The sequence below is a fragment of the Lytechinus pictus genome, chromosome 11, assembly GCF_037042905.1.
Source record: "Lytechinus pictus isolate F3 Inbred chromosome 11, Lp3.0, whole genome shotgun sequence".
Classification (NCBI taxonomy): Eukaryota; Metazoa; Echinodermata; class Echinoidea; order Temnopleuroida; family Toxopneustidae; genus Lytechinus; species Lytechinus pictus.
Genome location: NC_087255.1, coordinates 21,991,184 through 22,060,236, shown reverse-complemented (window position 1 = coordinate 22,060,236; position 69,053 = coordinate 21,991,184). Strand labels below are relative to the sequence as shown.

Here is a 69,053-nt window from a genome sequence, read left to right as displayed (position 1 = left end):
CGATAGAATATGAGTTGTAGATTTGATTTCATGTCACCATTGTCTCTCAATTTGATCATGACGTCATCAAAACTGCGTTGGAAATCAAAATATCCATTTTGCTTGTTATGACGTCATAACAATTATGCAAATTAGGCTCTAACTCCGTGAATATTAGTCAATTTTCGCCCAATTTTCGATATGTTGTAGCTTAGGTCTTACTCTTTCTGAGTTATTGCCTTTATTTTTCATTTTAATGAACAGATCATCTTGAAATATTGCAAATAATAAAGGCATGTCATTTTTACTCATTTTGCGTGTAATCTCTATGGGACATGACTTTTTCTCAAAACTAGATTCTACATTCCTCTATTTCGTGAGCTATATCTCCATTTTCTTTTGTCAGTTGTCTCTGAGCTTTGAATATGTTGTAGCTAAGATTCTCAGCTTTCGGAAGTGTGCCCTCCATTTTTTGATCAGATACCGGGATCATGCCCGTTTTTCGCTTGCAAAGTTGGATTTGCAATTCTCAAATTTGCTTACGTGTAATCTCTATGGGAACGTGTAATCTCTATGGGGAATATCGTGGTTCAATGGATATCGCACTTGACTTGCGTTCTCGGGGGCGCAGGTTCGAGTCCTGGGGTGAACCAGATGATTTTTTTTTTCATTTTTTTTTCTTTTTACCAGCTCGTACATGATCCTTTATGATAATTAAAAGGTATGAAAGTTAAAATTTAGCAAGATAAACACATTTTAATTATTTTTTTCATATCACATGCATCACCATATACTAAAGCGACTTTATCATCTTCCGTCCTTCACAACATTCCTCTATTTATTTTTTTCTTGTTAGTTATCCTTGAATTTTTAGAATGTTGTAGCTGAGATTCTAAGCTTTCGCTAGTGTTGCCTTTATTTTCCGAACAGATGTCGGGATCATGCCCGTATTTCACTTGCAATATTTCAATTTTGAGATTCTCGTATTTTGCATACGTGTAAAGACTATGGGAAATATTTTAGCTCAATCAGTTAGGCGTCAGACTTGCATCTCATTCAGTCATGCGGGCAGGGATTCTAGTTCGTGGGTGAACATGATTTTTGTTTTCATCTTGCACACGATGATTTATAAGAATTCCAATGAATAATAGTTAAAATATTACAAAATAAAACACTATTTATGTTGTAAATCTATCTATCTTACTATCTATCTGTCTGTCTATTTATGATCCCGGCATCTGATCAAAATATGGAGGGCACACTTCCAAAAGCATTTTGTACAATAAAATAAGGACAGACCACCTAATTCGTCCGCATGACGAATTAAATTCTAGTTCATTTTAATCATCTTAAATGTTGCACTCTTAAAATGTTGGGCAACATACTGTCCACACAACATTATTGGTTAAAAAGATTATCCAACTTTGGGTAGTTTTCAACCAACACTGTGTAGTTTTCACCCAAAGCACACATTATTGGTTGAAAACTACCCAGAATTGATAAGTTTTTAACCAATTATTGTGTGGACAGTATGTTGCCAACATTTTTAAGAGTGTATAAAGGGACGGGTACATTTAGTGACCCTGAAACGGGAGAGGCTTACACTCACAGTATCTTTTAATATCTATTAAAGAAATTTTGCCATCCAATGGAAACTTTTACGAAATCCTTGATTTTGATTGGCTTCAGTGAGCATTGTTACCATGACTTTTACCAATAGAAGGCATAGTTATCCATAACAGTTATAACATAGTTTATGAGTTATTAAAAATGCACAAAGAATAAAGATCATGCTACTTTCGTAGCTCAGCTCCTGCTACTAAATATCGGGCCATCTGTCGTCACATAGCTTCTTATAACGATTTCGTTCAAGAACGATCTTTGTTTCGTAAGCATACATATTATTGGCACTTCTCGTCATATCATCATTTTCTTTTACTTCAAAATATTTATCTCCTTAAATGAATATAATTATCGTCTCGTTTCGATGTTTTGGGTCCTGTTAGAAAAAAAAACCCATAAACATCAGAAAACAAAAACAAAACAAAAGGATTACAAAACTAACCAAATTTGTTTAGCAAATAGGCCACTTTTTTCTGAACGTTGAGTGATTCACATAACCTGCAAAAAGTACATTTAGATTTTCTGATGGGAGGGGGGGGGGAGACTTCTGTATAGACAAAACGTTTATATGTCTACAAATGATCATAATCTTTTCTTTGATGTGCATCATTTCCATTTATTGAAGAGTTCATTATTTCTTGTGTGTCTAGTTCACTTGACATCGCCTAAATATTGTTTCGTAAAAAAAAATCGAAAGATTCAAGTGTGATTATGATTTGTGTAGTTAACACCTCTGATATAAGCCCCCCCCCCCATAGGCCCACGCAAGAAAGGTTGTTATCAGTTCGTGCTTGATTGATAAGTACAACTCGGTTTCTGTTCCTTGTTATCATTAAGTCATGCGATTCCGACTCAATGTTTTGATTGGGCGTTGGCACTGAAAAAATATTGCTACGTCATAATTTAATGCAGATAATTGGTGCCTCCCTTCGTTTAATATGAGAAGCCAAAAACAAAAAAAAAGAAGCGAAACAAGACAACATAACTTGTTGATATTCAGAGAAAGCTATTTGATTTATGTATCGCGGAATCTATGGCTTTACCGTCTTATCCGAGGGAATATGTCGTCTAAAATTCATTTGTGATAAAGGACAAGTCAAAATTAAAGACTGAAGTCCAGAGTATCCAGAATAGCTCAGAAGTAATCTTATCAAGCATCTTTTCCATCGTCTACTTTTTATTTTTATTCGTTCTAATCTAAACAATATGAAGTGTAATAGAATATTTTTTCGCCATCGCGATCGTGATCATCATTATTACATATCAATATCAGCACCGACATCCTAACCTCCATAATCATTACCATCGTCGCCATTGCCAAATTACCACTGTCAAACTCGTCACCGTCATCATTATCATCATCATCATATCATCATCATATCATATCATCATCATCATCATATCATTATCATCATCATCATCATCATCATCATATCATATCATATCATCATCATCATCATCATCATCATATCATTATCATCGTCATCATATCATATCATCATCATCATCATCATCATCATCATCATCATCATATCATATCATCATCATCATCATCATCATCATATCATTATCATCGTCATCATATCATATCATCATCATCATCATCATCATCACCATCATCATCACCATCATCATCATCAACATCATCATTATCATTGTCATTTACATAAAATGAAAGTGGCAGACTTTCAGCTGATGACAATATAAGCAGATGCTTGAGCCGTTGTCACACCTTTGAAAATACAAAATACATATATGTATAAAAGAAAATACTAAGAAGCAGGTAGGTAAAGAAAAAAGGTAATCCAAATCTAGAGGATCATTTTTCATTTTGTGAAATTATTTTGCATGGATATGAAAGAGAAACTCATCAGCTTTCTTTTGCAATAGGATAGTTGTGTTTGTGACACTCCTTGATGTTGCCCAAAGAATATTGCAATATGACACATAAGGTAGAATAAGAGTATTGTACAAAATGTATAGTATTTTACCAGGTACAAGGTAGACTTTATATAGTATACCTATATTTCGAAAAATTGGTTTACTGATGTGTTTCAAGTGATCGTTCCAATTAAGTTGATCACTAATGTAGACCCCAAGGAAACTAGTAGACGTCTTTCTTTCCAACAAAGCATTGTCAAGTTTCAATCTTAAATCATGGTCAGCACCTGAATTCCTAACTTTAAAATGTATATAATTTGTTTTCTTAACATTCAGTGATAACATATTACTTCGAAACCAATTAGATAGTTTCGAAAGTTCGACATTAATGGTGTTTTCTAAGATATCAATATCACGGTGTGATAGAAAAACACTTGTGTCATCTGCAAACAACCTGTTATTTAATGTTTTTGACACCAAAAAAATATCATTGATATAAATCAGAAATAACAAAGGACCCAATATAGAACCTTCCGGTACACCGCACCTTAAAACTGATATACCAGAATAAGAAAAATCTAGCATGTCTATTGTCTTCTATTTGAAAGATAACTAGTAAACCAGTTTAGGGAAATGCCCCTTACTCCATAATGATGAAGCTTATGAAACAGTATTGAATGGTCAAGGGTGTCAAATGCCTTGCTCAGGTCGAAGAATACACCAATAACGTGCTAACGATTTGCCAGAGAACTGGACACATTTTATAGTAACAAAATTTCAACAACGCAAGGTCCGTTGAGTGATACCTGTGAAATCCAACTGGTTGGGATTGAAAGGTGATTTTTGTCGAGAAAGGGGATTAATTTGTTATAAACATTTTTTTTTGGAAAAACTAGACAAAATTGAAATTGGTCTATAGTTACGTATGGTGGTGGTGCTATCCCATTTTATGAACAGGAATAACCTTGGCTAGTTTGAGAAAAGAAGGGAACACACAAGTTGAAATGGACAGATTATTATGTAGTAAAGGAGTTAGGATTGAGCCAATTATTTGCTTTAGCAATGCTGAACTTATTTCATCATGCCCAAATGACCTACTGTTTTTGAGAGACTTAACAATGTTTAATATCTTAAGATGATCAGCTGATTTTAGGAAAATAGATTATTCGAACCTCTCGTGTAAATATTCCTTGTAATTAATTTCTACGGGAATTATTTTCTTTGCAAGACATTTCTTCTTTTGATAGATTGTAGTATACATACCTTTTGTAATCCATGGACGTTTACCTGAACTTATATTATTTATCTTAACAAGTGGAATAATCATGAAAATCGTCACCGCCATCATTTTTATCATAATCACCACCATCATATTCTCCGTCATCAGTCTCATTGAAATCACAAACTTTAAAAACAAATCGATTGACAAAATCATCATGAAATAAATGCCAACACACTTCTGCGTTCACCATCAACAAGATCTTCTTAATCTTCGTCATGCAATACAAAACTACAAAATCATCCTGAATGAATAAACAAAACACACGTCTACCCTCATTACAAGTCGGGAATACAGAAACTCAAAAGTAAAATAGCACAAAATATGATAATTTAGAAACCACATTAAATCATTGACTTCGTTATTCATAATCATTAATGACAGTCCCTATTATTTTCAGTGGTCATTTTCGATTCGTCAGAATTCAGAAAAAAAAATCATGACTTACAAGATAAGATCCATGAAGGCGTAGGCTGTATTAACCTCTTCCTCTTCGCCATCGGGGTCTTTCTCTGCTCCGCCTCGATTACCAGGCTGAATGGAGACCACGAGAACGATTCCGAGGATGACTGCGATGAAGGTAGTCAACATGTAGTAACACACCGCCCTGAGCCCCAGCTTACCCGACATCGCCGAGTCGAGCGACGCCAGACTGTTGATGAGACTGGACACGATGAGGGGAACGATCATCATCTTCAGCATGTTCATGAAGAGTGTTCCAGGAAAGGTTAGGTAGTTGATCTGATCCTGGGTGAAGTCAAAGAAGAGCCCGAGCACGTACCCGAGCACGAAGCCCATGATAACGGAGAAGATCAAGAGGAAGAGGAGGATGTTCTCCGCGTTTAGCCATGACGGACATCGTCGCTTACCGCTATTGCTCTCCTCGTCGCTATCACGAAACTCCGTCATCTCACCGTTCTCCAAGGCGACGGCGTCGTCGGCGTCGTGGATAACATCCCCATTCATCGTCGTTTGGTATATATTTCCGATATCTTGCGCGACCTGTTTCAGAGTGGATGTTACGTTGTCAAAGCCTTTTGATTTTCTGATGCCCACCTCATCCATAGCATCGCTGATAAAATATTGACCCTATAATGGGAGAATTTTACCAAACCAGCAATCTGCTCGCATCTCACGGGTGTTTGCAAATGCTGATACGACAGGCGCAAAGGTTGTGTTTGCTTATCCTAATTGCATCATATAATACTGAACCGTACAATACAGAAAATTTTCCATAGGAGATTGAAGAAAACGATTAGAGAAATCTGAGTGCAACAGTGACACCTCGCTCCACCTTTTTACCCGGGCCGGCCGTCAGGTGTGCAAATCTTGCAACGGTACAAAGTTTGCTGCAAAGTGCGCCAAACATGTATAGATCTTAATAACAAGAGGAAAGGTTTACGGGAAAAGGAAGCCTATATCTCTGGTGTATATCTCTATATGTCTCCATGATATTTGCCTCGATCATAATACTATATACTGTGTTACCTAGGCCTAATACTGGATGTTTTAAGCAATCTTTATTATATGAAGACATCGATCCCCTTTCCAAATGAATTTCAAAATACTACACGACCCAAACCCTTCACGCGGTCTTACAGAAATAGATATTTCATAAGTGGACAGCAGATTGATATTTCATAGCTATTTTAATTTGTAATTGCAGTTTATTTTGTATCATGGTGCAGAGCTCTATTATCTCCCCCCTCTCTCTCTCTTTTACACACACACACTCACACCCCACCCTCGATCACCCACACACTACACTACCTCTACCGCTTCTTTCCTTTCCCCCTCTCTCTTATTATTCTTCTGCCTTTCCTTCTGAATTCCGCATCTTTTCCCCACCCCCTTGCTCTTCTAATTTCCATGCAACTTCTGTCATAGATTGCGTATGTACATTCATTTCATATTATTATAGTATTCATCATTTTTATGTCCCTGAATAGGACCATGATCATGATGACGCAAATTTGCGGCTGCTGCTGATCATGGTTTATCCTGTATAAATGTGTTCAAATAAACATACATATAAATAAATAAGTAAGTAAATAAATAAACAATAAATAAATAAACATAAATAAACTATATAGATTGCATGTGGTTTTTGTAAAGAGTCATGCTTCTAGATTTTCTGGTCAATTCGTTTTCTCCATGATGTTATTCAGAAGGCAGGCTAAGCTAAATAGGAATACGATGCATTCACTAACGATCCCGATTCTACACCGACCCACCCTGAGATCAAGTTCCTTGAATAAATCAAGTGAAATTAAACAAACCAAACAACAACAAATCTATCAATATCACCTGACAAATAAATGCATGGACTTTTCAAATTTTACCATGTTTTTTTTCCTATGAAACAATAATCTGTGCCCTGTTACATATACAATAAACAATTCAATTGCATGAAAAATTATGTTATAACGATATAATCAATTGTAAAAATTAGCATGATTATTAGGGAAGCTCCTTTTGTTAGATTTCACATACCCTAGATATACGATAGCCTTATATGCAAATATGTCGAATGATGATTTCACACAACGATGACTAGCAAAATATTCATTTTAAGGCGACCGCACACCTTACGATTGGTCTGCGACCCGATTTCAGAATAAAATGTAGTAGAATTTGATGCTAACATTGAGACTTGGAATAACTTACTGTGCAATGTTCTAAATCATCGTATGAATACCTACATGTATGTTGAAATATGTGACTATGCTATCATCCTTCTTAGAATAAAAGCGAATTTAATATCTAGTCGTAATGACGTCATATATAGCAGTCGTACGATTGGCTACGATTTGAAACTAATTTGGCCTTTACTCCAAAATAAAGGCTTGCAGTCTTTCAAAATAGTTATATTAGTATTCTTTCAATTAATTTAAACCTCAAATAAAATGATATGTTCCATTCTCATTTTCAGAAAATGAGCAAAATGCGATTTGTTCCAAAATCGGATCGCGAACAGTCGTTAGGTGTGCGGTGGCCTTTTCCCATACATGTGCATTACTCTGACCTGTATCAGTATAAACGTATCGTATTTGTTTGACATATGAAGACAACAACGATATTATAATTATATTCTTATGAGTATTTTTTATTTGTGGTTTTGTTACATCATCATAGCTTTCATCACGTCCCTTGGAACGATTTTTTTTTACTGGGGGTGTTGATGTATATTAAAAATAAAGTCACAATAAAATGGAAGTCAATTTGGTCCCGAGAAATTTGAAGAAAAAAGAAGAAAAAAAAAAGGTTTCACTACAAAATGAAAGTAATTTTAGTTACATTTCTCCATTTATCTTACCTTACAAAATTCCAGGGGTGCTGCCTATGGAGAATAATACACGCAGCACCCCAGCACCCCCGCTTCCAAGGGCCATGGCTTTCAGCCTTGATTACTGTTTTGGGAAACACTGGATCATAGACTGATTTATAACAGCTTTGTAGGTTTTTATCCTATTTCGATGAAACTGTTTATCATTATTACATTAGCTTGTTCAAATCACAATGATCTCAGATTAGAGCAATCTTTAAAAGCAAATACGAACGAGCAGCCTCTAGTACCATCTCTCGTCCTAAACTACTCAAATCTGGCCCGTTTCCTCACCCATAATACATCATTCTGAGCAATGTAGTCTTGTAATATAGACCCATTTGAATGATGAAACACAAATTCACTACCCGAATATATTACATACCACAACAATTATGTTACCAAATAGCAAAAGAAGTCCTTTCCTCTCCAAAATTTTTATTTTGTCTTCACTAATACAATTATAGGCTAGTTTATTTTCAATATTTTATCAAAAAGGGTATATTTTGAGACTAGCTGTTTACAGTTTAAGTTTTGTCCGGTCTTGGCTCGGTTTTCTTGAACTCCGGAATCGTTGAATTAAAATAGGTAATAAGCGTTCCTTTGTGATATCGTAATTTTCTTATATAGGTTTGATGAACACTTACAGTGCGAAAGACCTTTCGCATTTCAGTTTGTAAATGAAAAAAAAATAAATAAACACGCCTATTTAATGCAAATTTAAATAACCTTCCTGCATGAGCGTTTGCATCTATATTCGTGCATAATCTAATAATTTAGGAATATTGTTCATGAGCCATTGTCAACTTAAAGGGGAATCCAGCCTTGGCCATAAAATGTTGTGTTGGGAAGGAAATAAATAAATAAAACAGAATGGTGAAAGTTTGAAAGAAATCGGACAAGCAATAAGAAAGTTATAGCTGCATTAAAATTGAGATCACTAATACTATGTAGATTTCAAATTGGCAACTGGGTCAGTAAATTATGACAAGGGGCAAGGACAACTTTACTTTATTATCAGGGATTTGTGGTTTTCTCCTAAGTACCCATTCCCCTGGGGCAGTAATCTAATTATAACCAAGGTAGTATATTGTTTCATGTCTTCATGAAATAACAATATAATTTGAAATAAAACTTTTTGGGAAAAATAAAATTTTAGCCATAGTATGTATTGGAGTACATGGAAGAGTAGTCCTTGCCATACATCACTATGACATCCCATATGCGGCCAATTTGAAGTCTCCATGGGTATAGTGATTACCAATATTTACAACTTTTAAAAATTCATAACTTTCTTGTCGTTTGTCCAATATTGTTCAAACTTTCACCTATCAACTCGTCTGATTTTTCTTTTCCTTATAAAAACAAATTTTTATTTGGGTTGGATTCCCCTTTAATGCTCTTTCGTCTACTTTTATGTATATCTAGGAGTTATTTTTCGCTAGTCTCAACCATTTTTTGTATTCCCGTAAAGATTGTTGAATGTCAATGAAGAAACTATCTCCAGTTCATGCTGTTTGAATTATGTATATCTATTTGAATTGAGCACAATTTGGAGGGGGAATGAAATATTGGCCATTCGTTTGATTGCATACTAAATTTCGTTTTGCAGGCGGGGGAAAAGACTCCTATTTTTTGTGTGTAAATGCATATATTGACACGATGAAAAGTTTGAAATATCGCTTATTTGTGCAGCATTCGTGATACTGGTGAACTTCGTCCTACATTTAAATGTGTTTAAACTTCAAAGAGAAAAGATGAAATGTCAATTTTGGTCATGCTGAACATCGGTTTGTTTATTCAGTAGTGTTGTGTTATATTTTCCCTTTCAAATTATTGTATTTCGCCGTACTCTTCTTCTTCTTCTTCTGGAAACAGTACAGGCCACCGTCTGGTGTACTGTCGTACTGATGAAGTGCAATGTTGATCTATTTTCCAGTTAAATATTGATTTTATGTAACGATTCGACCAGGATCTTTTCATTTCATAGAGATGTTCTTGTGATGGCAACCAATATTCTGCTGGGAGTCAGCAATTCTACCTCATTAGGAGATTAACAACAACATCAACAACATCACCCAAATTAACAACCACAACCACGCCAATAATAACAAAACAAAAACATTTCTTTTTATACAGACATTTAAAATTATCCATACTTAATAATGAAAATAATCGTTCCATTTATAATAACGCTTAATACTTTCTAAGCTCATTATACAGTAGAGTAATTATAATAACATAATTAATATTCAGTATGAACCCTCTTAAACTTTAAAACATAATCCTGCACAAAGGCTTACAAATCAATAGAGAGGGTAATATCATAGGATAGCAATCATGATAATTAATTACATTAATTGGATAGAAAAAAAACGTATAAACATATTACAAAGGTTTTAATATGTACAAAGCTTACAAGAACTATGATTTTTGACGTCACATTCCCGAGATGACCTTAGTAATTTTTTATTCAATGATCATTCAAAATCTGTTTACAAGTCTTGTGCACAGGAGTATTGCCAAGAGAAGAGAGAACCAGGAAATTACAGATTGAAATGACAAAACCCCCTCCAACCCCCCCCCCCGAAAAAAGGGGCAGTCCCAAGATATTTTGATTAAGGGGCAATACGGTCAATTTTATCATACAAAGTGGTATTGAAATATCTAAACCTATATTTTGCCTTTCCTTTTCAATCTCTATCGCTCCCTTTCCTATGATTTTTAGATCATAGGGGCATTTACCTCTCCCCTTGCGGGTCCGGGTCCGCCCCTGCCAAAAATATACTCCTTTATGTGTTTTAGGTTTTACCAATGAGGAAGTGCACGAATTTTTCAGATGTCTTGGTTGCCAAGCATATAGCAGACTTGTAAATAGTTCGATTACATACGTAACAAAATCTAAATGAAAATGAGGGCGACATTTAGATATTATTTTGACACCTTATTGATCTCGGTGTCAAATTTTTTTGGTAAGAATTCTTAATCTGGTAATAACAGAAATAAGAGTTCACAATATTGCAGCAGCATCATGTTAAAATTGTGGGATATTTCAAAGTGTAAATTAACCTCAGATTACTTTTTTTTTTTTGGGGGGGGGGGATTTTTCACCAGAGTAGCATTTTGAGTTGTGCTATTAAAGGGATGGTCCGGGCTGAAAATATTTATATCTTAATACATAGAGTAGAATTCACTGAGCAAAATGCCAAAAAATTTCATCAAAATCGGATAACAAATAATAAAGTTATTGAAGTTTAAAGTTTAGCAATATATTGTGAAAACAGTCGTCATGAATATTCATTAGGTGGGCTGATGATGTCACATCTCCACTTTCTGTTTTCTTATGTTATTACATAAAATCATATTTTTTCATTAATTCATACTTGTGTGAATAATATATCTCCCTTATAATGAAATAAGTTGCAGCAATAAATATCTAATGCACTAAATCAGTTGTCAATCCAATTTTTCTAGTTCTTGGAGGAAAAAAATTGAATAAACCTAATTTCATATAATAAAATACAAAATAATAAGTGGAGATGTGACATCATCAACCCACGTAATGAATATTCATGACGACTGTTTTCACAAAATATTGCTAAACTTTAAAATTCAATAACTTTGTTATTTGTTATCCGATTTCGATGAAATTTTCAGCATTTTGCTCAGTGAATTCTACTCTATTTATTAAGCTATGAATACTTTCAGCCTGGACCATCCCTTTTAGGCTGAAAAACAACCCTACATAGAGATTTGGAGTAAATTGCGAAATATGTATATAGCAAGCTGCGATAAAACTATACGAAAGTACTAAAATATACAAATATACTCATCGTTATAGTATAATATATATATACAATATGAAACAAAAATGAAAGACATAAACGATAAAAAGGATGTAGGTGACCATGGTTCACAAAAGAAGATTCAATTTTTTTAGTAATTAACCTGTTGAAAAGCATGAAAAGTTAAAGCATTACAGGCGATAAAGTAATTCAGTATTTAAATGAAATAAAGTTCTGGATTTTATCATGTGCGTAATGCTCTCTTTGGAAAAATGCACTCATGTTTGGAAGAGAAAGAGAGAGGGAGAAAGAGAGGGGAGAGAGGGGTGGTCACTGGGTAACAGAAAAATAATGCATAAAATGCTTGATATCAATTTGTAGGTAATATCAAATTACATTATGCGATTATAATAAAACAAAGCACAGCAAAACTTTATACGATTAACCGTGAAAAAATAAAGAAATACAATATGCTTCAAAAAATTATAATACAGGAAAATTCTGAGTAAACATTTTTAGATTCGATATTGCGTAGACTACATTTGCTTCTCGAAGATTTAGACATTACTTTGAAATTTATGTCTAAATTATGAAAACAGTAACATTTTGTGCGGTTCTCGTGTTTTCAAAGGCCTCGTATTCTAATTTCCTATTGAGCAACTGAAAGTGGTCATTACGTAACAACAAAAATTTGAGCTCCATTCGTTACCTGTCGAAAGATGAGAAGTGATATTGCCTTAGAAGTTAAAATCAAATAGTAGAATGCTTTTGCTTTCGTATGAGAGCCAAGGGCGGAAATCTCTCCCCAAAGGTAGAGGGACCAAGGGCTGGAAAAAAAAGGTTAATACCCCAATGTAAGGTCATTTCGACCAAAATAAATTTGACAAGCAAAAAAAATGCATGTTTTATTTCGATTTTGAATGATGTAATTCTTTCCATCATAAAAGACTAAAAATAGTAGGGGGACATTTGATATTGTGTCCCCCTGCTATTTGGGGTAGGGGGGACGCGTCCCCCTGTCCCCCTAGGATTTCCGCCCACTAGAGCATTCTGAAATGCATTGCGTTTTCAAAGAAGGCCTACGAAACTAGAATGTAGAATGTAGAAAGTAGAATGGTTTGCACCAATTGGTCTTTGAACTCGAAATCGATGTCGGCGGGATGTCGGTTTACAAGCGTGTGTCGTCTCCGGAGATGTTACCATCCAGCATATCAATGGGGGTTTTCTTCTCGTTGTGGTAACCGTTCGTCAATGCTTTCTCCATATTCTCTTGGTCGATGCGGTCAAAGTCAGGTTTGGTGTACTTGTAAATTATGCCGCAACCGAACGAGTCGCCCTCTACGTTGACTGTGGTACGGACACGGTCCCTGTGGAAAAGAGGCCGAATAAGGACATGGTAGCTTTAAAGGTTTTCTGACATTGTCACCTCAAAAAAATTTATTATGATGTAGTATATGCAATTTTTCATGCTGAATACGAATCTGGCAATTGTTTCCCGTAATTTTGTCTCAATTCGACACAAATCAGGAAAAAGACCACGGTTAGGGAACGCCCACTAAAATTGTTCAAAAGTCTACCGATTACGTAATCGTTGTGTGACGTCATCAAGGGAATATCAAGCAGTGGGATCGCTCGGCCAAGCGCGCGTATCCATTGAATTTTCACAACAAGTTCTCGCGAAACATTTTAAATTCAAGCACAAATCATGAGTGATCTTTCAGGATCAGAGAGTGAATATGATCCTGCCCACTTGTCATCTGATCAAGATTCTCCATGGTCGAATTCAGAGAGTGAGCAAGAAGAAGAATTTGCCAGAGAAAATCAAGTAGAGGCCGGTCCTGATATTCCTGCTGGCATGCAAGCAGCGGGTATTTTGCCGTACCAATTCGAGCCCGAGTTCCAACCAGGGGAAGAAATTCAGAATGTTGGTGCCATCCAAGAAAATGACATTGAGGGTAGACTTGGAAACAACAATTGGTAAGATTATCTCATACATAATCGTATTATTAATACTCCGTAACTAGTACCCTGAGTGTCTGAAAAAGATGTCTCATCTGAGAAGGTCGGATTGGAAGTGACGGAGCACTAGCGTGCGCTGCAGCCGCTGCTACCCGACGCTTCCGGCTGGAAACACAGCTCAGTTACGTTGCTATTAAAAGCCGAAACGAGGCTGGTGAACGGATCTGAGCTGTGGCTGCTGCCCGATGCTTTGACCTGAGCTGAGGCGCTTCGAATTCGATGGAGTGAACTAGGAATCATTTTACTTGACCTAACACTTGGTATCTTGCAGTCTAATAAATGTTTTCATTTTGTTTTTCAAATTTCTGTTGTTCATGCAGGTGTTCATGCAGCGGAGGATGCCAAGCGATGCCTCGAGTTGTCGAGTCGTACTGCTGCAAAGAAGTGGCTCAGGTAGTGGCGATGATGGACCAGTACACTGCTGCAGAACTGAACTGCATCACAGAGCACCCTGGCTTTGAAGGGGTTTGTTTAAATCCGTGGGTTTTAGACACTGCATACTTAGGGTATCGTCAGCAATATGGTGACAGAGCACGGCATGATGCAACTGAAAATGAGTGAGTGTTTTTTCATGAACAATTGCACTTATTTTCTGCAATCTAATATTGGAATAAGAAAAAAATTATAAAAAAAAACATGATTTTTATCAACTCAAAATACTCAATTGTCCTGAATGGTATCATGTTTTATATCATTTAAAATTATGAAAATATGTATCATAAGACATAAGGTAAGTGTTGTAATGAGCTACGGTGATATATATTTTTGAATGGTTATTTCCATTAGCAGTCTTCAATTTTATTCTTTTTTGACTCAGAGGTGTTAACTACAACCCCCTCCTTACTTATGAATCACCTAAAATATATGCACATGTAGTAGTCAGCATAGGCGGGGGGGGGGGAGGGAACGTGTCCCCACCCCCTAAATTTGAGGTGGGGGGACGATCCCCCCTAAATTTTTATTTGATCACCTTTTTTTTGCTTGTCAAAAGATTTTCTTGTCCCCCCCCCCTAAAATTTTGGTTGATAACTTTTTTTATTGGGGGGGGGGGGGTTGCTTGTCAAAAAATGTTGGTAATCCCCCTAGATTTTTTGACTTCCGCCGCTAATGGTAGTCAGTAGGATTTAGGGGAAATTTTAATGATGTAGATTTAGAAATCATGTGATGTTCTGTATCTGATTTACTTATTTTTAATTTCTATTTATTTTTTGTAGGAAACACAGGCACGTTGGCTATCGGCAGCTCGCAAGATGGTGTTGGGGATTTCTAGGGAGATCTGTGCGCGTCCCCCTACCTTCCTGTGCGGTGACTCACATCCGAGCTACTTATCCATCGGACATTTACAGAGGTTTTGAAGATGCGTAGACCTTTTTTATGTTGATTTCAATGAAGGCGCCTCTGAATCAACAGAGACATACATGATTGATTCCATGACAAGGACTGGATGTACTTAAGTCTTAAACATTTTATCGAGTGCCATTATTTTGTGATCTCTCAACTAGAAGTACATGTAATTTGAAAGAAATTTTTTGCCAAGTATACCTGGTGTGTAGAAGAAAATTTCTTTTTGTCACATTTTTGACTGATAAAAAGTCATAAAGATTCTGATGTTTTTATCACTGTGCTAAAGACAAGCACTCAGAGTTGTTTTATTATTGTATGTTTTGATGAAATAACAGGGAAGTGCTGATTGTATTTATTTCTGTTTTCTTTAAATAAAGGTGTTCAAACCAACTTAATTTTCTTGCGTTCTTTTCCAAAGTCAGTTTAGGCAGTCTTACTACAGTCCACTTCTGTTATAATCTTAATATTTATGGCAGCACTCATGCAGTACATATGAAATTGGTACTGGAAAACTGCCTGTCATTATAAATTACTTTATCTGATTATCATTATAACAAGAGTGAACTAATGAAACCAAACATTTTGGGTATGTTTGGCCTATAATCTAGGCAGCGGCTGGTGCTATTGTCTTTTGCTGCCAACTGTTAATGTAAACAAACAACGATTTGCAGCCCACAGCTTATACTACAGTTAGCGTTGGTCAATTTTTTTAAATTATGGTCAACAAATAGGTGTGGAAGTTTCATACTAAAATTATGTGTTGTCTGTTGTTGATAAACAACGGCAACTATTAATGCAGGACCGGAGTGTATAGGCTGTGCTACTTTGTAGCCCACTGTTAACAGTTGAACGCAAAAGACAATGGCAGTAGCCCCGGGCAAGACTACAGGCTAGGAAATGTTGGATGATAGATGAATGATTGAATGTTGCAAAATTGCTTTGACTTAGATGAATATAAGGTAGACTTAGGCAGAGTTATCTGTATTTAAATTCAGAGGTAAGAGCATTGTACAATGTAGATTTGATGGAAGTGGAGAACATGTGAAAGAGGGACAAAAGAGCGATAGTGGAATCTGGGGCCCGTTTCATAAAGAACTGTGACTGTTGTAACTTTGCCATTATGGAAATTACCATGGTAACATTGCTCAGCAGCCAATCAAAATCAAGGTTACCATGGTAGTTGCCATAATGACAAAACTACCAACTGTTGTTACTCTTTATGAAACAGGCCCAAGGGGCAAGAGTGCATGTAAAGAGGAATCCAACCAAGATAAAAAGTTGTTAAAAGAGGGGAAAGAAAAATAATACAATAGGTGAAAGTGTATTATATCGGAGTAACAAGAAAGTTATGAATTTCTGAAAGTTGTAAAAATTTGTAATTTGTATACCATTAACTATCATGGAGGCTTCACCGTATTGATGCTGTCATCTTGATGGAGGGAATATTTTCCATTTGCCCAATATACACAAATGTGTATTGCATAAAAAGTTATTTTTATTCACATTTTTACTTAAAATTATATATGGTATTTTTGCTCAGGAACATAAAAGATGCTGATATTTCAAGTACTACCGGGAGGGGGCCCTACTTATGGGTAATACACAATTCCCTGAGAACTGAGTATACAGCCCATTGGAAAGTTGTCCCTACCACTTGTTATAATTTACTTTCCAAATTGCCAACTTGCAATGTACAGTCTCGGTGATCTCATTTTTAAAACCTACATATAAAAATCCTTTATGGTTGTCAACAATATTCAGTCTAAAATTACAATAGTCCACTCCCATTATAATAAGACTTTCCAGGCCAAATCAATTACCTCTAAATAAATGCGGCATTGATTTTACACTTTATACTTGCATAAAAAATATGCCAATGCACAGTTTAGACATTTGGAGCATTGCAACAAGAGCGTCCTTCCAGTGCACATATAATGGTAGTGGACTGTATTACCATAAACTATGCAGTAGCTGTAGAAAGACAAGAGACAGAATGCTTTTTTTTTTGTTAAAAAATCCTGCAAACTATTATATTCTCAGAGAAGCATTGATTTGCAAGTAGAAATGAGTGCAAGAGACATAAATATGAATAAATATAAGCTGGTCAATAGACATGTTATGGCTTAACTCGTTCAGGACAATCGACCTTAAGTGGTTAAGGTAAATCATTTTTGTTTCAGAGCTCTAAAAATTACACCAGGTACATTAGTAAAAGAGAGAAAAAAAAACTATGCATACATTGCACTCATTGTTGAGTGACCATACTGCCAGGAATTTTATGAGGATAATCTTTAAACTCCTCAAATTGGCAACACATTGGAAGAATTGAAGACCAGAGTTTTTCATCGAAATTGGCGTTTAAAAAATATTATCCAAGTTCCAAACCATGTATGTTGGTTTCAAAGACATCACATTCAATTGGAAGCATGTAGCATTAAAATAAATATTGCTGTTGCCCATTTGAGGAACGAAATGTGATCACTTTAGTTGTTAATTAATTCCTGTCCTGAATGGGTCAAGATAAGTATAACCATGGAGGTAGTTTACAGAGTTGCTTGTACAAATGCTTGAAAAAATTGGGGGGAAAAAAATGTTTTCCAATTTTAGTAGATGTTACATCAGGGAAGATTTTGGAAGCTACCTGAATCATCAAATTCAGCTGTTTAAAACATGGAACACTTTGAAATGCATTTCAAATGTATTTCTACCACTTCACCTACATTTATAAACACAATAACATTCATACAAAGAAATATCTATGTAATACATGCTATATAACTTCTTACAGAGTTGCTTGTAAAAATGCTTTAAAAAAATGTTTTCTGATTTTAGTAGCCGTTGCTTCAGGTCATGCAAGATTTTTTTTAAGCTACACGACACATATCCGAGTCATCAAATTCAGCTGGCTAAAACGTGAAATACTTTGACATGCATATCAAATGTACTTCAACTACTTCATCTACATTTATAAATACAATCACATTTATGTAAAGAAATATCTACTTATTACATGCAAATAACACAGTAGAGAAAACATTCTGATAATGCTCTTAAATCTTCAAAATTTTATACAATTATTGCAGTTACTAGTATTCCGAAATTGTATAGACCATGAAAGTTTTCTTTTGGAAACCACTGTTGGAGCTACAGTGGTCGTAACCGGCCAGCATGAGAGATTTTGAACCACAACTCATCATGATAATCATTGACCAACGTTTCAAATGAATAGTATTTCTAACAAAACTCCTTGCAAAGAAGAATTGTACATGTGTTACTGTTGAACAAATCTTTCCCAACAATATTTCCTTAAAATTATGTAACTGATCACTCACAAGTATGTGGTCGACTTTACTGTTGAACAAAACTTAAACAAATATAATTCCATAATAGATATGATTCTTTTTGTTTAATAATTTTGAAGCAAAGGTATCAAATTGCTCAGTCATCTGTTTTGCCTTCACAATGTTATTTGTACAACTACATGTACATCAGAGATGTATGTCTTCATATAAAATTCGCTAAAAAATATAGTTCATCAGATGAAAATGGCATGTTTAATCATAAGGAATCTTTTCTTCAATAGAGTAACTAAATTTTCTCTTAAATGAACTTATGTGTTCAATCTTTCATTCGTTCCAATTTATCATGAAGCTGTATACGATATTAGCATGATAGGGTTTACAGTTCGCTTATTTTAATTAAAACGACTTCGGTGATCCTGAACAAGTTCCTCCTTGGGAGGAAAGGTATATTCACTGCATAAAGATGGCGGGGCTTCCTTCCTCTCTGGCAGTTGAGATGATCCTGTGCACAATCGTCTGACCTCATCCATCAGATCATCAACAAATTCTGAGATACAAAAAGGTTAAAAAGTGAGGTTCAACATGTACAGGTCAGCTAGACCAGCTAATGGATATACAAATATGTTGGATGGTATTGATTTACCAGTGTTTTTCTTATGCCATGTTAGTATGCTATAAAATGTACCACCAATGGGCATCAAGGAAAAAAAAAAGCTCTTTAATCTTTATAGATTATATTGTTGAGAACAGTTATAGTGATCAACATAACACATGAGAAAAGTAGGATTTAACTGATGTTACTCTAGTAATGAATCATTGCCATGGAATCATCCTTTTTCATAATATGTTTCTGATATGATGATGAACCTATAGTCGATAACACACAGAACAAAATAAACTCACTGAATGTTTTTGCTTCCTTAACAGCTTTCACTGATGCCTTCCCTGGCTTGTACTTTGGTTTGCTGACCATGTACCGCTTGTCCCCTTTCAACGTTTTTGCCTGCTGTCGGTTGCCATTTTCATTGAAGTCCATAGCAGCAAGTCTGAGCCTGAATGATAACCAGAAAATAAATGCACATAGTAAAAGCATGTCTAATACAGTGCGTAAACACAATGCAACATGCAAATTGCTTTTATTTTTCACCCGGTTTAACTCAGAAGATTTTTCATTCTTGCACAAGAAAAACAGTTCAAAGAAAGGATACCAAAAAGTCACTTATCAGGGCTATCTGAATTTTAAACATAAAACTGTCTGCTCTTTCATTTGATACCCATACCACATGGAATGATCACGAAATACCAAAGTTAAGTTTATTCAAACTAATGCTTGAATTTTAATTTTATAAAATGAATGTGGCCTCTTACCACTAGCGTACCTACGGGGGGGACGAGCAACAACCCATACAAAATACATATCACTGCCCCCCCCCCCTGACGAGCTTGAAAGACCTTTTATGCCCCCCCCCCCCTGACGAACTTGAATACCTTTATTGCCCCCCCTGACGAGCTTGAAGACCTTTTTTTTTTTTTTTTGCTTTTTCAATTTTTTTTCAATAACCTTTATTTTTTATTGAAGACCTTTTTTTTCTTTCTTTTTTTCTGGTACAATAACCTTTTATTTTTCATTGAAGACCTTTTTTTTCTTTTTTTTTTCTGGTACAATAACCTTTTATTTTTTATTGAAGACCTTTTTTTTTTTTTTTTTTTGGCGGCCGATTTTGCCCCCCCCCCCCCCCTGTGGAAAATCCTAGGTACGCCACTGCCTCTTACTATCTGTCAGACTTTTTTTGGGGGGGGGGGTTATAAAACCATTTGCATTATTCCATATGGGTTTTAATCCAAACATTAGATCTACCCTTTTTAATAGAGTCCTATAAATATCCACTTTTGCTTGGAATTACCCACATTATTTTGTGTGTATGCTAAATAAAGAAACATGGTCCAATGTAACTCTTCTCATAGAATATATAGTGCATTTACCTGCTAGTCATTCCTTCATACGAATAGGACTTCAGCTTGGGCGCATACCGGTTCACCAGACTGTGATATGACTCCAGGGAAGATGTCTGTTGGTCTCCAGACAACTTTTTCACATCGTTCAACAACATGGTGCTTTGCACGATACCTGTTAGTTTTTCACAGACTTTTGTGCCTGAAAAATGGATACAAAAGGAGCGGAATCATTAAACAATTGTTGCCTTAGGTAACCAGTGTATCATGCTTAATGAGCAGGTAACGTCATAATTACAGTTTTCAAAATGGAAAAAATGCAATAAAATTGAATCAACATACTTTATGAGAGTAATGGCATAAATTGATAATGAATGGTATTGGTAGGTAAGGAAAATACAATATTCATAAGGTTTGATTTTTCTTGTTTCATATGATACAGATCTAACATTAAACAAATGAATCTTATTCATGAATTTACCTGGTGTGAGCCATTTTTTCTTGCGACCTTGAGCTTGCAAGTCACCATGAAGACACTTGGGAAAGACTTCAGAATGACCTTCATGGATCCCTTGGATGTGGTTCATAAGAGACTTCCACTTGGCCACCCTCAGATCGTCTTCATCCTCTTCACAAGTTGCAGCCACCCAATACATGTGGTTGGTGATGCTTGGTTCCCATTGCACAAGTTCTTCACAATCCTTTTGCTTCGCCAAGGCATGCACCTTCTTTCCAACACCTAATATAGGTAATAAAAAATATACCAAAACTAAAAACAAAAACAACAAAAATGCCTTAATTGATGACATCATGCGAAATGTTTATCATAGATAACTGCCTCACGTATTTATATGAAAAACCAAATGCAAGCATGATGCAAAAGAGAAACAAGGAGATGGAATGTGAAATAGAAGCATTAATTTTTGGACTAAATCACTACTCGCTTCACATGAAATGACATCACAGAATTCAGGCCTTTGACAAGTGAGATACTGCTGTTTTTTGAAGCTCGCTAATTTGAGTGCTTGTAAAGCAAAAAACTCACTTGGTAAGCAATTAAATTAGATAAAACTCACATTGTTTTCTGAGTACTTGCAGCATTCTAGCAGTGTATAGTTGCTTTTGCTTAGGACCAGGAGTTTAAGCACTAAATATTTAATCATAAACAAGTCGAATTAATATTTCATTTTAAATATATTTTGCAAGACACAAATGTATGATAATTACTCACCTTTGGATACATGCCAGACATCATACACATGAATAATGTGTGGAAGTGTGATTCTGATGTATTTGGCAAGTTGTCTATGTCGGTCCGTTACCAACTTCCTGATTACTAGTCCCTTGTCATCAAGAAAGTTGACAACTCTCTTGAAACCTTCCAACTCCATGTGGTACGAACCCTTCACCTCATTACTCTATGAAAAAACAAAATACAAAATATAAATCAACATTGCATAACACACAATAGTGATAACATGAAATAACAGTTTGGGGCTGGAACATCAAAATAGCCTTTAAATTTAATCAATTTAAATTGGCAGACATGAATATAATAAGTAACCAAGACAAGAGGAATTGTGTTTCAACTTAACCCGTCTTGGCAAAAATGCAGATTCTTTATATTTACTTTCTATTTCATGAAATAAAACTAGGCACTTGTGGTCATATGTATCATGGGAACATGAACTAAGGACAGAAAATCAGACCCACCTGAACCAGCTGAAAATCAACAATCTTGTTGACATTCAATTCTAGGGCAGTGTATACCCCAAACTTTGCAGAATGTCCTGGACTGTCCGCTCTCCCATCTCCCCCAATGGTGAGTGGCAGACCCCGTTCACACAGTTCAGTGAGCAGATGGTTCTGTTGCTTCTGCCATTGATTGGTGATAGCTGGATGCAAAACTTTCTGCTGGTGTCGGAAGAAAGTCCTGCGTGTGTGCGTTGCTACGTTAAAATGCTTCAGCACTCGCAGCGACTCACTGGGGCTCCCGCCAGCAAACAGGATTGCCGCTGACAGCTGGAGGTTGCCAGCAGGATAGGGGCCTATCCATGGCTGGCTCTCCCATGTTGTCGACTTCTGGTCACAAGACAGGCACTCCCTTGTCACAGAAAGGAGGCTTCCAACTTCCCTCTTTACAAGGGACACATTTGCAGACTTGCAGGATGGGCAAAACTGCAACAGCTCCAAAAGCTTAGACTCGTATACAATGTATTTTTTTTCCTTGTGTGGAGGAATACCTTGGGCTGGGGCTTCCCATGTGGCCTTTTTGCTTGATCGCCTTTTCCTGTATTTGAAATAAAAGACAAAAAATAAAATTGTTTAGAAATACAAAAAAAATCCTAAAAGACGATGTAAGAATTTCATCAGCCTGCTGTTGCTGTAATATATAAGAAAAATTATCTAAAATGCTTTATTTATTAAATCACTATGATATGTGTCTGAGGTTTTTCTCAAAAGAATTTACAGTACTAGTATTGATTTTGAACAGGATAATGAAAGAACTAACCGTTTTCTCTGTCTTTTTTGTGGCTTGGCAATAACACGCTCATCTGATGATGAAGATGAAGATGATGGTGGTTTGTATCCAGGTGAGGAGGGTTCTGCGGCGTCACTTTCTGGAGATGATAACCTTTCTTCCTCCGCTTCCTTCGCATCAACTTTCTCTTCTGGTATATCCCCTTTGTCAAAAGAGGTCCCTCTTGAAATAAAGGCTGGAATATCGGGTGGTATCTGTGAACCTGTGTTCTGCAGAAGTACAACCCTTTGGGACCCTGAAAATGTCCATGTATATTTTACTTTTACTTTGGTTGTGAAACAAATTTTCAGACATAGGGGAACACAACATATCTGCAATCCAGGGTGTAAGTTATCTGTGGCCCGGACTACTGCGTAGGACTTATTCTTCAAGTGGAATTGCAACATTTACACCTTCAAATTGGTACCCGTAACTTATCTTTCTAGCAACATTGTGAATAATATGTGACATACTGAGCATGACTCCTGTTAATGGTTTTGGTACTGCGCATATGCAAATCAGCAAAATCGCTTGCAAGTATCCAAAAATATACAAGGAACACAGAATGATGCAGTATTCTATTAAATGTAAATGTATAATAGCTATAGATGTTCATGACTATCATAGCCAAGTTAATTAAACTACATGACACTGATTCTGTCAGATTGGGAATGAATATCAGTAATTCAATATTTATAGCCTCAATAAATATATTATCTAGAGCATATGTTTACAAAAACTTTCCACAACTTAGCAGCACCAGCCTCAAAAGGAAAATTGACAATATAGATAAACAGATGAAAAATAAACTTACGTTTAACTCTTGTTGCTACAGAGACCTGTATCCCAACAGAGGTTGTATGGCCATGCTGCTGAAATTCCATAGCTGGATCTTTGAACGGCTGTTAATTGGATATCAATACAGTAGCCAAAATATGCTGAATACATGTACATACCACTACCAGTGACATGCAAAAAAATTATATACATAAATAAAGTATGGTTTCCAGCACAAATACTAATCAAAACTACACCTGAATCAATTTTGGGATAAACTGTAATTTCAGTCACAGCCAGGTATGTTAAGACTTGGAAGACAAGTATTATGAGTTTTTCATGAACCATATGTCTTGTTTGAATCACATGCATAAAGGTTTTGGTTTCTTTGGAAAGAAAAAAATGTCAATATAATTTACATGTATCCTAAATTCTGCTAAATTCATTGTGGTTGATAATTTACTCAATATTATCCCTTATTTGCTGCTAAATTACCTTTTATGTTTGTTTGCTTTCATGTCTTTTCACGGGGAGGGGGTGCACAATTTGAAAACAAATTTATACCTGTTCATCAAAGGATTCTTCAGACTCAGATGAATGTTCATCTGTCCATTGGCTGCATCCTGGCTCATCAGTGTCTGATGGACTTTCCATTGATGCAGGCTCCACTGCTGACCCTTGCTCCTCAGCATCCCTAGCTTCAACAGATGTTGACAGCAATTCATCCAGCATCTGTGAGAATAATTTAAATAAAAAATGAGAGAAAAATATACACAATAGCCATGTGTTCTTATTTCTAAAATAATAAACTTAAGGAATTAATAACATATTAACATGCTAATTTCAGCCTTAAGTTTGGGCTGTGTAACATGTATTTTTTTTAATATGAAATAAACCATGATTGAATTGAATGGAATTAGAAATCATCTTCCTTCAGATCTATTTTTCATTCAGACCTCAGTTAGATTTCACTACCTACTTTATGATGTATGGCAGTGAGTACAAACTGTTGCAAAGTCACCCTACATAATTTCATATATGCATTGTATGGAGTAATCATTGGTGGGATAAGAAAGTCCAAATATTACATTTTAAATTTTCAGTACGAGAAATTAGATGTATGCATATTTATGCAAATTGGAGCACCTAATTTGCTTAATTGGTAAAATGAGCATTAAGTATTTATTACAATTATTAAAAATCATAGAAAATAAAAAAAGTGAGAAATTAAACATTGGTGGGACATGGAACCTCTAACGCTCTAACATTTTATTATTGAGGGCTATCTATATTAATATGCAAATTAAGTAATGTCAAAAGACAAAATGATCTATATGTAATACTTTGGGGACATTTTAAAACTTATTTCCCGGAGTACAATACTTGCATTATTGCATCTTTAGGCAGACTTTCTGACTTATCAAGTATAAAAATGTAATACCACGAAAATAATCAAAAATACAAATTCGTTTTTTTTTCAAATAAAATTGTCAATTCATTCATTCCACTGTATCTTCAACCATGACAATTGAGATGTTTCATTGTATTTATATCTCATTCAACCAAATAACTTAATTTAATTATATTTTGCACATTGTATCTCTACATTAATCCCTGTATTGTAATTATTAAATCAATTCAGTTATGTTGTATTTGCTATCACAAAGATAATTTTCATGCCTTATTGTATATCCAAATCAATTCTTATAGAGCCCAATAGTTCATCCCATTTTCATTATTTCTGTACACTCTTTAAAAAAATTTTATTTCTATCAAAAAAAATTTCTTCTAAAAAATATAGATCTACATGTATAGCTCCATGGTATAAACTATTTCTACAATCATTATTGTGAATCTTTTAACTCTGTATATTATTGCATGAACAATTTTGTCCAAACTTATAATATCATGTTGTTTAGAAGGTTCCTTTCATGCAGATTTGTTTACCCTTCTCATGACTTTGTAAAACAAACACTGAATTGAATTCATTTCTTTTCCATTAAAATATACAAAATCAAGACAAAGAAACATTACAAAACATAAAAATGAGACAATATACAATATGATATTAGGCCTGGAATCTGGATCTGGAATAAAAAAAAAAACTTTTTGGCTTTTTAAAAAAAAGGTAAAAATAATCTAACGTTTTAATTCCCAGGGTAGCCACTTCAGTTAGGAAACTGTTCTACCACCGGGCCCTGCATAACATAATAATTAATACCTGAATGTAATTGTAATTATTATCCTTCTCCAATCTAAATGCTGAGTGCCTAGTATTTTAGTAAGGCAGGAGGTCCCTTTTTTAATGACTCGGTCGGGTATCGAACCCAAGACCTCCCGTTCATGAGGCAGGCGCTTTACCACTAGAGCCACCATACCCCCAAAAGAGTTTGTATATTTCCTTACTTGAGAAATGAACCACAATGGCACAAACAACTGAAACAAGAAAACTTTTAGACCTAACGTTGGGCCTACTGTACCTCTTCACAGCACTAGCCACGTACTACAATGTAGATCCTGTCTTGAAATACAACTCACAATTAATAGGATTTCTAATTCGCAACAGAAATTTAGAATTCGTAGACCTGTTTCCAATGTCATGAATGTGGAGCCTGGACTCTTGAGGAAAGTTTGAGGATCACTTCAATTTCCTTTTTTATTTTCGAGGCGTATCCTATGGCAAGTTCCCCCAAGTCTACGCACACGCGTATCAGCGCAATTCTAGTAAAAGAAGATACGCAACGAGCACGAGCTCTACACATGCAATACCTAGCCATAGCCTAGGTCTACAGGCTGACAGGTATTTAAAAAAAAATCTGACTCAAAATGATGGATTTAGGGCATTTCATGTGACGGCATCAAAATGCAGCCTTTCTCATCAAAATCCCCGAATCGTGTGCAAAGATTGAGTGCGCAGACATGGGCTCGGGGTAGGCCTACCATTTTTTGACAAATCTGAAAATTACAGTAGGCCTACGAGGTTTTTCCAAGAAAATCCTATAGGCCTATTTTCTTTCATTTTTTTAATGAGAAATTTAGTACAATTACTAAAATACTAATAATAATATAAGGAACATTATTAACGGAAAGATTTTGTTAATAAATAATAAGAAGAAATTCATGTTAATCTAAACTCAAATTGTTTGATGCGCAGACTTGGGGCCCACCATCATAAACACCTTCAAAATAAAAAATAAATAAAATAAGGAAATTGACGTGATCCTCACACTTTCCGTCGTTGAACTTGAACTGACTGACCACAACAATTGCAAAGATAAACTTTAAACAAAGTCTATTACTAATAGATAATATGCTCACCCTCATTTTCTTTCGTTTGTCCGCTGCTGTCCGTGACCCACTCCTCTTTACTTGCATTGATGACCCACTCTTTATTTTAGGCACAGCGTCGGGCTTCAGCCGCCGGGTCCTCTTCATGCCAAAAGCAGCATGCAACCCGTCATCAAAATCCGCATCTTCGAAGTGGCTACTGCACACCACGCTCCAGTCACTGGGGCCGCTCCAATTTGCTCGGGTCAACTTCACTTTCGAGACCCATATTCTGCGTAAATTTGCATCTTTGGGAAACAAATGCAAGCTGGCACCATCCTTCGTAGTGTTGCTGCAACCTCCGACGATGCATCTCGCCGGCATCTTGATATTATCGCAAATATCACAAATGTACAAAACTTTTCCAAAAAGAACTCGGTAAACTTTCTCAACAATACAGCGCTACAATACGTAAACATAATAGACGAAAACTTTTTACGTGCGCGATGATCGAGTTTGCAGAGCTGCCAGATTCCCTTGATGACGTATAGTCACGTGACTAGCGAGCTCGAGAGTTTTCGATCTTTTTCTGGAGGCGGGGCTTATGAGCGTGAGAAACTATGAAATTAACTTCTAAAACCAGCAATATCTTATTAATCCTAGATAAATAAATCATATTAATAATGTTAAAATTCTTAGAAAAACAATTGAAAACTAATAAGAGCAAAATATAGTTGCATGACTCAGAACCTTTAATGTGTAACTTAACTTTCCCAATATTTTATTTCAAATCAATTACATTCATACATAAGGAGACAAGGGACTTTAAAACGAACCAAGGGATCGAATAACTGAAGTAGAGGGAGCGGTATCCCAATTAAAGTGGTTATTGGTAAATTGAGCAGGCACATTTTTTTTTATACAGAATCTGTTTGATAATTTGATTTGAACTCATATTTTGGTTGTTAAGGATCCATATCAGCATCACAATAAAAACGAACAAGTGTATAAGTTATTTAAAATGTTTCTGTTAAACAATAATGTAAAATAAAACACTCTTACAAATATCTGATTCATCTGAATTCTGAAAGCAAAAGACACCATCCAAAGTTTAAGATTTTTGTTTTGATTATTTCTACCTAATGCACACAAAGGAGAATATAAATCGAAATGACGTCACTTACAGAAACCAATCAATGACGAGGATAAGAGTGATGTCATCGGCTGGTAGACCCACTGCGTTGAGGACGATTACTAAGGTTACGAGACCGGCTTGTGGCACGCCTGCTGCCCCGACACTAGCAAGGGTAGCTGTGATACTGTGGGAGAAAGAACAAATTATTCCAAGAATATAAACCCTTGTCTGTGACGCAATAATCTCATAGCGCCCTCCCTCAGAGGATATAGGAATACGCGTAAACGGAGTTCGCCAGCTGCAGATCCCAAACGCGTTCAACACTGTAAAAACATATTGGGTAAAATTTTAACCAGAACGAGGGTAATTATGTGTCCAACCAATTTTGGGCAGTATTTCACCCAATGTGGGAAGCATATTGTGCAGTAAGGTTAAAAAATAAGCAGTAATAACGTTAGAATGGGCCGAATCTTCATCACACTTGATATATAAAAATGCCCAAAAGAAATGCGCAATGTTGGTTGGACACATAATTACCCTCACGGAGCATTTTCCCCAAATATTGTTTTAGAGTGAAGACAATTCCAAGATGTGTATGTCGTTGATCTCTTATTGTCCACGTACACTCAATGAGCAGTGATGAGTAAATCGATTCGCGTGCTGATAATATACCCAATACACTTTTTTTCAAATTGAACAAATTGATTGATTGATTGATTCTTTATTTCCATGCAAAAATAAATCGTACAACAGAAAAATATATTGACAATATCTCATGGTAAAATAACAATAAACAATCATTGCATGGGAGGGAACAGTCATAAGCACAAAGGCTTGAAAAGGACGCCCCTCAAATCTATCAATCATTCTTACAACATTGGATTGTCCTTTCTTTTTTTACAGGATCATTTAATTTCAAAGAATATTCAGCACTTTTGATTCATAGATCAGTTGGTAATGCATGCACTTTCACAGCGATCCCTACAAGCTTATAGTTACTCTGTATAATTCATCCATATTCACCAACGATAATCGTTTGCTGATCGGAACAAAAATGCTTAAACCAAATGGATTGTGTTTGATCCCACAATTTTGCATTCAATTCGAAAATACGCTTACAGTAACATTAATACCGTTATATTTTACAAGATACATATCGACTTCAGAGCCCTTCAAACTCTCAAGGAAAATGTATAAAGATTTTGTCAGAAAATCTGAACATTTGTTTGCAGTGAAGTTATTTGTCGTTGTTTCACGCTTTATGTATTTCGGATGTATGTTTTTTTATTTATTGTTTTTGTTTAAATAAAGTTGAAAGAACATGAACGTAAAGCATAAAAAAGCGGAATTAAATGGAGGGTTGATTCAATCGATTTATTGCACAGATCTTTTTTCTGTGATTAATCGTATAAATCTCACGTACGATCGATCATTATGCTTTATGTTACCGAGCTCATCGCACATAGGTTTCAAAATTGACCAATGAGAACATTCCCTTCCGTACCTGATGACGATGACGTCGACGGCGTCGAGGCTGTAGTCGTTGACCTGGGCAATGAAGATGGCTGCCACGGCTTCGTAGAGGGCTGTTCCGTCCATGTTAATGGTTGCACCAATGGGAAGTACGAAACGAGTGACTCTTTTATCAATCTTATTATTGTTCTCAAGACTTGTGATGGTTACGGGTAGAGTGGCCGAGCTATACGGGAGAAAAGAGACAAAGAAATAAAGGGATATATACACATATACATATACTATTTTTATAGTAATCACCCCCTACGATTTTCAATAAGGGAAGCGAGAAAGATGGAAAATTACATTAATTGTTCGGTTTCTGTAACTTATATAGCCTCCTTTGTTATTTGACTGACATTATTACTTAAGTCAATTATTTCCTGATATTTCTTCAGATTTTTTTTTTACATCTGGACTTTAAAAAGCAGTATATCAGTATATTTGCATTCATAACAACATCGGCCATTGTGGTGTTGAGCAAAATGATGACATCTTAAATCTTGCTTTGTAATTCAAAATGGAGGTGTGGTTACCTGTATTCAGGGGCGGATCCAGCTTTTTATAAAGGGGGGGGTTGGGGTGGTATGCGAGGGAGCGTAGCGACCGAGTCCAAGCGAGCAGAGCGAGCGAGGGGGGAGGGTGTGGGAGGGGGGTGTCCCCCCTCCCACAGTAGGGAAAATTTTTGAAAATCTGTGTGTGAAAATGGCGTTTTCTTGCATAAAATAGAATAAAATAAAATTACAAGTTTTAAAAAAAAGATAAGATTAAAAAAAATGGTCCCCGGATTTTTTTTTTGGGGGGGGTTGCAACCCACCAACCCCCCCTCTAGATCCGCTTCTGGTATTTGTATTAATAATTTCACGTTCACTTAACCGAGTAACATAACAAAGTCAAATATATCCCAAAGTAGGTCAATCGTAAATTGATAACAAAGTAGAAGAAAAGAAAAATTCGCACGTAGCTATAATACTTTGTCAAAAGTAAGTAAAAAAAGAAAAGAAAAGCTGTATGCTTGTATGAAAGGCAATCCTTTGAGACTTGTTTCAACTTAGTACATGTTGAAACAAACAGGTGACACGACATTTGCTCCAGCGACAATTGCTCCGGGCTTTATTTCGTCTAAGATATAGAGTTGGGTTTAGTGTTGCAGTAGGGGTTTATGTTAGGTTTAGGGTTAGGTTTAGGATAGGGTATAGTGTTAAATCCAGTGTTGAAGTTGGTCTTTCGATTAGTGTGTGGAGGAGCAAATGTCATGGAACCGTTGAAACAAGCTGGTATGCAAAATGATGAAGAGAACAGAAGACAATAAAAAATGCTACATAAAATATTAAACATTATAACCAATGAAGGACAAAAAGTAAGACAATCATAATACCAAATAGTGAAGAATAGAGGACAAAGAAAGAAGAGAGTGAGAAAGAGATATAGGCGAATTGGTGCAGGTAGAAGTGTAAGTAGCAATTAAGTTTTCGCAATTGCAAGAGGGGCGAATTCTACAACATGTTTAAGTCTATTGAAAATGGCTGTCATATCACAATGGACAGCTGAAAGGTCTTTGTCGAAAATTGGTGGACCGAGACAGCAGATCGTCTTGAGATTCGGAGCTGACGAAAAATTGCAAATGTGTCGTTTGTCAAGAGTCCAGGACGACACTGCTGTTTTGATTCACCAATTTTCGACAAAGGTTATGCCATGAAGGGCTTTGGACAATAGATTCCCAGCGTTCTAGAAAACGTCTGCGTAGTGTTGCGAAATCTCCCTAATAAAGAGAGGGGCAGGGATTTTCCTAAGTGTCACGATCATACAACCAGATAATATTAACCAGCAAACAAAGATTCCATTTTGACAGTAAAATCAAAATTAATACAGCCTTGTAGTACTGTATGTAAATACATTATTGTTTAACCCTTTCCTTGCTTCCCCGTGCTTAGTGAGGTATTTCAGAATCCAGTGGGCTCGGAGATGCTATATAAATAAATAGTTCGTTTATTAGGAATGAACCTTGGATATCGTATAAAAATGTACTGGATCTGTTTTTACTGCAATTGTGTAAATAAAGGAAGGTGAAAAACCGCAATGTATTCCGAGCATTCACGGTTTGTCGACTTTATAAGGTTGCGTTTTGACGGAATAATCATCGTTTGGGACGACAGCTCTCTGACAACAAAAAAAGTTTGTTTTTGATAATTAGATGACCATGATGACACAAAATAGAATATAACCCCAGATATTGCACCTGTCAATCTACTTTGACCTATATATTTGTTACGACTTATTTATGTTCTCTCTTTCAAAGGCGTGGATTTCCAACAAGTAAATATTGACCCTATCAACCAACCAGTTCCTACCGTGATCAGCCACCTAAAAGTCATCACGCCACCATACTTTGAGAATTAATAAAAGCAGCAGGTCAATAGAATAGAATAGAATAGAATAGACTTATATATTTACGCCCAGTTTACCGATTTCATTCACTCATTTTCAAATAGTAAATTTCATATTAATAAACTCCGGTCTTATAAACGTTTTCGACAGACTAAATTTAATTAGCACATTTGAAGAGCCAGCAACGTCAAAACTTCATTAGCAAACTTAAAAAAAAATTTACTGTGTGTTTAACAAAGACATTCTGTTTTGTGAAGTCTTTTGCTTCCAAAATGTGCAGGGACAGACGTCATCACTTGAAATGAATAACCAGCTCCATAACACTCGGAATTACACATTTTATACTATAGATGGCTATTTGGCACAATCTTCTTACTTAGTTTAGCAATGACATGCTTTTTATCAGGGCTCTGAAATCAATTTTAGAGTCTTTCTCAGACCGGATTCGATTTTACTAAATATCGAACCTGAGGACATTCGAAACAAAGTCACACATACACTTCCGAACTCCCCCTCCTCCGTTTATGTCGAAACTGTATATAATGGGCATATTTTCTATTGGTTTGTATAGTTGCGTTTTTCTCACAGAAAAAAAAAACCACCCATGATTTTGTCCGAATAATCTCATGAAAATCATGAATAAGGAATGCGGTAGGGTTCCGGTATGCTCAGAAGAATTATTTGATATGGTTGGTCCATGTTGTTGAATTGTTCACAGACCTACTAACCCTGTTACACATAACACAGTGTCACACAGTGTGTTCACATAGTGGACAATGTGAAAATATTATTCACACAGTTAAATGGTCAAATTTAGCAGTGTAAAAGGAATTTCACACTGCGGCTACCTATATGGTGTGGATGCTCAGTGTGTTGGCATAGTAGAGTATGTGATTCACACAGTTGTTGAAAATTAAACAGTATGAAGATGATCTTACATTGTGTTCTACAATGTGAACACACTGTGGAAAAATGTGTTTCTTTCCATCAGTAGGGGGAAGCTCTGTGATACCTTGGCTTACAATCAATCGTTAAATTGCAATGGCCAATTGAGATCAATGTCACATGCGCATTTTGTTCAAAACATTAAACAGGAACCAATCAGAAGTGTTCTTTCATATCCTTCGCAAACTTTGTGTTAACATGGTTAGGAGCCCCGGTGTCAGAAAGGATCCCGTCGTAATTTTGTAAAGTTCGCATAGCGACGTAAGGAGGATTCGAGAACAGAGAAAATGTATTGCCCGTCACGACAAAGAGCAACAAAGAAGTCTTTGTCGAAAATTGGTGAATCAAAATAGCAGTTCAGGCCTTGATTCTTGGACAAACAATATATTTTTCGTCAGATCTGAAACTTACGACAAAACTACTGTTCAGAATGATCATTTTGGGGGGCAAAGACCCCGAGCTGTTCTATGTCATTTAACGAGTATTATCAATACATTTACTCAGTTCTGGAATCCTCCGTACGTCGTTGAGCGATGACTCGCTTGAGTGAAAACCCTGAGGACGATCTTACCTTGATGCGGTGGCAAAGGCCGTCACCATGGCTGGGGCCACACCCTTGAGGAAGGTGAAGGGGTTGGACCGGGTGAAGATGAGGTAGAGGAGCGGTAGAATAATAAACCCATGGATGAGAAGACCCAGGATGACAGTGGCGGAGTACATCCCGATTTGTTGGAAGACCAAGGCCCAATCATCCATACTGAGGATCTTACCAAGGACCAGGAAGAATACTCCAATGGGGGATAACCTAAAGAAAGAAGTTTAAGAGTAACTGCTATCAACATGATGAATCTTGACACCGACAAAAGAAAAAAAGAAGGATTTTTACAAAGTACTGTATATATTTTGTTACTTAAACCTTGTAGGAGATAATCTACAGAAAAATATATGAAAATACACCCACAGGAGATAACCAAAGAACGAAGTTTGAATGTATGATTATTCAACTATCGACAACTAAGACATTAACGTTTTTTAGCACTCACTTTGCAGACGCTTTCTGCAACGTTGAGAATCTATTGAAAATGCCCGTCAAATCGCAATGGACAGCTGAGAGGTTTTTGTCGAAAGTTGGTGAACCGAGACAGCACCTCTTCTTAAGATTTCGGACTAGACTAAAAAATGCAAAGATGTCGTTTTTTCAGAGTCCAGGACGACACTGATGTTTTGATTCACCGATTTTCGACAAAGGCTGTTTGTCATTGAAGGGCTTTTGACAATAGATTCTCTGCGTTATAGAAAACGTCTGCGAAGTGATTACTAAAATGCCAAGACGGACTTTAAAAAGTGTATATTTTTGCACCTTGAAGGAGATGCCTGTATACGATTAACGAATTAAAATTTTCATCTTTAGACAGTGAAAATAATGATCCTAGATATTGGCAAATGGATTAAAATTGACTTTAAGAAATATACATGTATAATTTCAGTACTATAAACTTAGCTCATTTGTTTTATCCTCTGAAATATCTTGGATCATCTTTTCCCATTAATATGATATGGTGATAACGTAAAGTCCTATGGCATGACGTAAACGAATTGTTGAGATGCCAACTGAATGAAAGAAAACAATGGTACATATAGAAACAAAATAGGTGTCTGCATAATTTTGCTGGATTCTATAGCTGGATCCGCCACTGTACATGACGATAGATCACAACTGTGATCACTTACCAGATGATATAGCCGACGATGACCATGACGCATTCCATGATGGACTCGACCACGGCCTTGAAGGGTACCCCCTTCTCACCAAGACGCCCGAGTACAGCACCAAACACGCAGGAGAACACGACCAGGCCCAGGATATTGGACTTGTACTCATAACCCCCACTCGAATACACGATGGTGATGGGACCCGTCATCGTTGTCGAGTTCATCATCCCCGTGGTATTCATCATGTCCGTGGTCATCGAGTCCGTCATCATGTCTGTGGTCTGTGTCATCATCGGCATCATCGTCGCTTCGACAACCTCTGTAATCTGCCGTGTCTTGTACTAAAAATAAACAAATTGGGGGATATATTGCTCAGGTCAGGAGAATAGGGGTTTCGGAGAGCTGTTACCCCTCCCCCTCAAAACATGAAATAAAATAGAATGAGATTTATAATAAAATTGTGTATTTGCCCTTGAAAAAAACCTCCCACCATCCTACAGCAGCCAATAACGCGCAATTTGGAGACTTAAAAGTTTGATTTGGAATTGAACGTAATTTGAAAAGGAGGTGATTCTGGACAAAACTGCAATTTAGCATATCAACCTGATTCCCTATGGCGTATAACACACGTACTACTACGCCAAGAAAAATCTTGAAAAACCTTCCCAGGGCCATGAGCTAAAAACAGCTAAAAGTAGATTCGGTTTAAAACACACATTTCCTGTCATAATCGTTTCTGAGCAAACCTGTTCGCCAAAATAATTCAATCGCGAGTTTCCCCGATATTTTAATCAGTTTGTCTTTTTCTTGCTAGAAATAATGTGGTAGGTTTTTACCGGGTTAATTAAAGACATGTCCGCTACTAATTAATTACTCATTATTTACTCAAAATTACTCATATTTAATTGTCTTGTAACACACGTTTCCTGTGGAGTATCGATAAAGTCTAACGTCTTTGTACAAATCATTTTGTTCTATTCATTCTTTTACATAGGGACATACTTTAATAGTTGATTCTAAATGTTGATACTTCATCATAATTCGATCGAACATGTCACAATTTCATCATCTCAAAATAGATTCAGGGTATTAAAACATATATATCTAAACTAAAATATAAAGCATTATTAGCGATATTAATCATAATTGTAGTTATTTCAAGAACTGCCAGCTGTTAGATAAGAACTGACAAAGTTAAAATTAGGAGGGAAGCAATACTATCATGAATACATTGTTAATTTTCTTAAAATCGAAGTATTATTTTCTTCCTTTAATGTACCCTTTTCCTATTTTTCTTTTCTCTTTTGTTTCAATTATCATCCAGTATTTTCTTTCGCTTTTATTTGCCCTTCTTATGTAATTTCTTTGTTCTATTTCCCTTTTCTTCTTGTACTTTTCGTTATTTTCATGTTGCATTTTCTTGATATTCTTTTTTTTATTTCCCTCTTCCTTCTTCTTTTTTCTTCCTTTACTTCACCTTTTCACTCTTATAACTTGTTGATTCTTGTTTACGTAGAGCACAAAAATTGGCATTGAGTAAAATGGGAGGAAGTTCTCCATAACTAAATTTTATCGCAAACATTACCCCTCCAAAAATATAAAATACAGGCCTATTGATGAAGGTTTGAGAAAATCCATCAAAGATTTTAAAAGTTAATAGAATTTCAATTTGTTTATCTGTGACGTCATCTGCAAACAGCTTCCAATGTATCGTGAATAAAAAACATCAATGAAATGTAATTTTCTTTTCAAAATTGAAAATAGGTTTTATTGTACCTTCAAGTGTATCAACAGAAACAAAATACCGCTCTTGAAAGTAAAAAAAAATAGTCGTCATGAACTACTAAAAATATGAAATCTATGTATTTTACAATACATAACATATTGGGCATCTGCTCGTATATGACGTCACAAATAAAAAAAACATGATCCTGATAATTTTGTTAATTTTTAATGGATTTTCCTCAAACCTTTTCCGGTATTTTTTTGTAGAAACTTTCGTCAGGATGAACTTCCCAATCAACAACCTAGCAGATAATCAATCAACTTATAATTGGATTAGCAAATACCCAGGACACATGTACTCTTATTTGCCCTTAACTTGCATGGACATAATACTATCTTGCTCCTTTTTGGATTACTATTTTATGGAATATGATCCATGCCATTAACTCGGATCAAATTCATATCCGATGTATTTCTTTGCCATTTATTGATTCAGATATTTTGGATTTACATGTCATATCGTAGTTACATGTATATATTCCAGCCGCTTAGACACGTCAAATTCAAAGTTATATTTGCGCTCATGGGCTTGTTGTGTCATTCATTCAAATAGACGGGTAGATAAAGATATATGAAAATTAATTCAAGCATTATTAATTATATCTATTGCAATATTGTTACGATTTTTTAATGGGTAACCCACTGGCGCACATATGGTGTGGGGGGGGGGGGGGTTGGGGGCCATGGCCCCTAAAAAGTTTCCCCCGTCTAAAAAAAATGAGAATAGATGGAAAGGGAAAAAGTGACATATTATATTGATTTCTGGATATTATGTCGAAATCTATCAAAAAATAATATTTTGGTTAACAAAATATTGCTCCCTCGCACTTTCATCATTCTAGAACTTTTGCTCCATCCACCATATATCCATATCTGCCCCCTCAAAATGTTTGGCTCATTACTGCACTGAGCACCCGCCCCCCCCCGAAATATTTGTTTTAAAAATGATAGGCAAAGTCAAGGGAAATCTGACCTACAAAGAAGAAAGAAAAATGGAAACTGATCAAATGACACTGAGTCAATATTTGCTACCTTGAGTTGACTTGTATCAAATTATTAGCGTTTTTAGTAGTGAGGTCTCGCCATAGACAAATTGATTCATAGAGGTTTATTATATTCATTTCTTTTTTTTATTCATAAAATCTCCACACAAAAAAGTAGTAATCATAAGCAAAGAAGTAAGCAGAAATGCGAGCGACCATTTTAAACAAGACAATTAAGCATACCAATTAATCACACTTTATCGAGAGTACGTGATAATTTTTTCCACTATATTATTGACCTAAAGAAATGTAGGTAAATATAATGCAGTTGAAAATAAAAATAACTGAACGAATAGAGAAATGAAGGGAATAAATTAACAGAATAAACAAAAGATTTAAATAAACAAAATTGCATAAAAACGCAATGAGTGAATGAAGAAATGAATGTGAATCAAACAATCAAACAATCAATTCAATCGATCGGTTGATTGATTGATTATTGACTTACAGTCCTGAATGTTGCCTCGATGATATTTGGCGGGAACATCATTCTGTTAATGGATAAAAAAGGTACAACAAAATCATTAATTTTTTTTCAAATGGAGAAACAGTGTGTAGATATTTTTTTTTCGAATTTTACCTCTTTTCTCTTTGTATTTAAAAGAACTATTCCTGGCCTAAAACTTATCAAAGTTGTTAAATTTGTTGCATATATTTTGGACATGTGACTACAGAGGTGCTCGGGACTGGATCACACTCTAATTTCATTTATTGGTGAAACAATGATCGAGCTACCTCGCCCAACACTGTAAAAACGCTGTTTAATATTTTAAGTACGTTGTTTAAGCCCATCACTGTAACAACTATTGTTTAAACTGTTTAAACAATTAAAGAAAAGTTGTTTAAAAAGTTAAAACTGTGATTTGTCACATCCTACTTAATTCACTAGTCAGTGACATATCGTGGGCGGCAACCTCTCTCTATGGAAGACACCTTTCCAGAAGGGGTATCTATTCTTCCCAACCATGCTCTTTTCATTGATAACATTACTGAAAACATGACAGGTGTTTACTCATGTTGGAGTGAGAATGAATATGGACAAACAAAATTTACAATCAACATGTTTGTATTAGAGGAAATATCAGGAAATAATATATAACCAAGTTTAAACCTTTTCAGCTATGTTAGCAAAAAATTGGAAAGACACACTACCATATTGGAATGACTATCCTGCATGCAGTATTGGCAATACTATCATTAGATCAAACAATGTAATCTTTTCAGTAATGTCAGCAGTTATGTCATTCATTTTTATTTAAAAGAACAATACATTTTGGCATAGTGTGTTTGATATCCAACGGGTTAGTTCTGCATACAGGCGTATATAAAATCCCCTGATAATATCCAGCAATTTCTTTAAGTTTCGGAAAATTTTACGTTAAACTTTTGGCGAGATTGGGTGAAATTCGGGTTGTAGATGGGCGCCATTTCCAGGAGGGGGTGGGGGAGTTGGAGGTCCTGATTACCGAAAGAAATCGGTACCGATTATTTACGTCCGATAACCATGAGTCATGCAAGGTATTAGTGCATGTTCCTCATTCACCTCAGTTATATTTTCTTTCGTCATACCCAGGGGCATGCAGATCCAGTTTTCATGTAGGCGGAACTTTTTTCATTCTGATTTTCCCCCGATAGGCCGCCAAAATCTGATTTTAGTTGTTTGTTTGTTTGTTTTTTAGGGGTTAATCCTGACTAAAAGACTGAAGCCTTAAGTACGCCTTAGCTTCATTCTTACAAACATGATAACGGTTATCCCTTGAAAAATATCATGCTATCACGAAGTGCGAGTTCCAACTTTTGGATATTTCATATATTTAGACCAGAAAATTGGGCAAATTTGGGCAGCTTTTGAAATCATGAACGATTCAACTATCCTTCTGAGCGCGAAGCGCGAGGTGAAATATTTAATATACCGGTCTGCAAACGGACCTGTTAACAAAAGCGGTGGAAGCGGAAGGAGGAGCGGGGGCACATCTCTAAAAATGAAAGAGAGAAAGAAAACATTTTCATAAAAATCGATGATTCTACTCCCACGCTTCCCATGGCTATGTCTTTTTCGGGAATTTTCACCCTTCATAATGCAATGTTGTAAGGAAAATTACGAATATACTTATAGGGGTGAAAAGACTGGAAATACAAAATATTGAAGGAAATAGATTTGAATCTGAAAATACGCGGAAATTTTCAAACTCACTCTAGAAGGGCCGTCTGCACCATCCCGAGTTTTCAAATTAGCGCGCTATTTCTGATCCGGCAAATTATCCCGATCTGAAAAATCTCGAGATAGTTGGCGGTGGAGACGCAATTATCGCGCTAGTTCGTAGGATTAATCTCGAGATTGCAATCCCAAGTCAACTCGGGTTTATTTGCAAAATAGCGCGCTATTTTACGAATTATCCCGCTAATTCGTCGGTGCAGACGCACTCGAGATTGGACTCGGGGTAATTTATTCATGACGTCAGTCCATAATGCAATTCGCGTTCCACTTCCGCCTTGGTCAAAACATAAACACGTGCGAAAGTCAACTTTATACATGCGAATAGCGTTCATCAATTGCCTAATAAGCAACGATGGTGTCCCACCAGTGAATGGATTTTGGGAGAGACCAGACCGAAGGGGGAGGCGCTCATCGACGATGGTCATATTCAATAACAACACTGACAGCAGTGTTGTTTTATTCCTTCGCAAAATGTGAGCAAATAGCATTTCTTTCCTCCTTCTCTCCCTCTCTCTCTCTCTCTGTCGTTGCCTCCTACTCCGCCATCATATTTAACGAAGAATACATCACTTCTTCACTCGCTGAGCTGAGAGGATTGTTGCATAACACCGGTCGAATTCGGCGAAAGTGCTAGTGAAAGGAGTACTCGCGGGAAGTTATTCAAAAGCGCGGGCCGTTGAAACTCCAAGATCCGAAAGTGCGCATGCTCGTAACATCGGGCTTGTTGCCTCGCTCGAGCAGGAATCGCTCTTCTTGCGATGGTGGAGACGTAGACGGGTCAATATATGGTTTGACCCGGAACAAATTGCAACAAATGATTTTTCAACGGTATTTTGTACTATTTGACCTCAGGAATAACATACTAAAAATCTACCAAAATCCGCATCCGGGAAAGTGGTTATTTTTAAGATGTCATCCAAGATGGCCGCCATTCACTAAAAATTGATATAACTCACTCATTATCCACCCTAGAATCATATTTGGGTTCATATTCCATGGTCCAATGGGTAAAATAATTTATTTATACAAGTTAGAGTGAATATTAGCACTCCAGGGTACCAGGAAAATCCAAGATGGCGCCCAAAATGGATGCCGTAGTCTAAAAACTCCACAATTCATCTATTACTTACTTAAGTGGCTTTAATTTGGTTTCCATCCGATTGTTTTAATGATGAAGTAGTACGTCGGGACAAGTTACAAGGACAGCCAGTGGTCTGGTGTGTCCAAAAATTCAAGATGGCTTCCAAAAATTGAGTTTAAAATGGCTGTTAATCCTTAAAATGGACATAGCTCATATCACATCAACCTGAGAGATATGATTTTGGTGTCTAGACCATGGTTTCAATTGTCAAATAATACATTGGGACAAGTTACAAGGACAGTCAGTGGTCCAGTATGTTCAAAAATCCAAGATGGCTTCCAAAAATGGAGTAAAAAATGCTGTTGCTACTTAAAAAAAAACCAACAAAGTTTGTTCAATATTCGGGAATATGATTTTTTGTGCCTATACCATGGTTGAATGGGTCAAATAATAAATTGGGATAAGTTACAAGAACGATTGGTGGTCAAGTATGTCCAAAAGTCCACGGTGGCTTAAAAAATAGTATCAATTAGCCGCGATGGTATTTAAAAATGGACATAGTTCATGTTTTATTCGTCAAGGGCATATGATTTTGTTGCCTATATCATGGTTTCAAAAGGCAGAAAATTAGTTACAAGGACAGTCAGTGGTCCAGTATGTCGAAAATACAAGATGGCTTCCAAAAATCGGAGTCTAAATGACTGCTGTTACTTTTAAAATGGACATAGTTCATTTAAAATCCACCTAGGAGATATGATTTCGGTGTCCACACTATGGTTTCATGGTTAAAATAATACGTTTGGACTGGTTACATTGATATGCAGTTGTCCAGTTCACCTAAAACACAAGAGGGTTTTTAAAGGAATCTAAAACGACTCATATCATTCAATAGTGGTCAGAGTTCTACAATATTCATCTGCAAGAAATAATGTTGGTGTCCAAATTGTGGTATGAAGGGTCAAATGATACATTCAGACAAGTAAACAGGATGGTTAGTACTCCATTTTGTCAAATAATCCATGATGGATTCTAAAATTTCATCAAAATGGGTGCTGTTACCAACTCATTAAACAATATGATAACTTGTCCCCATGCATTTAAGTGTAGGCACCAAGATTATTTCTAACAGGTAGATATTTTATGTAACAGTAGTCACTTTAGAACCCATTTTTTAAGCCAACTTGGATTTTAAGGCAAAATGGATAGCTGCATATCATGGTAACCAGTCCCAAAGTATTGTTTGGCCCTTGAAACCCTAGTGTAGACACCAAAATAATATCCCCATGGTGTATTTATAATGTTCTACATCCACTTTTAAGTAACAGCAGTCATTTAAGACCCCTATTTTTAAATCCATCTTTGATTTTTGGACATACCTGACACCTGACTGTCCTTTCAACTTAACCCAAGGTATTGCTTGACCCTGTAAACTCTAGTATAGACAGCAAAATCATACCTCCAAGGTGTATTTATAATAAACTATGCATACTTTTAAGTAGCAACAGTCAATTTACACCCCATTTTTTGGAAGTAATCTTGGATTTTTTTTTAAACAGACAACTGACTGGTCTTGTAACTTACCCTAGTGTATTACTTGACCCTTCTAAACAATGCTTTTAACACCAAACTCATATTCCCCAGACAGATATTAAACAAACTATGTCCTTTTATAAGTAACATCAGACATATTTTTACTCCATTTTTGGAAGCCATCTTGTAATTTTTGACATACTAGACCACTGACTGCCATTGTATTGTCCATTTATATAATTTGACCCTTGAAACCATAGTTTAGACACCGAAATCATATCTCACAGCGGATTGAAAATGAGCTATGCCACTTTAAAGTATCAACAGCCATTTAAGAATCAAGTTTTGGAAGCCATATTGGATTTTTGGTCATACCAGACCACTGACTGGCCTTAAAACATGTCTTAATGTATTATTTTGGCCCTTAAACCAGTGGTTTAGATACCAAAATTGCATCTCCCATGCCGATATGAAATAAGCTATGTCCGCTTTAAGTAGCAGCAGTCAATTTAGAATCAATTTTTGGAAGCCAACTTAGATTTTTTGACCGACCAGGCCACTGACTTTCCTTGTAACTTGCCCTAACGTATTAATTGATCCTTGAAACTAGTGGTTTAGACACCAAAATCACATTTCCAGGCCGATATGAAAGGAGCTTGATCCGCTTTAAGTATCAGCAGCATATTTCTAATACCATTTTTTGGACGCCATCTTCGATTTTTGGACATACCATAGCATTGACTGTCCTTGTAACTTATCCTAATATATTATTTGACCCTTGAAACCAGTGGTTTATACATCAAAATCACATATCCAGGCCAAAATGAAATGAGCTTTGTCCGCTTTAAGTATTAGCAGCCGTTTCAGAATCAATTTTTAGAATCCATCTAGGATTTTTGCACATACCAGACCACTGACTTTCCTTGTAACTTGCCCCAATGTATTATTTGACCCATTTAACCATGGTATAGACACAAAAATCATATTTCTGGACATTGAGCAAACTATGTCGGGTTTTTTTAAGTAGCAACAGCAATTTTCGACTCCATTTTTGGAAGCCATCTTGGATTTTTGAACATACTACTCCACTGACTGTCCTTGTAACTTATCCCAATGTCTTATTTGACCATTGAAATCATGGTCTAGACACCAAAATCATTATGTCCCAGGCGGATATAAAATGAACTATGTCCATTTTAATTATCAACAGCCATTTTAAACTCATTTTTTGGAAGCCTTCTTGGATTTTTGGACACACTCGACCACTGGCTGTCCTTGTAACTTGTTTCAATGTACTATTTCACCTTTAAAAGCATTAAATAAAAAACTAATTTAGATTAATTGTGGATTTTCAGCCTACGGCAGCCATTTTGGGCGCCATCTTGGATTTGCCTGGTACACTGGAGGGCTCATAATGCATCCTAGCCTAAATCAATGTTTGTACCCCAGACCATGGAATATGAACCGAAATAGTATTCTAGGGTGGATAATGTGTCAGTTGTATCCATTTTCAGTGAATGGCGGCCATTTTGGACGCCATCTTGAAAATAACCACTTTCCCGGATGCGGATTTTGGTAGATTTTTAGTATGTTATTCCTGAGGTCAAATAGTACAAAATACCGTTGAAAAATCATTTGTTGCAATTTGTTCCGGGTAAGGCTATTTTTGGTCGTATATTGACCCGTCTAACGGGGTTTCTTGAATCTCGAGATTAATCGCGAAGTGGGCCGATCGGGCTAAAATCTCGAGATTGAGCAAACTCGGGATGGTGCAGCACAGCTCGGATTTCCTCATTTTTCTCTTCAAACCCCCTCATTTCCCACTTATATATATTGGAGCAAGATAAGAAAAAAAAGAAATGTGAATGAAATAAGGGGAGAGGAATAATTGGAAAATAAAAAAAATAAAAATCATTATATAAATATAGAAGTTTCGCTCGCGCTTCGCGCTCGCATTCCCTTTTCATGGAGATAATCCTTTCAAGAGAACTACATGGAGCTTTAAATATCACATTTTAAAGTAAATATACACAAATAATTTTGCTCGCGATTCGAGTTTTCATTCTTTTGTTTGAGAAAGATTTTCATTATGTTCATGCTTACAAAAAAGTACTGATTATCAAACATTTTCAGCTCGCACTTGTGCGCTCACATTATTTCACAAGGCAAATTAAGTGCTTCGTATTCTCTTCATGAATTACATCATGGTCTAAATTAAACCTGACTTCAGAATACGAGCCATTTGTATGTTTTTTATATTTACTGTGCTCTTTCCTGATTCTTCAATGGTGAAGACAATCATATTATTTATACTTCCTAGACAATTATGAATGATTTGAGAGCCAAATGAGCTGAAATATGATATCTCTACTGTTAGTGATTTATGTAACAATTGGCTATCCATACTTAAACCACAACTTTAAACCTGAGTTTAAGTTAAACCCGACTTCAAAATACGGGCCTTAAACAATTACTGCAAGGTCCATATAATAAACAACGTTGGATAGAATTCTAAACAGCATTGTTACTGTGTAGAGACCGCAAATATTACCGTTTTCCAAACTTTTCGAAACTAAGATGATTTGAACAAGGAGTGAAAGATGTTTATAAAGAGTGGGTGTGGTCCTCTCTTCAAATGTTTGTAAAATTAACTAAATATTTGATTCTCCTACAATCCGGGTTTGAGGTTCCTTTGTGATGTACGAAGGTGTAGGTAGAGAGATCTGCTTAACCAAACATCGTGATAAAAGGGAAGAAATTCATCCTTAATCTTTCAGTATGGATTATACTTTTGATTTTAATGTTTGTTCTTCCGTCATTATAGCAAACACAGCCGCAGTTCTTACTGTATTTGTAATTCAATTTTCTACCTGTTTGCCGCCAACACATTGCAGATGCAGTCAATGGGTGAGACAGGAAAACTCGTGTTTTTTACCATCGGGGAGAGGAGCCGGGTCGAAGTGCGGAGTGAGGAGGTAATATGCAAAATTTAGCCCCCCCCCCCAAAAAAAAAAAAAGAATAAAAAAAAAAGAGTTCAAAGGTTACCACAATAGAAGCAATTGTTTTGTTTTATTTATTTATTATTATCTTTTAAGGGGGAATCGAGACCCCGATGCAAGCCCTTGCATCCACCCCTGGACCCCGTCTTACAACGAGTTACGATTGATCCGTTCAATCGCAACTATGGACGGCCAGCAACGTCAACATCTATTACGCATGTTTGTTCAAAATATTTTCAAGCTGTGATGTATATTCATGCATTCATTGTTTTCTTGAAAATTCACTGTGCTTCTCTTTGCATACAAAGGACATTGTGCAAATTTTTCGTAGAAAAAAATTATGACACTGATGGATTTCCATAGAGTTACGATTGATCGGATCAATCGTAATTCTTTGTAAGACGGGGCCCTGGTCACCATCATCCGATCGTGTTTGAGTTATATTGTAAAAAAAAAGCAAAAAAACCAAACACATTTACATCTCTAGAAATACGGTTTACCTTGGCTGAAACATATTGTGTTAGGCCTATATCTATCTTTTATGCTTGATTTTAATCGTACCATAAAAACATCACCTTCTTCTCATAAACGTATTTGTATAGATCATGAATTATCAGCAACGATCTATAAAGACCCATCATTAAAAGAGCATTGACACAGTGCATAACCAGGGGAACATTTCATGAAAGGACATGTCAGACGTTTTATCCGACAGTTACCATAGTTACAGTGCTTCTCAGCCAATCAAAATCAAGGAAAGATGTCAGATCAGACAACTTGTCGGACAAAAATGTTGATGAAACGCCCCCCCCCCCCCAGGAGTACAAACAAGTGAAGCCCCATGTTCCATCCATGGTCAACCAAGCTAGAATCATACATGTATATTTTACAATCTATTTACTTTTCATTTTCTTTTGAATCAATACAATTTATTCACACATATTCAAACAGGTTCACAAGATCAGAGATAAAATTACTGTTTTGCATCTTGGTCCTGGTGTATAAAAAACATGATAAAATGGTAATGTGAAAAGTGCCCATTTTAATCATATTAATGTCCGTCAATGATATTTATCTCTGAGATTTGTCCCATTTCATTGGAAAATGGCCCTTTTATTAATAAGAATCCCCCGGATTCAAGATTTACGTTTACCAGCGTGGAAGGGGACTGCAATAACCAATATCGTAAATATAATTTTCTACCAAACTCATCCCCTACCCATCCCACTCCGACGTCCCCAGAATCACTGCCTCATATTTCAGAGTCCTTTTATAGGGCACTTTTGGGATGATTTTAAATTTGTTTTTTCATGCTCATATTGTAAATGAAGCATCAACAGACACCATATAACTCATTTTGGACAATACTGAAATTTTCCATTCATGCATTCAATCTTCCAGACCTGTGTATCATAATATTGTTAATAAATTGGCCTATTTATTGCTGATCCCGGCCCCGTATAATAATCGGATTTATTCCGCAATGACTCCAAGAGAAATATTTACAAAACAGATATTTTATTATTCGACGTCGTAAAACGATAGACCTTGAGTTCAATAATATACCAAAGAATTTTCCTCTTTTGATTAGTAATTTTTTACAGGGGCCGCGGAACGGTTTTCAAAATGGGGGGGGGGGGCTGACCATGCAAAAAATCACAATTATATGGTCATTTTTTTAAACGTTTTTGTACACGGCTTTTGAAAAAAATGGGGGGGGGGTTGAAAGAAATCGAAACGGATATGAATGGACTAACTGATCATTACTGACTATAATTATTTTGATAATATAAGCAAACATACAATAATAACCTTAAATATATATATATATACAATATATATATATTTAAGCAAACCATATGCCATGTGGTGTCGCAAATATACTGATAATTTTGCCCACCCAGATGAGTGCAAAGAAAAATTCCGTCTTTTTTTACACCATTTACTTACTTCCTTATTCCATTTTTTTATTCCATCTTCTTCAGTTTCATACAGTTAAATGATTGAAAAACACAAACAAAATATCACAAAATATCAAAATATATACAAGAGTACATGTCAATTCAACATGAAAATAACTTAATGATACATGACCTTCACATACTCTTATGTAATATTGCAACAAATCAGCATCATAAACAATTGCAAACATAAATGCACATAAAGTACACAAACATGACCTTTAGCAATAAACAACAAAGAAATAGAAAAATATGAACACAAAGTGTATTGATATTGCATGCTTGTTCTTGGAGAGAACGGAATTAGGAAATTGCCTTGAAATAATTTAGGGATTATAAAGATTTTTCCTCAAATAATTATTCGGATTTCCTAATCACCTTCCAACTTCCTGTAAATAATGCAGATCCGGTTAATCTAGAAATGATTTTAAAGTATTCTCATTATAAAAGAAATTGTCTTTTTTTCTCAAGTATTGGTTTCACTTTTGTATTACTTTATAGTCTGGCATTGATAGCACTAGTGCCATGAACAATAATATTTACAACGTTGAAAGAAATCGAAACGGATATGAATGGACTAACTGATCATTACTGACTATAATTATTTTGATAATATAAGCAAACATACAATAATAACCTTCTATTTTTATAATATATATTTACATGAGGTCTGTTTCAAATGGCTTATATAACAGGGGAGTTGGTGATCGGGGAAAGTAATACAACAATATTTGATAGATCCCATCCCATTTTTGTAGGGGACCCCGTATAAATTTCATTTAAAGAAAACGATTAAGGGTTCATGAAATCTGATTTTTTTTTTTCTCTCTCTCACCTAGTATGAAGACATTCAAGAAAACACACTATTGTAAAAGAATGGCTAATCTTTCGACAGACAACCTTTAAGAAGTATCTTTTGCATTAGCAAAAGTAAAATGCAATCATTCATAACATTAGGAAGATGTTTAAAACTATCGGATTAAACAACGTTTGAAAGAATAGTTTTAGGCATTAAATACTTCGTTTGAGCTTGACTTGATGAAGTCGCGAGGATTGGACTTTGGGATGTTTTAACTTACCGCAGGAGATCGAGGAAGGCATCAGCCGTGTTGACACTTTCGACGTCGCCTGAGGAGTCGATGTCGTCCTTGCTTCCTCGAGCGCCTGGTTGAATGGTCATCACGAGGATGATCCCGAGGATGACTGCGATAAAAGTGGTCGTGAAATAGTAGAGGACAGCTCGGAGACCCAGCTTGCCCGAGGCTTGCCTGTCAAGCGACGCCATACCGGCGATCAAACTGGTGACGACCAGGGGGATGATCATCACCTTAGAAGAAAATACATTGGCCCGTATTCTGAAGTCAGGTTTAAGTTAAACTCAGGTTTAAAGTTGTGGTTTAAGTATGGACAGCCAAAAGTATCAATTTTTTTTATTAAGTTGTACGTTTCTTATGTTTGCTGTGCTCTTTCCGGATTCATCGATGGTGAAGACAATAATCTATATATACTTCCTATAGACAATAATGAATGATTTAATTGAGAGCCAAATGAGCTGAAATATTATATCCCTTCTGTTAGTGATTTATGTAACAATTGGCTCTCCATACTTAAACCACCACTTTAAACCTGAGTTTAAGTTAAACCCGACTTCAGAATACGGGCCATTATGTCAATCTTAGTATAATCTTTAGTTGTTTGAAATGGAAATAAAATCTCAGGTTCTAAAGACTGAAATACAACTATCTGAAAATAGTTTAGTGAACCCAAAAGAATGATAAGCCTACATTTTCCCTTCTCTACACCCCAAAGAGTCCCCGCACTCTTAAAACAAATTAGTCAAATTGACTAGACCAGTAGTCAGCTGGGTGCAACTGATATGGCAATCACTGTTAGTCACATTTCTGACATATATTCTAGTCAGAAATAACCATGTTCTAGTAAAATACGACTAGATAATAGTCAAATATGACTAGAATAACAGTTGCACCCAGCTGACCCTATGAACTAGTCATTTTTGACTGATTTGTTTTTTAGTGCAGCTCCTTGTGTCCTCTTTCTGTAAAGTATATCCCCTGTTTTTTTTAAATAGCCTTTTCAAGAAATTATTTGTTCTTTCGTTTCTTCATTATACATAGAAAAACATACATCGTCTCTCTAAACGTGCTTAACGCACCCTTTAAAAGAACAGGTGCCGCTGTACATCCTCCATTTCTCGACTCATATCGTATCGCAATAAAAATGATAAATTGTATTCATAAATTGCATTTTGTGAGTTGTATCGCAACCGCACTGATCACTTTGATCAATTGATTCAATTTGAACTTCCTCATTGATGGGTACAGTAGCGTAATGAGGCAAAGAAAAAATAGAGGGACCAGACATGGCGTATGGGGCAAAATTTCTTAAAGGCTACGAGCGAACGAAGCGAGTGAATACAGGTAGGGCAGAAATAAAATGAAATTGTCATTCCATACCTTGAGCATGTTGAGAAAGATTGTCCCTGGAAAGCTGATATATTTGATCTCGTCCGAAGTGAAATCGCGATCAGATCCGAGCTTGATCCCAAAACCAACACAGCATCCAAGAATTAGGGACAGGATCATGAGAATAAGGAGGAGGTTCTTGAAGAGAAATTCTGTTAACTTCTGACAGAATGTTTTCTCAGATTTCGCATCTCCTGCATCTTTTACCCCCATTTCCGTGTCTGCCATGTTGCTGTTGTTTTGAAAAGGTAGGTTCAATCAGTCTGCTGAAATCTTAAGTTTCTAAAAGATCTCGAACTTAACTCCGAAACGGTTTTCCGAATGACAATCTTTCCAGGGTGTTTGTCTCAAATGCAGAAGACACCCTCGTATGTTTGGTGAGAAATGAATAATGCAGAACTTTTAAATGGATATTTAACAGGTGGAGCCAACTTTCAAAGGTGCATACAGCTAGTCTCGAACTGCAATTGCTTGCATAGTTTTTTTGTCGGAGAGTTCCTAAAACTTGAGTTCTTCTTTCAGCGAGTGATCAGATCTGGTGTCAACATGCAGTGCGAAGTTTGTAGAGAAACTTTCTTGTTTTAGAACTTATTGCGCATGCGCAATGCGTCATTTCATGCCCCACTGAAAGGTTGGGGAAAAAAAACACTTCCATTTTCATTCTTCTCCTGTCATGCCTATCTGTTTACTTTCTTTGAAATACACGAATCGGGGGAGAAGCCCCGTGAAGTCACGGTATAGTGTTGTCAAATAATCATGTGAAAAGAGTATATAGCGCTTTATGAGGGTTCATATACAGATTTTTATGATGTCCCCTTTCTTTTTTTTGTTCTGAAGTTCAAATCGATTATGCCTATATTCTTAGACAAAAACATAAGCAAAGTTCGGGAAGATTTTAAAGAAAACTTTTGATAATCATTGACAAAATTAAAAGTATTGTTCGTGTCGGTTTGGCACTATTCTATTTGTATTTTAATTGTACAATAATGTAGTAACCAAGGTAGTCGGCTTTGACAGGCCTTTCTGACTTCATATACAGCCACTACATTTTCTTTTCATTTCTTTTAAATTTCTACTATTTTTATTGCTTATATTGTTATTTAAATTCTTGTAATCTTTTTTGTTGTATCTTATTATCCTTATACATGCGTTTGTTTTAAAGGATGTCAAACAAATGAAGTGAATTGAATTGAATATGAAGGCAAATGGCTACTGGAATCTTGTCGGATGAGTAACTTTCCTCTTTCATTTTTTATTGATCAAAATAAAATTTGAAGGGAATCCTACCCAAATGAAAAGTTGTTTTTAGAGGAAAAGGAAAAATCAGAAAAGTCGATACGTGGAAGTTTGAACATTATCGGATAAACAATAAGAAAGTTATGATTTTTTTTAAGCTGTAAAAATTGGTAATAACTATACCCATGGAGAGTTCAAATTGGCTGCATTTGTGATGTCATAGTGATGTAAGGCAATGACTATGCACTCTTCCACTTATTCCAATGTGTGTAATGGCTAAAATGTCATTTTTTAAACAGTTTTACTTCAAATTTATTTTTTCTTTTCATGAGGACATAAAATAATATGCTACCTGGGTAATATTTTGATTGATTACTGCCCCAGGGGAATAGGAACTTGGGAGAAAACCACAAAATCATAATAATTATGTACATGGCCTTTGGGAAAGTTGTCTTTGCCCCTTGTCATAATTTACTTACCCAGCTGCCAATTTGAAATCTACATAGTCGTTAGGATATCAATTTTAAAGCAGCCATAACTTTCTTATTTCTTGTTCGATTTCTTTCAAACTTTCACCATTCTGTTATTCTTAATTTTCTCTTTTCTAACGCAACATTGTATGACCATAGTTGGATTATCCTTTTTATACTTAAGCACAACGAATCAATACAATTGCCTTAATGATAAATATGTCCATTTATATAGCGCAGTAACTATGTGCATATACTCAACTGCGCTTTGATACTTGATATCATGTTATTACCCCGGCTGCAGCTAAGCCGCCATATTAATAGGCGCTAAAGCGTTCAAGGAATAAATCCTACCGGGTACCCATTCACCTCACCTGGGTCGAGTGCAGTACAATGTGGATAAATTTCTTGTCGAAGGAAATTACGCCATGGCTGGGATTCGAACCCACGACCCTCTGTTTCAAAATCCGAAGACTCATCCAATGGGCCACAACGCTCCACAAACAAATTTATATTTAACAAATTAGCGTGGAAAGTTATATAGAAATCAAATATATTTGGTCATTACAAATCAGGCTTTACAATGCATCGACAATGGAGAAAAACCCGCTATGAACATGATGAAAGATAAACTTAAAATATATTAAATGGAAATAATGTGTTTGACTTCGATTGCTGATACACGTTGGCCTTCCTTGATTGATCAATAGTATTTATCATAGAGTGTTTGCACATGTTGCCTTTCATATTTTATGAAACGTGAATTAGGATCCGTCACCAATTGAAATCCCACGTAAGTCCAGTATTTGCAAGCTCATGTCCCTCATAATATGACTACTTTCTCTCATTCTCTTTGGACTAACTTGATAAGTCACTTGGTCAATAACAATCTAAACAGCATTAAACCTTTAAATAAACCCGGGTGACTTCTTCTCTTTAACTTGTATTCAAAGTATTTGCCTATTTACCCTTCTCCCATAATGCCTTAAACGAGTTTTGGGACAGAACCACCTAGCACCATGGAGCATTTCTTGTAATCCCCTTGCTATCGCATTTCGCGAGGGTAGTCGAAATCAATTTAATTATAATGACTTGTAGGACCTAGTATTACTCGATCAGAATTTTTCAGCGCTCTATGAGCAATGTTGCATAATTATGAATTAAGCTCTCTTTTTAAGCAGCGCTGTTATACGTCCTTTATTCCGTTATATTATTATATTCTTGCTGATATGTATAAGAAGTCCCTTATGACTTCATTATTCACCTTTATACAGTCATAACTAATGTGCATACCATTATGTGCACTTTTACTGTGACCTTGCAAATGAATGTTCCATGTTTACCTCGTACATGTGATGTTATGAAGGTATGTCGTGAGCTACGCAAATAGTCATGTTTTGTACGCTGACACCAAATTCACTGAATAGAACTGATCAAATATGTGCTTTAAGGCAGGAGAACAATCAAGTGATAGCACAATGTGGTGTCAAAGAGTAGTCTAAATGGAGGAAGTTCATCCAAGTTTTTTAACCGAAAGATGATTATGATATATATCATCATAAAACTTATGTCACCACACAAAAGAGATAAATGGATAATATTTACGGGTTGATTGATAAAGGTTTTATTTCATTCCAAATTCGATTACGGTACAAAATAAGACAAAATATTGAAATCAAATGGGGGACCTCCTGGAAAGCATAGCTTGTAAATATAGGTTCTCCTAAATAAAACTGAATGACATAGAATACGAAATTCATTTGTTAAAATATGCAGATTAATCATAATTATTATCACGTGAAGTGAATAAATTTCTGCCATTGAGACACCATATAAAGAATATATAAACATGTTGTATACAGTTAAATTGAGGGTTAATATTCAAATCTCTTTAATCTGTTCTGTTTTTTTTAATTTGTAAAGCAGCCCCAGACTTAGTGATGCCAGATTGTATTGATGATGGTTGAGATGGGAGAAGCGGCGGGGGGGGGGGGGGTGTCCTCAAAGTGACTTTTCTTCTCCTCTGTTGAATAATAAATATGTCCGGCCTCTCTATTTGTAAACTCTTCACCATTCTATTTTCTTCTGTTCCCCTCCCCCTTTTCCTCTTTTTTTTTCTTTTTTCCACAATGAAAAGTTATTTGAATCTAAAATTAGATTAAAAAACCCCATTATTTTGGTGAAACGACATGACAGTGAAATTTTGATGTATACATAGCGAGAGAAACGCTTTCCCGTAGACCCTCCGAAATTTCTCCTATCAAATTTCATGTCATTGTATTCACCACCAATAGCGAGTTTTCGCAATCGCAACGGAGACGGATTCTACAACATACAAAAACTAATGAAAATGCCCATCAAACCACAATGACAGCTGAGAGGTAGGACTTTGGTGAACCGGGACAGCAGATAGTCTTAAGATTCTGAGCTTTGTATCACCAGGGTCAAGTAGATGTTATCATAACTGACTTCAACAAGGTCTTTGACACTGTCCCTCACCAGAGACTTCTTCTTAGGCTAAACCAATCAGGCATCACAGGACCCCTTCAAATATGGATTAGAAACTTCCTTACTAAACGGTCTCAGAGGGTAGTATTAGAAGGCAAAGCATCAGCCTCTGTTCCAGTAAGATCGGGCGTCCCCCAAGGTACAGTGTTAGGGCCTTTGCTATTCTTAATATATATACCACCACATGTGCTTGTGAAGATACTCTCATATCGGGACAAAATAAGAATCCTGATTCCTGAAGGAAAGTAAACAAGCCCTGGAACTGCTGAAAGGCCTCCAGATTTACCCCACAAATGATCTGACTGCTACCGATCTGGGAGAGAAGAGAAAGTGGAGGAAAGAAGTATAGGAATTCTACGAACAGTGAACAAAACTCAAGAGTGTAGTGAATTTACGGTAAACCATGTATTCTCACTCTCTGATGAGTCTCTCAAAAGCATGTCTGAGAATTTGCGCATGCTCTGCTCATCTGGAATTGAGGTTCTTTGCAAGAAAGTGGGTATCGGGAAATGGAGCGATTTTAAACTTCTAACATTGATGCGAAAAGTTTCCATTGGAATTATTATTTTTGTTTCACTGAGATCATTATGTCTGGATTCACTTATATCATTATGAATATACCTCGAGACCGTCCAGTGCATTGTGGTGATTTTATAAAAGGAAATATACTCTGTCGTGAAGTTATTGGTTTGGTTTCTTTTCTCGCTCACGTGATTAGCCCGGGAATAGCAAGGAAAAGATCGTTGAGGTGATAATTCTGTAATTAACCAAAGGGAAAAGTTTTTGATGGTTTTGAGGATTTTGCTTCCAGGAAAATCGAAAGTTGGAATTATCGTGGTAAGATTTTAAATTTATGATAAGTACATCTTTTATATTATAATTTGACACTTAATTTTAATTCTTAAAGGAGAAAATAGAGAGTTTTCGCATTTACTACGGGGGAACTCTCTACAACGCACCAATTCCTTTGAAAATGCAAGTTAAATCACAATGGAGAGCTGGGAGGCTTTTATCGAAAGTTGGTAGACCGGGACTGCATTGGAATCTCTTGCACATGTGCAACGACATAATTATTTGCAATTGTTTGTCCGGTGCAAATCTTCAGATGATCTGCTATCCCAGTCCACCAACTTTCGACGAAATTGATTGACATTTTTTTTTTTTTTTGGGGGGGGCTGTTTCAGATAGCAATAAACACCTGTCAAAACAAATCAATCTATTTATAATTAAGAATGGCAAGTGCGTAAACGCTGACCACATTTATTGACATTTACTTGATTCGCAAGAAGTTTATCAACCACATACGATTTGAAAAAAATTGATAAACAAATAGATGCTTTATTTGGAAGTTTGGAAAATAATGGTGTTTTATCGTGAGAAAGTTCACCCGTACGTAGATTGGTGGTAGGATAGCATATAAAACGCACCAGCCCATGAAGTAAGTGTACGTGATGAAATTCATACAGCAAACAAGCATTCCCTGATAGTGGTAAATCATTTTACAAGGTAACGATTTTCTTTTCTTTCGTAAATTGGATCCGGTTCAGCAGGTGGTTCAGCATGCAAGATGTTCTTTTGTATCAGGCATCAGTCTTTCTGAAATTATATTTGAATAAGGGTATGTATTCAAAGGGCTTGTTATTTTGTACGTGGTCGGTTGGCGACTGAAGTATGGGTGTCGATCGGTGTTCATGGTAGCGGGGGGGGGGATGACTGATACAAATTTTCTCTGAGGGATTTTTTTTTATTTAGAGGGGGGGGGGGGTCAGTGGCTCCATGAGGGTAATTTTGTGTCCAAACAACATTGGGCATTTCTTTTGGGCATTTTTATTTATCCAGTGTGATGAAAATTGTATCCATTCTAAAGTAATTGCTGCTTATTTTTAAGCAAAAATTTTTAAGGGTTAGCATAATAATTTTATAAAGGGCAAAATTTATAAAAAGTTGCGAATGAGCGAGCAAAAATTCTCCTTCATTCATTTTTTTTTGGGGGGTCCCAAGCCCCACATATGAAGGCCAGCGGGGGGGGGGTCAATCCTTCCAGCTGATCTTTTTTTTTTAAGCTCATTTCTACAACAAGACTAGGTACTATGTACATGTAAATATTAATAAGAACCCAAAGCGCGAACTGAAATCTTTTGAAAAATTGACCAGAAAATTAGAAGCACTCTAACTTGTAGGTTTTCATGGTCATTTCCATTACATAAACTCTTTAATAGTTAACGACATTCAAATGATACATGAAATGTTATTCAGTGATAATATATTATCAATATCATAACATTATGTATTGTCATTTTTCTTTGAATGGAATACAGAATGTCCCTCATAGTGAACAATTTTATTGCTTATACTTCTCATGCTTCTGGATGATCTTCTTTGCCGTTTTATGATAACATGATCTTTAACAATTATTAGAAAATTGAAATAAGGGGTGCTTAATCCACTTGCGTAAAGATGGGAAGGGGGGCTCGGGCCATGAATCCGCCCTAAAAAACATGACGACCAAGAAAAAAAGGGAAAGAGAAAGAAAGGGGAATGAAAGGAAAAATGATATTATTTCTCTGAATAAGTCAAAATATATAACAAAATTAGATTTTTGTATTGAAACAGGTCAACATTTTTGCTCGCTCGCTTCACTCAATCGCAACTTTTTTTAATTGGGCCCCATACACCATGTCTTGCCGCCTAAATTTATTATGGGCTAATTGCGCTACTGCCTTATTCCAAGGGGGTTTAGAGGTCGTATCTCCTTGCTTTTTCTTAAAAACCTATTTATCAATATATAGACTCAGCTATTTATTAATATATAGACTCAGCTGAAACGTCACCAGTCCTCTAATTAAAGTTTTGAATGACATTGAGGTAGCTTATAAATTAGTAAGGATTTTTTTTACTCATGTTTATGGATCGACATTTATTGTAATTCCATTACCTTGATTGTGTAATCTGTCCAATTACATTTCATTCTGCATCTCTGTTTAAAACTTGATTATATATAACATGTAAATTGTATACACAGAAAACTTATGAAAACGCTCTTATATTTTATTTCCCGTCCTATGCTTATAGCGACAATGATATTATTGTTTTAAGTATTTGACTCCCTCTTATACCTATGGGATATTATCAATTTTATATCTCTGCTTCACTGAGCAAATCTTTTCCTTGAGTAGTTGATATAGAAAAAAAACCACAAATCAAATAAAGTCGTTGAGGTTTGATGGTCACGAAACAAACGTAAAGGTTAAAGAAATCAAGGACAAATATGTAGGCGTTAAAGGTCTCTGACAGGTACTTTTAATTACCTTTAATCAGTGAAAATAGTATGACTAAATTGGCAACTCCCCAACTTACACATAAAATGTAAACTTCTGCCAATTGTGTAGTAGAGAGTACGTGTCATATGCGGCTAAATTAACCCTTCCCACCCACCCCGGAAGATTTTCTTCAAATCAACCAAGAGGCAATGTCCATGTGATGTGGAGGACAATTTTTTTTTAAACACACACACACAAAAAAAGAAAAGTAAAAATGCAGAATAGAGGTAGAATTAAAATGGATAGGCGAGAAAGTGGAGGTTAGAAAGTAGAGTAATTTTCGGAAATGAGTGTATTTCTCAAAAGGACTGGAAATCAGAAAGAGTTGAGAAGCTTGAGTAGTTGGAGAGGTGGGAGGCTTAAGGGAGATGGGATAATGTTGGCTAGAATCGGCGAATGGAGTTGTAGAGCATGCAGGAGTAGAAGATCGTTTATACCTCCATGTATATATTCAAGCATCATCCTATTGCGCTAGATTTGATCAAGAGTTTGCCCAACAGAATATACAAAAAGAAAATACCAACTTATTTACATTGAACAAACTTCCCGATACAATGAAAACGAAACAGATGGCGTAACCTTATAATAATCGGTTATACCATTTATTTGGGTACTAATAGTTTCCGGACAGTTGTATCACACTCGAATAAAAAAAAGAGGTTATTTTAACTCATACAATAAGATCTAATCTTTCAAAGCACTTCCGATTCGATGTTTAAATTTCTCTTAAAATATCAAAACGATTATTAAGTAAACAGAAGAATAATGCATACAATTGGCGCTTTACCCAAAATATACACCCTGCATCATTAGGCAACATCCTCTGACATTTTAAATAGAAATGTTGTATTTTATATTTTAAATTATATTTTCACTCATTATCGGACGGTACTCAAATTTCATTACTTCATTTTTTTTCTTGGTCATGAGAATCGTTGGGGCTCCATGGTTATGATAGCCCCCATCTGTATGAAATGACAAAGTGAATTATCGGTAGCACGTCCAGAGAATAATTAGGTTATGACTTGAGTAACATATAGGCCTGCTCAGTGGAATAGAAAGTGACTAAGATTGCTTAAACATGTTAAAGGTGTATTCCGGGCTGAAAATAACACGATTTGAACAGATAAAGAAAAATCGTAAAAACAAACACTGATAATCTGATCCAAATCGGAAGGAGTACGTTATGACATTATAAAGATTTGCACTATTTCGGTGAAACAGTTCTAGTCATGTCTTCATGAACATTCAATGAGTAAACTAAAAGTGCAATTTCCCCACTTTTTATTCAAGTTTTGTTCTCCAAGAATTAAGAAAAAATGTATTAACAACTTAATTATGCATAAGATATTCATTGCTGCAACTTATTTTTATTATAAGGTAAACATACCAGCATACCATACCCACATGCATGAAAATATGAATATTTATTATTTCATGTAAGAACGTAAGGAAAGTGGAGAAATCATCAGCCCACCTAATGAATATTCATTACAACGTGCATACAACTGTTTTCACAAAATATTGTTAAAGGTCAAGTCCACCCCAGAAAATTGTTGATTTGAATCGATAAAGAAAAATCAAACAAACATAACGCTGCAAATTTCATCAAAATCGGATGTAAAATAAGAAAGTTATTACATTTTTAAGTTTCGCTTATTTTTCACAAAACATTTAAATGCACAACTCAGCGATATGCAAATGAGAGAGTCGATGATGTCCAACACTCACTATTTCTTTTGTTTTTTATTGCTCGAATAATTCAATATTTCAATTTTTACAGATTTCACAATAAGGACCAACTTCACTTAACCATAAACTGTTAAAATAATGGTAATTCCACATGTTCAGGGAGAAATAAAAAATTTGTTTCACTTGTCAAGAAGGAGAAAGTAAGAATATTTCATATTTCATACAATCAAATACAAAAGAAATAGTGAGTGAGTGATGTCATCAGTCCCCTCATTTGCATACCGACCAGGATATGCATATAAATGTTTTGTGAAATTTAGCGACACTTTAAAATGTCATAACTTTCTTATTTCACTTCCGATTTTGATGAAATTTTCAGTGTTTTGCTTGTTGGATTTTTCTCTTTTTATTCTAATCAACTTTTTGTTGGGATGGAATTGTCCTTTAATCACAGACATCTCACATTAATGAGTGCTGGGCATAAAGGAGATAGTGGAACGTACACATTATTAGTAAACAAAGTGGGCAGTAATCCTTTCCAAGTACGGTTCACCCCAACACCAATTCCCCTTGTGTATCAATTTTTTGCTTGAAGTTGTTTTACCTCATTTGTATATACATTGTTGTTTCTTGAATAGATGGGACATGAATTATTGATGTTTTTTGGCATGTAGGGATTTTCACGATCGAGGACGTAGAACACTGCCCTCATCGTTCGTATCCAATAACTAATAGAGAGTTTTCGCTTCACAACGCACAACGGATTCAAAAAGACGATACATTTATTAAAAATCCTCTTCGAATAGTGACAATGAACAGCTGGGACGTCTTTGTAAAAAAAACGAACAACAAAAAGAAAACAAAAACGGAACAGAAGTTTGGTCCTAAATTTCGGAGCTGACGGAAAAATGCAAATACGTCATTTGTCTTGAGTCCAGGACGAAAGTGCTGTTATGATTCACTGATTTTCGACAAAAGCTGTTTTTGTCATTGAAGTGCTTTTGACAAAAGATTTTCCGCGTTATAGAAATCTTCTGCGTAGTGATTGCGAAAATGCCCTAATTTCTCGAAGATGTACCACCTCGTTATATCTCATAAAAAAATGTTTGAGTAAACGTGACCCGATCTGCTTTTATGAAAATGGGCCACTTTAGAATGAACTTTGAAACATAATATACAAGCTCGTAGATAACTTGTTGGAGTGAGTTCCCCCATCAGTTGTTTCAGAGTACATTTTTTAAATCAATATATTTACTGATTTCAAAATCGACAGATTCATGATGTAATTTTGCTCTCGGGGGGGGGGGGGTGCCTCATGGGAGATAGTGATGGGGATGAGAGGATTGAAGAGAGAGAGGGGGGATACAGATAAATCCACATTCAGAGCACTGTATCCGAATGGCACACCCCTAACTGGGGACTGGTGAAGGGGGGGGGGGTTAAAAACTTTCAATGGGTAATGCAACGAGACAGGTGTGCAGTTATGTCAGTGCATATACTTGACCCCTCCCCTTAGAAATAGCCACAAAAAAGGCATCGAAACTGAGTACCGTGTAGTACAGATGAAAAAGAAAGCCCCGTCTGAATATGATAGGCCCACCCCCCCCCCCTCTACTCCCTACTACTAGAATCATGCCATGTATATCAATGATTCGGCAGTTTTAAACCTCAATGCATGAATCGATAGAACTTTGGACAATTAGTATTAAACTTCATTATTCAATGATCGTTGCTTGATGCATCGTCGAGGACAGATCTGACTGCGCGGTGTTGAAAAAGAGACCATGGATGGCGTAAGAAAAGATGGCCATTCGGTAGATGAGGAGGATACCAATCAGGTCAAGGTATTCCTGTGGTGCAGCCCTCGGACCGTATCAACTGCCTTGACTAAATGCATGAGTTTTATCGAAGGAATAGAGGTATCGGAATTTCGATACACAGCAAAAACGCCGGTGTTAATTATTTTAATACCAGCCTAGTATCTATATCGGTCCACACAAGAGAGGTGTTGAAACAACACTGGTTTGGCGTTAGGCTGACACAAATTTCGCATTTAAGCAACACCAATTAGTGTTAAACCAATATCAGTTTGATTCGTATTAACTGGTGTTGTTTCAACGCTTTTCTTGTGCCTTCTCTTATGCACTTTCAAACAATACCTTAAAACATTTCGCTTCAATTCTTCTTAATTTCCTTTATAATTTCCTAAAATGCGCCTTGAGCACTCTAGAGAGTGGATTTGGCGCGATATAAGTCTAATTATTATTATTATCATTATTATTATTATTCTCTGGTGTGGACCGATGTACTGTAGATTCCAGGCTGATGTTAAATTAACACCGGCGTTTTTGCAGTGTATAGTTATTTATCTTGGAAGTGGATGGACATGCGCATTTTGGCGGTACTTGTATCTCTGTTGAGTCCTTCAAAGTGTTCTTAAAACCTTATTCACTTTCTAATTTCTTTATGCACCTTGAGCTACAGTCGAATGGATTTGGCGCTTTAAGGCGACCGCACACCTTACGACTGGTCTGCGACCCGATTTTGGAACAAATCACGTTTTGCTCATTATCTGAAGATGTGAATGGAACATATCATTTTATTTGAGGTTAGAATTAATTGAAATAATTATATTATAACAATTTTGAAAAATTGCAAGCCCTTATTTTGGAGTAAAGTCCAAATTAGTTTCAAATCGTAGCCAATCGTAAGACTGCTATGACGTCATTACGACTAGATATTAAATTCGCTTTTATTCTAAGAATGATGATAGCATAGTCACAAATTTGATCATAGGTATTCGTACGATGATTTCGAACATTACACAGTAACTTATTCCAAGTCTCAATATTAGCATCAAATTCTATTACATTTTATTCTGAAATCGGGTCGGAGACCAGTCATAAGGTGTGCGGTGGCCTCTATACTTTTGAAGGAAACCAAAATACAAGGAGAAAATCTATCTTATCAGAAAGAATAAAATGAGAGGAGCAATCTAAAACTTGTTTTATCAGAATCGTTTATAGAATAAGCGACTTATGGAAGTTTGAAAACTATTGTTGTACTTTATATGGGGATCCTCAAATTGATAAACGTGCTTCAAATTGGCTGATTTTGTAGACAACTCTCATTTTGTTTTGTAAACAAATTTTCGGATTTTCCCCATTACCTTTCAAATTGCATCTTGCCTCCTTTTGAGCCCAACATATGTCATGGGAAATATAATTCACACCACGAATGACAAGGTCAGGAGGAGATGATGTGAAATATGTAAAAATAAAGTGGACATTTTGAAAATGTGTGTACAAAACAAGTGGAGAGTTGTCCACAAAATCAGCCATTTTGAAGAACGTTTGCCAATTTGGGGATGCCCATTGAAAGTACAACAAGACTTTTTAAACGTCCATAACTTGCTTATTTCATAACCGATTTTAATGAAACTTGTTTTAAATTGTTCCTCCTATTTTACTCTTTCCAATAAGACTGCTTCTCTTCTTGGGTTTTGGTTTCCTTTAATCTACTTCAGTTGGTTTGAATTCCCATTCAAGTATCTATTTTGTTCATGTTCTTGTAAATATAGTATAAATTTGATAGAAAATGTAATATCACTGGTAATAAACAATTACTTCATTCTCGATTTCTTGGCTGATATATATAGATTGGATAGGGGTGCAATGTGGTACTTGATTCAGGATAATATAAAGATTAAAATCGGAATGAAAAGGGTGACCCAGGACTGAAGTGATTTGAATAGATACAGTAAAATCAGAAATTTCATCAAAATCGGACAAGGAATAACAAAGTTATGACATTTAACAGTTTTGCATAATTTCGGTAAAACAGTTGCATGTATGTGTTCATGAATATGCAATCAGCAAGCAGATGATGTCGTATCCCCACTTATTATTTTGTATTTTCTTTTCTGAAATCATCTTCATTCATTTTTTTTCTTTCAATAGTGAAAAAAAAAAAAAACTGATTAATTGGTAAGATAATCAATGCTGCAAAATACAGGTGCGACAAACACACATGCATGGAATTGTGAAATAATTATGATTTTATGTAATATATATACAATATTATAAGGGAAAGTTGCGGTACAATACCATTAACCCATCTAATGCATATTCATTACGGTCGACGTACAACATTATAACTGTTTAAAATACATTGTTTAACTTTTGGAATTCATTAACTTCGTTATTTCTATGAGATTTTGATGAAATTTCACTGTTTAGCTCTGTGATTAATACTCTATGTATGCGCATAATTATTCTCAGCTCCCCTTTAAAATAAAATAAGTCTGCTGTTTTTATGTTGGTGATTTACTTTTAGAGCGAATGTCGCCCTGGTAAATCTCTTTAAACCCTATTTAAAATTACAATGAGTCATGTTCAAATACAATATACTTTACCTTTGCACTCATAATATGCTCATAGACTATTGTGTTGATCCAGGGTGTTGGGGACAAATGCCCCCTTCTTGGCCAAATATATTATAAACCATGCATGTATAGTAGACTGTGCCACTCTTGTGTCCCCATTAGAACAGAAGATAAAAATAGATCCCCTTTTCAAAGTGAAGACATTTTTTTATTGCTTTCTTGTAAAAAAATATATATCTAGGAAAAAAAAAGAAAAAAAAAATCAGTGCCCCCTCCAAAGAAAAAAATATAAAAACAACCTCAATCCGCACCTGGAAGGCGGCGGGAATAAAGTTCAAGTGTTTGATAACAAAACATCTAAGATAAATATGACATAGGATGTCAACATGGATTAAGAAGAAGGCTTGATACTGGCCTACATTATACAAGTAGGGTTATATTTCCTGGGTAAAATCATCAATTTCTGTTTTAATGCATTAATTGTGACGTAATGAAATTTACACAATGCACTATCCATTGCTATTAAAATTAGATATCACGTTTCCATTGCTGACTATCTATCTATCTATCTGTCTATCTTCTATTAATCTATCCACCTATCATTTATCTCTCCATCCATCTATTTATCAATCTATCTTTCTTATATGTATCTGTTTAAATATTTATGTCTATCTTTCTGTCTGTTTATCTTTCAAACTAATATCTACCCATTAAATTTTGTTTAAATAATTATGTCTGTTTATCTATTTATCTACGAAAGACCAACTAATGACGAATTAAAATCCAATTTATAATTATACAGCAGTTAAAAAAACGTTCACCACCGCTCCTGAAAGAAAAAGAACTTTATTCATCATTGTCATCATGAACCATTGAAAAATTGAAATTCATGCATTTTATATTACGTAACATAATGGGGCAGCTGCTATATACTAGCTATATACTATATGACGTCACATGTAGAAAAAAAAAATTGTAAAAACTTTCGTAATCTTTGATATGTTTGATGAATTTTCCTCGAACCTTCAACAATACATTTTTTAAATAATTTTTCCGGTATTTTTACAAGAAAATTTTCTTCAGGGTGAACTTCTCCTTTAATGCTACAGAACATTAAATTGGTTTTCTTTTCACCAAGAAAAATATTATATCTATAGCATTTGAAGTTGCAGAAGCATGATAAATATGCTTTTATTTTTAACATGTTATTCATAGTATAATTATTTGATCTGTCCTTCATAGATCTGGTCGGAACCATTTGTCTATTGTTATCTGTCGTCCAAAGAAGTGAAGAAGAAACTCAATATCGATCTTCCTTTCGTTCTCGAAGGTAACGAAGACATATACGCGAAGACCACGGAGCTCATACGGACCTTCACAGGGTCCAACGTCGTCACCGAACGAATTGTGTATGAAATCATTCATTTATGATATCCTTGAGAAAGAACCCTACTGGAAAGAACACAGTGTGTTCACAGTGTGTGTCACAGTGTGGAACACAGTGGCGTAACTACGGGGGGGCATGGGGGGGCACGTGCCCCCCCAATCGGCTGGCAAGAAAAAAAAAAAAAAAAGACGGGGAAAAGGAGAAAAAGAGGGAGAAAAAAGGAGAGGCGTAGTAGAGGAAGAAGAAACTAGTGCATATATTAAGTTATATATATGATATATTATTTTATAATATATTATATTACATAAATATTTTTTTCATAACTTTATGAAACATATTTTGCTGAGGGCCTATGACATTGTGTTCATCATTCCTGGTGCTCGCAATTTCTGTTTGATGAAATGTGTAATCATGTTGTACTAAAACATTCCGTTTTCAAGTCAATATACACCATATACATGTATTTCCTCGCACTTCGAGTTATTGTTTTATGTAGTGACATGCTTCTCTTTCATGACTACTTAAAAGAGATTGCCCCTTTTTTAAAAGTCTGAATATAAAACATTCCCATTTAGTGCTTACGTTCGCATTAATGGACTGGTGAGATATGTCTGCTCTTCATGAATTCCTGAAAACAGTCCTTAAAATTTTCCCTTTACTGGTCTGAAAACTCTATCAGAAATTTTCAGCTCGCGCTTCGCGCTCGCATAATTTAGTAAGTGAAATACGAATGAATTTTTACAAACAAGCCTAAGAATGCCCCTCTTCAGGTCTGAATTTCAAAAATTTCAGCTCGCGCTTCGCGCTCGCAGTATTTGATTAGTGAGATATATATCATGTTCATGATTACAATGAGTACAAAAAGTGCTTCATGTGTTAAGGTGTAATTCTTACAAAATCAGCAAGCGCTTGACGCACGCATTAGATTACTGGTGAGATATGTATGCTCTTCATTAATTCCTAAAAACTAGTACTTTTGTCCCTGTATGGGGTTAATTTATACAAAAATTTCAGCTCGCGCTTCGCGCTCGCATTGTTTGTTTAATGAGACAGGTACGTATCATGATTACCAAAAATTGCTTATATCCCCTTTTTAGGTCTGAATGTCAAAAATTTTCAGCTCGCGCTTCGCGCTCACATTATTTAATCAGTGAGATACATATCTGTTTAATGACACAGTCCTTAAAATGTTTCTATTACGTCAGTATACCTGGCAATTGAGCGTGCTTCGCGCGCCCAGTAAATGACTCAATTTCTTTGCTGGTGCCCCCAATGCCGTGATCCACGGTACGCCACTGACGAGATATATAATCCTGTGGTGCTAAAAACTTCCATTTTCAAGTCAATATACACCAAATATATTTCCTCGCACTTCGAGTTATTATTGTTTTATGTCGTGACATATGCTTTTTTTTCATGACAACTTAAAGCGATTGCCCTATTCTAAGGTCTTCATATAAAACATTTCCTGTCCGTGCTCACGTTCGCAATAGAGGATTGGTGAGATATGTCTGATCTTCATGAATTCCTAATATCAGTCCTAAAAATGTCTTTTTTTCTGATCTGAATATCAAAAATTTTCATCTCGCGCTTCGCGCTCGCATCATTTGGTTAGTGAAATATGTATGGTCTTAGTGAATTCTTACAAACAAGCCTTAGAATCTCCCTCTTCAGGTCTGAATTTCCTAAATTTTCAGCTCGCGCTTCGCACTCGCAATATTTGATTTGTGAGATGAATATAATAATCATGATTACAATGACTACAAAAAGTAATTCATGTGTTTATTCTAACAAAATCGGCAAGCGCATGGCACTCGATTAGGTGACTATGGTGAGATATGTATACTCTTAATGGATTCCTTAACAAAAAGTAGTCCTTAAAATATGCCTGTTTGGGGTCAATATATACAAAAATTTCAGCTCGCGCTTCGCGCTCGCGTTGTTTGTTTAGCAAGACCGGCATGTATCATGATAACAAAATTTTGCTTATAATGTCCCTTTTTAGGTATGAATAACAAAAGTTTTAAGCTCGCGCTTCGCGCTCGCATTATTTAATTAGTGAGATATATATATGTTTAATGGCATTGTCCTTAAAATGTATGTTAGGTCACTATACGTGGCAACTGAGCGCGCTTCGCGCGCTCACGGAGTGACTCAAAATTTTTGCTGGTGCCCCCCCAATGCCGTGACCCACGGTACGCCACTGGTGGAACACAATGTGAAATCACCTTCACACTGTTTAGCATTTCAACAGTGTGAATCACATAATTCACATAGTTCACCATGTGAACACGCTGGAAACAGTCACACTGTCGAGGTGTCCACAGTGTTAATATATATCCACAATGTTGATTTTGAGCATTTCAACAGTGTGAATCACATATTTACATAGTCGACCATGTGAACACGCTGTGAACAGTCACACTGTCGAGGTGTCCACCGTGTGAATATATCTCCACACTGTTGAATTTGAGTATTTTAACAGTGTGAATAATACTTTGACACAGTCCACCATGTGAACACACTGTGATCACACTGTGTGACAATGTGTTCTTTCCAGCATAGAGATTATGAATAATGATAACAAAGATGATGATGATATAATAGTACCGGGATATAATGGTAGTGATGATGAAAATAAAAGACGGCAATTACAGCGATACTGATGTAGCTGTTATGACACTGAGGGTAATAATTGCAAATGATATCAATAATATCAGAGTGATATTTTTGTCAACAATATAGAAACGTAAAATACAATAATTCCATAGATTGAAACTGACTCTAAAAGATTGTGGTCAGGGACCAATCCAAAATTGGATCGAACGTTTCAATCGAATAAGATTGAATTCTAAATCTATTAACTTCAATCCAACTTTGGATTGATCCCTGATCGCAATCTATTTCAATGTAATGAACTTAGAGGGTGTACTATAATAGCAATAATGACAATTAAAGATGATATTCATCGTAATGATATTAACTGTAATAATGATCTTGATAAAACAAATCGATTGTAAAATAATAACGATAATCAACTCTATTGAATTCTCCTCGATGACAAACATCTTTAGAATAAGGATAATGATGAAAATAATGACGGGGTCCCGGGGGGGGGGGGGGGGCCACTTACATTGACGAGTGGATACCATGCGCGACCAAAAAAACACGTAAAAAGGATGTCTTTTTCAAGATAGGGCACGTTACGTACGTAACGTGAAAAGGGTGTCAAAAACACAAAAATAATGAAAAAAGGGTATCTATTTCGTTAGGAAAGCTACGTGTTTAGGGTCAAATTTGCGGGGATGATAAAACAAATTAAAATGTTTTATAAAGGATGTCCTTTTTGCTCCAACACTACGTGTTTAGAGTCCGATTTGCGCGATCGACGTGTGGAAGGTAGGGCCGTACTAAACCAAATGATGTGTAAAAGTAACCGACGACCGACGGACCCGTGACATATCGCTGTACTTGTTTAGGGGTTCATTTCAGGGAATACTTGTCAAGAGTATCGTTTTGTTTCCAATACTTGTTAAGGGTAGGGTTTCACAGGCCAATACTTGTTAAGGGGTGCATTTTAAGAATATGGAAAATACGTGTTTAGGGTGCTTTTCGAGACCCCATGGTCGCGCATGGTATCCACTCGTCAATGGAAGTGGCCCCCCCCCCCCGGGGACGGGGTTTACCGTATTGACGACGATAATAATACAACTATACTACTAAAATATGACAAAAAATGATGACTATATAATATTTCATCATTACATTAATAACCTACGCGAACTGTGTGATTTGTCCGTTATAATCATCCTCCACATGATTCCACTGATATTCTCTCGTTGAAATTCACACCCCTTGGGGTAATCGTTATCACACGTTCAGCCCATTTGATTTGAATGGTACATGTGTATGTCGGGGGGGGGGGGTGAATTCAATAGTAAAAACGACCTTCAACAGCACGGAAGCTTTGAAGTGCCATCCGCTTGTATTTTATCTTGCTTAGTCGACTTAATGCATTATTTTGATGTCATAAGTCGAATTACAAATATATATATATATATACATATATATATATATATATATATATATATATATATATATATATATATATATATATATATATATATATATATATATATATATATATATATTCCGTCATTAGGGAGTTTTCGCAACACAACACAGACACTTTCTGGAACGTTAATCA

General features: G+C 35.8%; 5 protein-coding genes across 6 annotated transcripts in view; 2 read left to right on the top strand and 3 right to left on the bottom strand.

Moving 5' to 3' along the window:
* Nucleotides 1–13,487: 13,487 nt before the first annotated feature.
* On the top strand, nt 13,488–15,625 carry LOC129278570 (uncharacterized). Its single transcript, XM_054914714.2, has 3 exons — nt 13,488–13,849; nt 14,212–14,448; nt 15,106–15,625. The coding sequence occupies exons 1-3, from the start codon at nt 13,578–13,580 to the stop codon at nt 15,254–15,256; spliced, it is 660 nt and encodes a 219-aa protein (XP_054770689.1). The 5' UTR covers nt 13,488–13,577; the 3' UTR covers nt 15,257–15,625.
* A 1,617-nt stretch (nt 15,626–17,242) lies between these two features.
* LOC129279622 (uncharacterized) lies at nt 17,243–27,541 on the bottom strand. Of its 2 annotated transcripts, none has more exons than XM_064107019.1 (10): nt 27,107–27,541; nt 24,353–24,520; nt 23,826–23,913; nt 23,003–23,207; nt 22,204–22,780; nt 21,722–21,908; nt 20,972–21,229; nt 20,521–20,692; nt 19,441–19,589; nt 17,243–19,084 (listed from the first exon to the last, which is right to left on the bottom strand). In XM_064107019.1, the coding sequence occupies exons 1-10, from the start codon at nt 27,437–27,439 to the stop codon at nt 18,930–18,932; spliced, it is 2,292 nt and encodes a 763-aa protein (XP_063963089.1). In that variant the 5' UTR covers nt 27,440–27,541; the 3' UTR covers nt 17,243–18,929. The 2 variants fall into 2 exon arrangements, with proteins under 2 accessions (XP_063963089.1, XP_054771696.1); XM_054915721.2 differs by having other exon boundaries at nt 23,003–23,267; nt 27,107–27,526.
* Nucleotides 27,542–28,235: 694 nt separating this feature from the next.
* Nucleotides 28,236–38,066, bottom strand: LOC129270997 (excitatory amino acid transporter 1-like). Its single transcript, XM_064107058.1, has 5 exons — nt 38,025–38,066; nt 34,767–35,089; nt 33,607–33,840; nt 29,695–29,889; nt 28,236–28,374 (listed from the first exon to the last, which is right to left on the bottom strand). The coding sequence occupies exons 1-5, from the start codon at nt 38,064–38,066 to the stop codon at nt 28,236–28,238; spliced, it is 933 nt and encodes a 310-aa protein (XP_063963128.1).
* Nucleotides 38,067–47,377: 9,311 nt separating this feature from the next.
* Nucleotides 47,378–50,392, bottom strand: LOC135155975 (excitatory amino acid transporter 1-like). Its single transcript, XM_064106627.1, has 2 exons — nt 49,841–50,392; nt 47,378–48,693 (listed from the first exon to the last, which is right to left on the bottom strand). The coding sequence occupies exons 1-2, from the start codon at nt 50,075–50,077 to the stop codon at nt 48,442–48,444; spliced, it is 489 nt and encodes a 162-aa protein (XP_063962697.1). The 5' UTR covers nt 50,078–50,392; the 3' UTR covers nt 47,378–48,441.
* Nucleotides 50,393–60,703: 10,311 nt separating this feature from the next.
* Nucleotides 60,704–69,053, top strand: part of LOC129271566 (uncharacterized) — a 10,816-nt gene continuing 2,466 nt past the window's right edge. Inside the window, exons 1-2 of the mRNA XM_064107018.1 lie at nt 60,704–60,994; nt 64,702–64,868. Coding sequence (XP_063963088.1) covers nt 60,860–60,994; nt 64,702–64,868 — 302 coding nt within the window. The 5' untranslated portion in view covers nt 60,704–60,859. The remainder of the gene's footprint in view (nt 60,995–64,701; nt 64,869–69,053) is intronic.

Excerpts from the sequence above, each read along its gene's own strand:
- LOC129278570 (XM_054914714.2), top strand. The coding sequence starts at position 13,578 with ATGAGTGATCTTTCAGGATCAGAGAGTGAATATGATCCTGCCCACTTG. Across the intron at positions 13,850-14,211 it reads AGACTTGGAAACAACAATTG|GTGTTCATGCAGCGGAGGAT; the intron begins GTAAGATTATCT and ends TTGTTCATGCAG. Across the intron at positions 14,449-15,105 it reads CATGATGCAACTGAAAATGA|GAAACACAGGCACGTTGGCT; the intron begins GTGAGTGTTTTT and ends TATTTTTTGTAG.
- LOC129270997 (XM_064107058.1), bottom strand. The coding sequence starts at position 38,066 with ATGATGTTCCCGCCAAATATCATCGAGGCAACATTCAGGACT. Across the intron at positions 29,890-33,606 it reads GCCTTTGCCACCGCATCAAG|CTCGGCCACTCTACCCGTAA; the intron begins GTAAGATCGTCC and ends TCTCCCGTATAG. Across the intron at positions 28,375-29,694 it reads GTCGACGTCATCGTCATCAG|TATCACAGCTACCCTTGCTA; the intron begins GTACGGAAGGGA and ends TTTCTCCCACAG.
- LOC135155975 (XM_064106627.1), bottom strand. The coding sequence starts at position 50,077 with ATGGCAGACACGGAAATGGGGGTAAAAGATGCAGGAGATGCGAAATCT. Across the intron at positions 48,694-49,840 it reads TCTTTCTCAACATGCTCAAG|GTGATGATCATCCCCCTGGT; the intron begins GTATGGAATGAC and ends TTTTCTTCTAAG.
- LOC129279622 (XM_054915721.2), bottom strand. The coding sequence starts at position 27,439 with ATGCCGGCGAGATGCATCGTCGGAGGTTGCAGCAACACTACGAAGGAT. Across the intron at positions 23,914-24,352 it reads AAGAATCCTTTGATGAACAG|CCGTTCAAAGATCCAGCTAT; the intron begins GTATAAATTTGT and ends TCCAATTAACAG. Across the intron at positions 20,693-20,971 it reads GAAAAAATGGCTCACACCAG|GCACAAAAGTCTGTGAAAAA; the intron begins GTAAATTCATGA and ends TCCATTTTTCAG.